Below are 72089 nucleotides of genomic sequence, written 5' to 3' on the forward strand. Positions count from 1 at the left end.
ATTCAGTGTTTCTTTGAGTTCTTTCTTCGTGTTTTGCTTTGCATGACCTTTTTTCTTCATCCCTGGGACCTAGAAATGTTCACTTAACAAAAGCATTAGTCCCATTGATTGCGTTGTCATTCGATCACCAAAATCACTTGAATTGGCATAAATGGTGCCATGTTCGTTACAAGGACACTGAACAGTATTTTGAATTATTACATTATATAGCAATTGGTCCTGTGTTGCTACGGGGCAAATAATATTTTTCTAAAAAAACGAAATGCAAATAAAGTGACATAGTTTTATGAGACAATCTATGCCACTTTATTTGCATTTCGTTTTTTTAATAAAGTGACATAGTTTTATGAGAAAATCTAACCTATAAAACTACCTTAAAGAACAGTATTTAGAAATTCACTGTGTTCGGATTCACCAAAATTTTGTTTGTAAATTCTATACTTGCTTATGTTCAATTAGAACTTTACAGTTTGAAAACAAACATTTACAAACCTACGTATCTCAAGAATGCATTTGACCTCATCAGTCAGTCGCACAAGCATTGAGCCAAACGCTTTCTTGGTCCTCGTTACTACTAATATTTGACCTCATTAGTCACTCGCACAAGCTTTGTGCCAAATCCTAAAAAATGACACTCCCAAACAACTATAAGCAAGTAGTGTAGCTGGTTGCCTCGCTCAAAGAATGAGGGACTTTGTGTGTGGCCCATTGGAGGCAACAACTTCGATCTCATGAGGTCACGGCCAGTGTCAAAGGAAGCACCAGGCAGTAACACTCTCAGGGAAACTCAACTGGTTTTAATCTTGCATATCTCTCCATATTGGTTGCTGCCATTTTAGTGGAAGGAAAAGGAGGGTGGTGGAAAACTACACCTGCAAAGAAAGAGCTCGATTGGGGGTTCTTGCCATGCTTGTGCCGTCCAACGAATGGGTTGAAGCACGTTCGCATCCAGGGATGCATGCAACTGGCCTAATCAACATATGGATCGCACTGCAAAAGAGTGTTAACTGTTGTTATTCTACCAGGCTCAGCCTGAAAGTTCTGTGATTGTGATAATTCATCAAATTCATGTGTGATGTGCCATGGATACAACATGAGAGTAATTATCCTGGACCCCTCAAGACGAAATATGAGGCATATCTACCATGTTAGGACAAATAATACGATGGTCAGCTTATAGTATCACCTTATTTAAGTAGAAAAAAAGTTAACGCAGTTCAAATTTACGCTATAATTTTTAAGGTCTTTCTGTGGATCTCTGTCAGGTCTTTCTGTTGCAGAGATAACAAAGAAAAAATCTTCAAAATAGTAAAGGTTGCAGGTAGAGAATACAGAGAGAGCCTAATTGTAATGTAGAAAGTTGAAGTAGAAAATCAAGTAGGACTATGCCAAAGGGCCCAACCAAAGCCAAACCATTAATTATCCTAGAGTGCGGAACTGCAGTTCATGACCCAAATACAACAAAAACCAGGGATCCCTGACCTAAGCATAAATTGTCACATCGGATTAAGAGAACATCACATATACGGTGAGAAACAGTTCATCACCTTGATCCTGGATGATTGATGCACTCAAACACACAACCACAGACGTCGGGGAGGGCTAGCTTGCTGGCAGTTGTCACTTCTGGCATATGCTTGTAGTTCTAGAAGAAGTGTACTGCACCAATGATGCAAGAACTCAAGAAATGCATCAGAGAGTCAGACCAATAAATAAACCCAAGAATTACAATATTTCTTACAGTTTCTCCACTCTTTTCTATTCTTGGAACTCTTCCTCTTCTCCTGGATCTATGCATGAAATTTCTCTACATATATGCAACAATTTATCATATGATATAGTGGATAAAAGAACTGCACACATTTTTGTCGGTTCCCTAGCAAGCTCCTGCCATTTTCAAAAGACTCAAAGATGAGAACATGAAAGAAAATACATATCCACTCTTAAATCTTAATTTATTCTGGATATTGTTCCACAAGCATAAATAGTTGAAATCAGGACAATGATAATAGATATACACCATCTCTGCCAAAATATGTGCTAGGAAGGGAGGGGCTTGGAAAGTTGGATGTTTCTATGCTTTACTAATTTGGGCCTAGGCTGGTCTTTATGCACAATATTTCCAGTTAATGCACATTGCATACCAGGTTGTTTCCTAAATAATTGAAGCGAGCATACTTAGTTGGTGGGAACGTCAAACAAAAATTTTTGGATGGATTACAACACCAGAGCACAATGTGCTATCGACATCAACATCCTATATTAGCATTCAATTCAAGCATATGGACCAACCGTGATTTCTACTTATTTACAACAACTAATAAAAGACATATAAGACTTGAGCAATTGAACAAAATTCGAGCTGTAATGCAGTGGGTGAACTAAGGTTTTAAATAGCCGGCTATAGCTTCATCTATAGCTTCTAGAAAGGACAGCCGCTATGGTATATTTAGCCCGCTAAAGCCGGCTATAGCCCGCTAAATTTTAGCTATAGCTCGCTAAACACCGTAACGGCAGCTCTGCCGCTAAACGTCTTAGCCGACGATTTAAAATCTTGGGGTGAACAGAACAGAAGTCTACCATCTTGGAGAGCCTCTTCTTGCGCTTGGTGTTCTTCTCAGCGAGCAGGTGCTGCTTCCCAGTGCACCGGCCGCTTGGTGTTCTTCTCAGCGAGCATGTGCTGCTTCCCAGTGCACCGGCGCACGATCTTGCCCCTCCCCATCACCAGGAACCGCTTGTCCAACGCCTTCCCGACACACAGACCGAACAAGACTGAATCAGCAAAGGTACCGAACAATCCAATGACTCACAGGAACCGAGGAGGAGCTAGCAACAAAGAACCTTGTGCATCTTCATCTTGTACCCCTTCTTCGCCGCCGCGACGACCGCGAACGAGGTGAAGGTGGCCGGCTTGCGGAGGAGCGGCGACGCGACGGGACGGTGGTGGCGGCCAGCGGCGTGCCGTGGGGAGCTTCCTGGCTCCGGCGCAGCGGTAGACAGCGAGGGGCGTGGGGCAAGAGAGGGAGAGGGACAACGCCATGGCTTCTCCGTGCGAGTGATCCCGCTTCCGCTTTGGCCTCAGATTTCGAATTGGATGGCGGAGCCCCGCGCTACCGGCTCAGCGAAGTCCCGCAGCATCGTGTCGGAGCCGGGCGGAGGAGCTAGAGGGGCGCCACCGGACGGGGAGCCCCGTGGCGTTGGGTGGGAGCCGGGCGGAGGAGCTGGAGGCGCGGGCGCCAGACGGGGACCCCCGCGCCACCGGCTCGGCGGAGTCCCACGGCGTCGGGTCAGAGCCGGCGTCGAACTACGGGAGGCGACCTGGACGGGGAGGCGCGGCGGCGCGAAGAAGGGCGACGGAGGCAGGGAAGGGAGGAGAGTGGCAGGAGGCGTTGGCCCGCGGAGCCCGGCGAGCGGGGGAGCAGGTGGATGCGCGCGACGGAGGCCGGTGGCTTGGAGGTCGCGGTGTCAAGTCAGAGCGGCAGGAGACGGGGTCGCGTGGAGGCGCGGAGATGGGCAGGGAGGCGCGCGTTGGAGGCGGGGATGTTGTCGCGAACGTGGGAGGCGAAGGCCGGTGTGCAGGGTAGAAGGAAGTGGCCGGCGAGGATGGGGAGTCGGGGGAGCGGTTAGAGAGGCGGACACATTAGCGGAGCGGACCCATGGAAGGTGTTGACGACGCGGGAGGGAGGCAGAACGAAACGGCGGACACACGGACCGCCTGAACATGAGTTATGTTCTTTTTAAGTAGTGTAGAGATTGCAGGGTATTGTTATCATTCCTATTTGGTAACCACCAAAAAATGGGGAAAAAAATATGGTAGCACCCAAACATAAAGAAACGGCCAGTTAAGCTTTAACCGATTATATCTTCTGTAGATGAGTGTGTTGTAGGAACCACCAGCCCCATTGCTATCAGAAACTGCCACCGTATCGATCATCACTTCCTCTTCCTCCACTAGTTGATGGTGGCCCACTCTACCTCGCCCTTTATCGAAAATAGCCTTCTAATGAAATGATAATATACCACTAAGAATGACCCCACACGAGGGAATAAGTGATTGTCTAACTGCGCTGAGAATAGCCTCACCAGATAGTCTGGTGACGAGGCATTTGCACTCGTCGAACAATACAAAGGTCCGGAGCTAACTTGGCTTGAGAAGGAAAAGAAGCAATCACGGTGGATTTCACCAATGGTATAATCTCTACCCCTATTAAAAACATAAGATATAGGTGTATCTGTCTCTTTATCGTTCCGGTAAGCCCGAGGTTTTAAATAGCCGGCTATAATTGTTTCAGAGGGGTAAGGCTAAGCTATACATAGTTTAGCGCTATATTAAAAAATCAGCTAAATGCCACTTTTCCCGGCTAAAAACCGCTATTCGAAGATCAAAATAGCAGCTAAGAGGTCCAAAATGCGGACTACTTGACTTGCTAATTGCTATTGTGCTTGTGGAAGAAATTGGAATACTGGTTTAGTTAATAAGTGAAATATGGGTTAAATGTTCATGAAATGCATCACTTATAATATTTTTTGCTAGGATTCTTAAAAACTGCTATAGGGTACAGCTGCTGCTATATTTGGCTATAGCTCTTCTTAGCGAACTACTATTGGCCATAGCCCGCTATTTTAAACACTGGATAAGCCCGGCGCCCGTCACCGCCGCCATGGACGCGCGCCCTCGCCTGCCTGTGCGGCCGTCGTGCCCATCGCCTGCGCGACCCCTCGCCTGCTCGCACGGCGGTGCCTCCTTGCCGCCCGCCCGCCCTCGCCCGCTTGTCGTGCCGCCCGCTCCGTGTCCTCTGCGCCTCGCGCAATGCCGGGATGCCTGCTTGCCGCGACACCCGCTTCACGCCATCCACGCCTCGTGCTCCGTCGGGACCGCGCCCTCTGCGTAGGAACCTCTGGCTCTCTCCACTCCCATGCCCCCCCCCCTCGCGCAGGCAGTCTCCTCAGAAAAAACTCCCACCCTCCACTGCGCCGGTCACCCTCCCCCTCGAAATGAGATCTGCTGCCGTTGGCTGCCCAGCAGTTGGGTCACTGCCACGTGGGCCCCATGCACAGTGACTGAACTGCTGGCTGCAGTACATCGGAGGAACCCTCTCCCCCTCCCTCACCCGCTCCTCCCTCACACCCGGATGACGTCCCTCCCCATGTTGCCTCGAGTTGCAGCACCAACGAAGGTACCTAGCTCTCCCTCTCGGTCTCCCATTGCAATGCATTGAAAATCCTTCCATGCATTTTTTGCTCCTCTACGTTGCAATTTAATCAAGGTTGTGTTGACATACCACTGCGATTGATGTACTGCATAGTATTGTGTGTGTGTTTTTGGAAGGCATAGTATCGTGATTTGTTGTTGTGGGTAACACTAAGTAGATATCATTTGGGTAATCTGATTTTCGTGACATGTTGAAAAAGATCTGTTAGTTGTTTAGTTTGGTAGTAATCTCGATTTTTTAGTTGTCAGTTTAACAATCTATTTGGCAAAGACCAACGTAAGTTCTAAAGCTCGACTGGTGGATCTATGCAAGCTGATGATGACAATGCTAGAGAGAGGCTAGGTCTAGTATTTTTTTTGGGAAAGGATGCCTAGGTTCAGATTGACAGCCCTCGTAGTATGCTAACACTAGTTACCAGTAAACTACTCCCTCCATCCAAGAAAGAAAGTCGCCCGTGAAAGAAAGTCACCCGTCTTGAATTCCGTGCACGTTCTGGCACTCGTTTTATTAAAAAAATTTTAAAAAATTAATTATATAAAAATACTTCGGATGCCAAATATAATCATAAAAAAATTAATAATATTTATAAAATGTTTTTGAATAAGACGAAGGATTGAAAGTAGGGCACTGAAATCGATGGTGACTTTCTTTGTGGGACGGAGGGAGTACTTGGATCTGTCATGAGACTCGTCACGTGCTGCATTTTGTTGCAAGCATCCTGACAACTTGATGCTAGACACCCTATAGGGTTCACATTCCCGTTTCTCTCTAGCTGGAAATTGATTTTGACCAAAAAAATTGACTTTCCTATTTTTGAATTTTGAACCGAAATCCATAAAAAACTGGATTGAACCAGAAAAATCTCTGGTTTCCGGTGATCCCGGACCGGGACTGTGAACCCTCTAGCATGGAGTGGGTTCGTTCCTTGTTCACCAAATAAATAAAGTGTATATCAAATTTGATTGAATTAGTAGCCGGTGCAATTTATCTAGACAACAAACTTGACATAGATGTCTGCAGATCCGTGAGACAACAGGCAACATCTCGTCTGTGGCCTCTTCTTCTCTGTAGGATAGCAAAAAAGATCAATATGGATAAACGGTTAACATGAGTCGACAGTGAACCCCTGTTACAGTGAGGATTTGATAGTCGATATAGTTCTCTGAACTTTCTGATAGTACAGGGTACGAGTGACAGTCTAGTTCTTTGGACTGCGATTGTATAGAGTCTGAGTGTCTCCACTGAGCTAGAGCTATTCAAAGATCTGACTGCAAAGTTCCTGCAGGTTGATACAATATACCTCCTAGCACAACGCTAATTTAGCCTGCTCCCGTCGGCCAGAAACCGACGGGAGTTAGGTTTTTACCGACAGGAGTTAGCTACTCCCGTCGGTTTTTGCTTAACTCTCGTCGGCTACGCCTGAGCCGACGGGAGTTAAGCCGGGCGGGGCCGGCGGCCGACGGGAGTTAAGGCATGGCCCGTCCCACTTCCAGCCTGGTCATAGTCCTACCAAGCAAGAATATGTATTATCACAAGTTGTATCCAGAAATTATTACAACTGTCATCAATAGTTAGAGAGGTTACAACACCAACCTGTGATCCAGGAGCAGGTAGCTGTGCAGGCGGTGTGCTATACTGGGGAGGCACAGGCACAGATCCCTATTGAGTACATAAATAAGCAAGTTTAGAGTCAATTTTTGACTAAACTCGTGTATACTTATCTAATGAGCAAGTACTAATATGTTGACTTATCTAAATTAGAAGCTCAATCTATTGGTAAAGCTAGATTGTCTACAACAGGGTTATATATGCATAACTGTAGAGAATGGACACAAATTCCCTTACCGGAGGTGGTGGAGGGCCCATAGGGTACAGCATCCATGGTTGCGGTGGAGGCGGTGGTGGGGTCACGTAGGGAATGCCCTGTTGCTGCGCTAATGCCTATCAACCAAAAATGTTAGTACTGTGTATGATGTTGAAAGGTACCAATAAACACAAATAATCTATTATACTTGCCCGAAGCATCCCCTGCTGCTCCATGACTGCGGCGTAGTACTTCAGGTACTCGTCACGCTGGCGGGCCTCCTCACGCAGCCTTGCGATCTCCAGCTCTTGCTCAGTGGACCGCCTAGTGCTACCGCCGGAGGTCCTGGACGAGGAGCCGCCCGACCTCTGAGCCCTCACCTCCCGCGTGTTGGTCATTCCATCGAAGAGCGAGTACCTTCGAGTTTTATAACAACAAGCTTAAGACATGTTCATTCCACTATAAATTGCATGTAATGTAGCATCTCACCGTCCGTGTGCCTTCCCTCCACCACTAGCATGCACGGCTTCTGCATCGATCTCCATGTTCCTCCAATCGCAGTCCGCTCCGTGACGCCGAATCATCTCATCCTTATATGCCGTCTGCACCAAATTTATAAACTTAGTTAGTTCATTCATTGTGATCATTAAGCAAATACTAAGGACAACAACTCACCAGACGCTCGTTTTGTGTCTGGCTGCACAGACTATCCGGGTTGGAAGGGTCGTCTCCCTTATGTCCAGCCAGCCACACCTCGACGGGAGTCGGCTCGCGACCTAATTGAACTGCCTATATCACAGGGTTAGTACCATAAATTATCACAATTTAACATATTAGTTAGTTTCCTTACCAGGCGTTGTGCCTTTCGCGTGAAGTTGTCCCCACCAAAGGTGTGGTTCGGCTCCGAGCCTCGATTTGACCTGTGACTTTCTGATTTTTTTTGAAGTCTTCTGAAGCCCACACACTACTCCAAGCTGCATAGGTCTCCGGGCTGTTAGACATCCACGGGACCATCACCTGCACAAAAAAGCATAAGTATCGATTCAAATGTAACATATACATATGAAACAAAGCGAAACTAACCTGACAGTACTCGTCCACGGCGAGGTATATACTCGAGGACCCCAACTTTTTGTTCATCTTTTGGCCTTTGACTTGTTGATAATATAGGTGAAACCAACATGGCACCATTTATGCCATTTCGAGTGATTTTGGTGATCGAATGACAACGCAATCAATGTGACTAATATGATTGTTAAGATGACCATTCTCAGGCTTTTATGTTCAAGTGATGACAAAGAGAAAGAAGATAGGCGTAGCTAGGCCGAAGGGCCGCCCCTACGGTTAGCGGACGGGGGTTGAGGGGGAGCCGCCCCTCGCGGGTCTCAGGGCAGCGCCCTGAAAGCTCTTCGGTCAGTAGCACCGGAAGAACCGACGCATGAGCATCGGTGCATCCGATGGTTATCGGAAGAACCGACGCCATGGTATTTTGGTGCAGAAGGGAATCGAAGCCAAGTCAGATTATAGGCACCGGATGAACCGATGGTTCAAAAAGGGGCATCAGTGCATTGGGCGTACTGTGTTCCAGAGACGATGCAAGTCGCGCAAGAGCCAAGTCTCCAGCACCGGTTGAACCGATGAAGCATCGGTGCATACCATCGGTGTAATGACGTCAGCAGAACAGTTGAGTGCTGTGAGTGACCGGATTAACCGACGGCTAAGCATCGGTTGAACCGGTGGTCACTGTGTCAGCTGTCAGGAGTTCAACGGCTACTTCGGGCCTTAGAGTGACCGGATGAACCGACGCTACCCCTGCCAGAGGCATCGGTTCATCCGATGATACACAGATTTTCTGCTGACCGTTGGAGCAACGGCTACAAGACTTGGTGGCCTATATATACGCCTCACCCCGGCCATTTGAAGCTTGTTGGAGTTGCTAGACTTCCCACACATACTCAAGAACATCTCCAAGCATACAAGAGCATCAAGATCATATCCTTAGCCCTTAGCACATTTTGAGAGTGTTGTGTAAAGGATTAGCTCTTAGTGAGTGAGATTGCAAGGCTTCGAGCCTTTGTGCTGTGGTTCATTAGCGAACCAAAACAAAAGCTTGGTGCGCCGGCACCTTAGAGCGTGAAGCTCGCCGGCAACGTCATCAACCCTCCGACTTGGTGTGGAGCGGCGACGCCATCTTTGTGCGGGGGACGTGGAGACCCCCATCCTTTGTGGAGAAGCTCCTTAGTGGAACCCGGGGCCAAGGTGACCGTGATTGTGTTCACGAAACAGACTTGGTGGCCGAGTAGCAATACTCTTAGTGAGTGCTACAACAACGTGGATGTAGATGTGCCTTTGTGGATAACCGAACCACGGGATAAACACCCGCGTCAAGAGTTTGCTATCTCCTATCCCGCTCATTAAGCTTTCGCATTTCTTACTAGCTATTTGTGTGCCTTTACTTTCATAGAATAGTTTCTTGATAGGAAAGGCTATATGTTGCTAAACTCTTTTGGGATAGGGGTTTCACACTAGAACAACCTAGTTGCACATCTAGATAGCACGTTTTAGTTTAAGTTTTGTTCAAACTAGTTGGAGCCATAGGTCAAAATTTTTATTAGTGGCTAATTCACCCCCTCCCCCTCTTAGGCTAGAGCACCCGATCCTTTCAATAGGTTTGTCGCCTGAATCCTTGCATCGGACAGGGCGTCCTTCACCAATCGATAGGCATTTTCTTCAAAAACCTTCTCGGCGTGGCGGTGATCAGCCCCGTCGGCCAAGCGAAAACGTGCCTACAAGAAAAATGCACATAAGAAGAAATCGACATGAAATAGACATAAGAAGAAAAAGACATGAACTACATACCCAGAAGTCAGCGCGAACAAGTCCCTGAGCATCACCATAAGTGACGTCCTTCTTCAACTTGTACTCGTCCCAACATGAGACGAGAACCGGCTCAGCGTTGGGATCGTCCGACGTCTTCACTAGACCAGGGTAGTGATACTTCAGAATCGAACCCAACACCTTGTTGACCTATTTTTGGCGTCCCTCGCCGGTGAATGAGTGGTCATACCAATCCCTGCAAATGACGGTCAAACATCAAACATGCATATATTTGAATTCTACAACTCATTATTATCAAAAGATATAGCACTTACCTATCTCCGACGGGGCTGATCACCCTCTTCCCCGCCTCGGTCATCGGAGCAGGTGGAGGTGGCACGCAGTGGCTCCTCCTGAACTTATGTGGACGCCTTGGAGCTGCAGAGGAGTCCCCCTGCGGCTGCTCCTCCGTCGAAGGCACGTAATCTCCGTCACCATCCCCCTGCCCATCCTCCTCTCCATCCTCCTCCCCATCCCCATCCTCACCCCCTGCCCCTGATCCTGCGCATCCTCCTCCTGCTGCCGGTCGTCCACCTGCCGCTCATCCTCATCTGACTCCGTTTCATCCTGCAGACAACACATTGAAGTGTCACATACATGCGTTGAAGTTCATACACACATTCAAAGGTAACAATATACACAACTTACATTGGCTCTCTGAAATGCCATGGGCTGGCTCTGTAGTTCTGGGTGCATACTCCTGTACATCTGCTCCTTCTTACTCACGCTCAAGGAACTCCCCCGGAAAAGGGTCTCCCTGAACCCCCTCACCACCTGCTTAAGCTTCTTATTAGGCATCCTGCATCAATTTAAAGGACCACTTATATTAGAACTAAATAATGAAAATAAACTAATATTCTATAATCCAATGCATTAACATAAACAAAGAAACCTGCATAAACAAAAAAATGTACTTAACTTGTTAGTTATCATCAGAATCAGGATCAATTTGTTTTCTTCTACTCGAAGATCTCGTATCGTTTCTTCTTTTTGGTTCTCGTTTTCTTTTCTGTGGCAATATTATGTCATTGAGGTCTCCACCTAGAGAATCCAATGCAGGAGCAGGATCTATATCAAATGAGGATGGCAACTCATCTTCTTGGAACACCTCGTCAACCTGGTCAACCTCATTGGGAGCAAGAGTGGACAACCGGTCACGGGGGTTGGTTTTGTACACGACCCACCAGGCACTCAACTTAGTGCATGGATATGACGAGTAATACACCTGCTGCACCTGATGAGCAAGGACATATCTATCGCCCCCTTGAAGTAGTTGCTCGTGTTTCACCTGTGCCATTCCAAATTTGGTTCTATAATGCTTTGAGTCAAACCATGTACAGTCGAAAAACACCACCCTAAGATCCTTGTTCCCTACAAATTGGCACTCAAGTATATTGTTTATGATTCCATAATACTCAGTTTCGTGCCCTTCAACATCTACAGCGGTTATTACGACTCCATTGTTTTTTTGTAGCGGCTAGAGGACGGGCAGCTTCAAATCTAGTTGTACGAAAGCGAAACCCATTGACGTCGTAATGTCCATAGCTCTTGACTATCACACGCCCAATAGAAAGCTGATGCAGGTCAGGATGGACATCCGCTACCTTCCCGAACTGACACACACGGAAAGAAAAGTGTTACAAATTACATAACAATACACATTGTACGGTGGCAATGTATACAAGGCTTACATGGTCTCGGATCCAGGAGATAAAGTTAGGTCCCCCGTGCGATCCATTTAGACGCAATTTGTCTAGCTGTTTCGCCGTTGGTTGACGGTTACGAGCAGGCCTCCAGTTTTCTTTATCGAACTCGCTAAAAAAGAACGAAAGTAAATAATCGATCTGTTACCTAAACTTTGAATATACAATTCATTTACACCTAGTAAAGTATTACCTGAACAAATCCTGAACCTCTACTATATTTGTCCACATGTAGAGCAAGGCAGACTTCCGTTCTTCCTCGCTGAATTCATATGCCACGGGTGGACCAACAGTTTTGCCGTTCCATTGGAATATTTCAAGGTCGCTATAAGGAGGTCCCGTTTCATCTTCATGGTACCTCTTGCTGTGGGCAAATACATTGTGCTCTTCTGCCAAGTAACCACTTGTGAGGAAAGCTATCTCCTTAAATTTAAACTCTTCTGCTATATGTTGACGCTGCTTAAATACTAATATTTAATATCATTTTATATTGATTTTCACTGATTTAATGTGTCAACTATATCTTTCACTAACGATTTATCACCGATTATTATGGATTTTGTAATATTGTCTTGGAGAAATTCTATTTCTATTTATTACAGGTTTTAGGCCTATTTTTTGCGAAATTCATCATAATCTACCTCGAGTAATAAAAGACCTTCAAGATGGTGTTCTCTTGAAGACGGTGATCAAGGAGAGGCTTGGATGACTCATGGCCCCCTCTATGTTAGTCAAGGCTTTCCAAGATCAGTAACTTCATGGAAGATATCAAGAGCTACCGGAATATAGAAGAATATTCAAGGAAAACACTTCCAATAAAGTCAAGACTAGAAGATTTCGTCAAATCTCGGAGAATATCGAAGATTCCAGAACCACAAGAGTCCGAGAACCCTCCTACAAGTATTTCTTGGACGGCAAGCAAGATCTACGCGAAAGATGGAAACGAGCGGCCGAGGGAGAGTCCTTGGTCGCCCGACCCTACACCCCTGGCTCGGCCGACCTACCCCCTTCCCGAAGTCGGTTTCTGATTTCTTTTCTCCCACGTCTTCCTTAGACTATATATAGCTACCCTAGGCCCCGAGACGACGCATCCAATTCATTATCAAGGCGTGAAGATGGCGACAAGAGAGGGACAACAACTAGAGGAGAGTAGAGGGTCGAGTTTCTAGTTCAGGATTAGAGTTCTTCTAGTTCCCGGAGTAATTAGAGACCCTACGCGGCCTTCTAATTACTTTGCTCTAGAGGTCTAATTGTATCATTAAGGGAAGGTATGATCATGGCTGTAATCTTGATACAATTACTTAATGAAGCATTGTTCTTGTCTAATTATCAAGTTCTTGTTCTAATTATGCATGTTCTAGCTATAATTAACTTTATGTCTAGATGCTTGTTAATTAGATCATGTCTTTAAGGGTGTTATTAATCTCGTGTTCTTGATCTTTGATCTTTGATCTAGTTTACTAATAGTATAGTTGAAGTTGCTAGTTCTTGTAATCATAGTGATTAGAGGTTCTAGTTTGCTCTAATTATATTATTAGACAATAATAGGTAGATGGATGCGCATCGTCTGTTTACGTGCCTGTTGAAAGCTTTTCGTCGATTACCGGGTTACCAGTGACAGTGGAGCCGGGGAAAGGTTAAGCTGATCTAGGGGATTAGATTATTTGATCATGATTTAGTTATGCTATGATGAATATGCTTGAACTTGCTTGTTTACCTTGAGCTACCAGTTATCTCGCTGCTCTAATCTAGTTGCGGCACCCAGTTATAGTGTATGCTTTGGATCCGATTAGAGCTTGATTAGAGCCTAGTTAATACCCTTTAATTAGTCCTCTAATTATGATCTAATTGTTTATCATATCTATATATATTAGTTGTTCTTTTATTCTCTTTTAGATTAGATTAAGGACTGGTTTAGACATAGATTAGAAACCCTTTTTCACCCTTAAGGTTTTCCATAAACTTAAGTTAATTAGTTCTCGTTAGTTCATTCCTTGGATTGACAAAACCCATGATACTCATCTTGGGGAAAAGCTACACACGATACTGTCGCTTGCAGTATAAGGTTTGCCGTGCTTAAGTGACGTCAACAAGCTTTTCTGGCGCCGTTGCTGGAGAATTAATTTTCGAGTCTTATTTAGCTCAAAGTTTATGCCCCTATATATATGTTTAGTTTTATTCATTTTAATTTTCAGTTTTTCTTTTCTTTATTTAATTTCTTGTGCAATTTTAATTTTTAATTCTTGTTTATTTTATTTTATTTTATTTATTTTCATGTGCCATATTAATTTTTAATTTTTAATTTATTTATTTTGGTTATTTTATTGCGCAATTTTTATTTTTCTATTAAATTTTAGTTATATTTATTTTAGTTTAAATATTTAATTAATAGATAATGTGTAAAATATCTAGAATATAGTAGTTTGTTATGTATATTTCCTCTGTCACTAATATTAGCATGAATGGATGGTCCACTGTCCAATAAACCGTCTAATTATATGGATGATCCAGAGAAGCTGCTAAGGAGAAGCCGTCACTCTGCCAAAATTTTCTCAGAGAGGAAGCAAAACTCTGCCGAATATGGGTGAGCAAGTGGAGAAGAAGCTCATGGACCTGTGTGTGCCAACCTCAGCTGTGTTGAAGATCAGAGACCTCACTCAACCTCAGAAGACTTTTGAGATCAGGAGCTCAGTGATCAACATGGTGCAGAATCAACCATTTAGGCCCTGTTTGGTTCGGCTTCCGCGATGCTTTTGAGCGGAAGAAGCAGAAAAATCCCGCCGAACAGGTTGCGGCCGACGCGCGTTTAGCAGTCGCGCTCGGCAGAAAAAGCGGAAAAATGAACTGCGCGCCGCGAGAAGCGAGAAGCGAGGGAAGGGCCGCGTTTCGTTTAAACGCATCGCGATTCTGTGTGCCGTGGTTCCAAACAGGGCCTTAGTGGGAAAGAAGACCTTAATCAACAGTTGAAGACGTTTCTGCAGATATGCAACACGTTCAGCATTGAAGGAGTCACTGACAACCAGATCCGAGCAAGGTTGTTTCCATTTTCACTGATTGGAAAAGCTCACCAGTGGCTATCTACACTTCCAGAGGATACAGTGAACAACTGGCAGCAGTTACTAACAACATTCATCGCCAAGTACTTTTCACCTGGGAAGACTCAAGCTTTGCGGAACAAGATTTCAACATTTGCGCAGTACCCCACTGAGACATTTGCTGAAGCCTATGAGAGATTCAACGATTATGTGTTAGCCTGTCCTCACCACAACTTTATGAAATGGGATTTAGTGCAGAAATTTTATGTTGGACTCAACGCAGTGTGTAGAGCTCAGATTGACGCATCATCCGGAGGATCAATTCTCAGTCTCACTCCCACTGAGACCGAGAACTTGTTCAAGAAGATTGCTGAGAATGGAGCTTGGGGAGCAGATAGGGCGCCTAGCACAAGTCAGTCTTCATCAAATGCAGTGGCGAAAAGTGTGTTGGAAGTGGACAAGATGGAGATTCTTGGTGGGAAGATAGACTCACTCATGAGGAGGTTGGAGAGGATGGAGAGTGGCAGAGCAGAGGAAGTGAAAGCTATAGAAGCCATGATGACTTGTAAAGAGTGTGGAGACTACGGCCATTCAAGGGAAAGTTGTCCAGACGAAGCCAAGGCTTTGGACTATGCCAAAAAGGAAGGTTGGATTCCCCCGTCCAACTATAGATAGAATAGACAACAATTCACTGCTGGATCAGCTATTCAGAATGCCATTCCTCTGAGGATTCAACTTAAGGACTTCATGGAAGAGAAGGCCAAGATCAACAAGGACACTCACTCCAAGTTCAAGGCTATGGACAAGGTGCTAGAGAACATTGATGGCAAGATCACTACTGTGGGAAGCTCAAATCAACAGCTCATGGGGATGATGAAGATTTTGGAGAACCCGCTCTCTCTTAGTTAGCAGAACATCTCCCAAACAGAAATGATGGAAAGTTGCCAGGTCAACCACAGTCTAAGGAGTCACTCAAAGCAATCTCAACTAGATCTGGGAAGGAGACTAAGGACCCAGTGATGACTCAAAGATCTGTCAGTCAAGTGGAAAAGGAAAGTCAGAGTGAAGATGAACCTTCAGTGATGCTAGATGACAGTAGGATTCTACCAGAGAAGAGCAGGGTTCGATCGAGCAAGACAGATGAGCATTTCAACAAGTTCATTGAGATGATCAAGCATCTGAATATCACTCTGCCACTATTTGATGCAATTCAAGTTCCCACTTATGCTAAGTACTTCAAGGATTTGTTAGCCAAGAAGAAGGAAGTGCCATCTGATTGTGTGAAGATGACAACTGAGTGTAGTGCAGCTATCATGGACACTCCTTTGGAGAAGAAGGCAGATCCGGGATGTCCCAGCATTCCATGCTCTATTAGTGCACTCAACATTGACAAGGCTCTATGCGATCTAGGAGCAAGTGTTAGTGTGATGTCCAAGTCAATGTTCGATAAGCTAAGACTGCCGAAGCCAGAACCAACTTCCATGTGTCTAGAGCTAGCTGATCACTCTGTCAGATATCCAGAAGGAGTAGCTGAAGATGTGCCAGTGCAGATTGTAGATAATCTTGTACTAATTGACTTCGTTATTCTAGAGATGGGAGCAAGCTCAAGGTCACCATTGATACTCGGAAGACCTTTCCTCAGGACAGCTCAAGCTAACATTAATGTTGGAAAGGGAGAAATAAAGTTCAACATCAATGGAGAATCTACCTCGTTCAAATTTCGTCCAAGATTTGAAGTGTGTAGAGCAATTGAAGAGGATGAAGCTTGAAGAAGGAAGATCGTCGGCGGTGTCTACACAAGACATTGGACTGAGCAGATTAAAGTCAGGCTGAAGGACTTATCTCAAGCGGTTATGGGAGGCAACCAAGGTATTTTTAAAGTTTTTAGTTTTTAGTTTTAAAATAAGTTAGAGCTTTAAATAGTTTAAGTTTAGAACTTCACTGTTTTTGGAACCATAGTTATTTAATAAAGTTAGAGACTTTTTTATTAAATAGTTGATAAGCTTATAGATAGCTACTCTCGCTTATGTAGTTATCTAAATTTTGAAAAAGTTACGCAACCTTTGCCGGTTTTTGAATTCGAATCGATTTTAAGCATTTGTTTAAAATAAAAAGAGAGACAGTTTTCTTAGATTTATTCTTATTGTGTGATTTTCAAAATCATCTCTCTCTACTTTATCCAAAAACTAGGCGATTACCTAAAGCCATGCTAAAGACACAAAGTGAGTCAATTCAATTCAATTCATGAATTGAATGACTTATCTTTATTCTGAAATTAAATCGATTGATTAACCGGACATTTGTTTTTTTAACCAAATAAAACATAGAATCAAATAAAGATAATTTTTAATATGAAAATTAAATCATATCTATTTGTGTGATTATACTTATTTGTGTGCTCTAAGGTTATTAACCATACATTAGTTATGCATGTAGGCAAATTAAGGACTAAGAATTAGTGAAGGTAATTAAAATTAGGCAAGATAATTAATTTAGGCAACATTGGATTCCCTTCTTATCTTGAACCACCAGCAAACAAACTAAGTATAGGCAATTATCAAAAGTTCATAGAGTAGGAATCATGGAGGAGCATCCAAGGGGACAAACATGTAAGATTGATTGAAGATTCTGTCCAAAGCTACGTGCATGATGATCAATCTGCAGAGGAGACCACCCATGATGATCAGGAATCCAATGGGCATCTTACTGGAGAAAGGAGAGGAGCAGAGGCATCCAATGGCCACTGGCTCGGCTGACCCCCCCCCCTACCCCAGCTCGGCCGACCCCAGACCAGCCTGCACCAAATCAACCTCCCCTTCGACTTGCATCTTTGCCTATAAATTGGAGATCTTCGTTGCTCTTCAACCACACCCAGAACTCATACCAGAACCAAAAACTCGAGAGGCAAGAGAAGAAGTATTGCTTAGAGAGAGATTCTTGAGGGAAATCATGAAGGGAGTGAAGAAGATGTTCAAGGCCCTCAAGGGTTCTTCTTCAAGACGCAGCCTTCGTCATCAAGATGATGAGTCTTCTAGGCTTTCATCAAGGAGACACTCTATCTCTGAGATGGGAAGTTCCGATTCCGGGAATCTCCGTCGAGATCAAGGTTTGAGAGGGTGTTCCTCTCGGTTTTCTGTGGATGTTGAGGATGTTATGGAGCCGGTGAGAAGACCTCGTACCCGCTCTCAAGCTCAAGTGCCGCAACCGATGAATATTGATGATGATGAAGAAGAGTGGAGGTATGCTTCAGAGGGATTTTCTCTACGTTCATCTATTGAAGAGCAGAGGTACAAAAGTTGCAAAGAAAGAATTAGGCCCAACCTTGATCTAGATTTCGATTGCATGAAGGCCTTAGATTTTGAAGCAAGTATAGAAATTGCTTTTTTTAATCTTGGTTGGGGTCCTTTTATTCATATTAGTGCTACTTATCAGAAAGACTTAGCACTAGAGATCATAACTACTATGGATATAGTTCAGTCATCTGACGGGATTAATAATCTGAGATTTAGGATTAAGGAAAACTAGACTGAATTATCTTTTGGCACAATTGGCTCTCTGTTAGGATTCCATGCAAATGCACCAGAAAATATTGAAGTTGATCAAACCACGCACCTTAGGAAATTTTTGGTTGCTAATTGCTAATGGAACTTCGAGGGAGAGGATGAAAATTGTCAATCCTATCATCCGTATCATCCATAGATTTATGACAATTAGAGTTTTGGAAAGGATGGATGATACTAAGGTGCAACATTCAGAATTGAAATGGCTTTATATTGCTCTTGTTCAACCAACTTGGACTAATCCTAGTAGTGCTATGATTAATCATTGGATTGTCCAAAGGAATAGAACAACTGGACTGTTAGGATTTGGCCACTATCTCACTATAATTGCAGCATCAGTTAGGCCTGATTTGGTTTTTGATCCGGATTATACCGTGGAGCCTGCTAGCATTGATGAAAATTCTTTGAAGAAGGGGAAATATATTTATGGAAATTCATCAAGTGGGTTCTTTGTTTCTAAAACCAAATTCAAAATCCCCAGTCCAAGACTTGCATTATTTGCTTAGAATAGGGTTGATTGGTTAGAGAAATTCATGTTTGAAGAAGGACAGTCGAGCCAGCAACCATCATCGGGATGGGGCGCATGGGAGACACCTCAGACTCAGCCTAGCCAGCAATTCATGAGTGAGCAGTTCAGAGGAGGATCTTCACAAGGGCCAGTGTATCATGCAAGACCAGTTAGCTCTGTTGATCCTACCTCTACTACAGTATTTCAGCCATCAGCCAGTATCCCTCACCATGCAACATTCATTCCAAGAAAAGCAAGATTGCATACTCCGGAATTTGTTGCAGCTCAAGATCCACCTCAACGCTTCATGTATGGCATAGAATCAATGACAACCCAGAATTATCAGCTGACTGATCACATGAGAGGTGATTTAGCACAGTACGAGCAAAACACTCAAAGTATTGAAGAGAGGCTACATCAGTGGCACCTGTGGAACCAAAATAATCAGCAGCGAAGACCTTTGGTTTGCATTTTCTTTTTCTTTTCTTTTCTTTTCTTTATTTCTGTCATTTATCATTTCTTTTTCTTTATCCATTTTATGTATAATTACTTTGTGAGTTTTAATTTGATCTAGAATTATGGTTTGTTAATGCTATTTTAAGTTTTTCTTATTTTATCTATTTTTGTATAATTTTTTGTATAATTAAGTATGCTAGTTTAATCATGATCATGTATCACACCCTTTGATGAGATGAAATAAGAACTTTGTTTTCTTATAGTCTGTTATCATTTATCTAAACTTATGTATACTCATATTAATGCACTTAATTGAACTATGATTAGCATTTATATGATGGATAAGATATTTCATAAAGACCCATATGTTATTAATGTTTAGATCTCAACTTTTGTCATAATAGATCTCCTTTTTTCTAAATATATATGTATTTATTTATTGATTTCTTGTGATTATTTTATATAGGCCCTATCTATTAGAGCTTTAGATTTTTGAACTATAGTTTTGATCAAATTTAATTCTTGATTGAGTTGAATTAGGATTTGAATCTAGGGTTTGAGATTTCAAAGCTGGTCATTCAATTTGTTTATCTTTTCCATTGCTAGCCTTTTTATCCAAACATTGTAAATCTCTACACTGGAGAAATTACAAACTTCGCTGGATATCCACCTTAAAACCAAAATATCATTTCATTTACCTTCTTTTGTCCACAACCTATTATTTTCTGGAGTAATATTCTAAGAATTTGAATAAACTCTACACCCTGTGTTAATCGTTGCTTAAATACTCGAGGACGAGTATTGTTCAAGAGTGGGGGTGGAAGCCATATATCAGCTAATTTTTGTTTTTAAAGTATTTTTGAGGAGGCAATAAATAAAAAAGAGAAAAAGGGCAAAAGCCAAGTGGCGCCCAAATAAAAAGAAGAAGAGACCAAGTGGTCGAAGAAAAAAAAAATATATATGCCCCTCAAAAATCTTCTATGTTTATTTATTTATGTTAAATTCATCATCTATATACTCTAGAAAATATTCCAACCATATGCAATCAGATATCAAGGACTTCATTCGTGCCTTGGGATCATTAGATATATATGCATATGTCCACCTTTCTATATATAGGTTTTCCGATCCTTCATCAATTTTATTTCCATGACCTTTTTGAGAAACCTCAGTAATACCAGCAGATTCTTTTCTTAGTTTGACAATATATTGGGTTTAAATTTTGATTAGGATCCATACCAAGCTCCAGATAAAGCCTACACATATACATATTTATATAGATCAGGTTCTTTCCACATAAAGTTGAGAAACTGGAAAGATGAGAGTAAATTCTGGGCCTTATATAACTTGATCCTTGAATCTTTATTTTTATAAAATTATTGAGGAGATTTTTTTTGATGAATTTTGATTTCGACTTATATATTGTGGGATATGCTTACGTGAATATCTATCTTTTATATGAATTGTTAATCCAAATACTAAAAAGTTTGAGAGTTTAAATTTAGTTTATTTATTTGATGATTAGATTATAAGTTAACTTAGTTTTTAGAAATTTGACTTACTCGAGGACAAGCAAGGTTTAAGAGTGGGGGTGTTGTTGACGCTGCTTAAATACTAGTATTTAATATCATTTTATATTGATTTTCACTGATTTAATGCGTCAACTATATCTTTCACTAATGATTTATCACCGATTATTATGGATTTTGCAATATTGTCTTGAAGAAATTCTATTTCTATTTATTACAGGTTTTAGGCCTATTTTTCGCTAAATTCATCATAATCTACCTCGAGTAATAAAAGACATTCAAGATGGTGTTTTCCTGAAGACGGTGATCAAAGAGAGGCTTCGATGACTCATACCCCCCTCTGTGTTAATCAAGGCTTTCCAAGATCAGTAACTTCATGGAAGATATCAAGAGCTACCGGAATATAGCAGAATATTCAAGGAAAACATTTCCAATAAAGTCAAGACTAGAAGATTTCGTCAAATCTCGAAGAATTTCGGAGATTCCAGAACCCCAAGAGTCCGAGAACCCTCCTACAAGTATTTCTTGGGCGGCAAGCAAGATCTACGCGAAAGATGGAAACGAGCGGCCGAGGGAGAGTCCCGGGTCGGCCGACCCTGGCCCCCCAGCTCAGCCGACCCCACCCCCTGCAAGTCGGTTTACGATTCCTTTTCTACCACGTCTTCTCCGGACTATATATAGCGAGTATTGGCCCCGAAACGACGCATCCAATTCATTATCAAGGCGTGAAGACGGCGACAAGAGAGGGACAACAACTAGAGGAGAGTAGAGGGTCGAGTTTCTAGTTCAGGATTAGAGTTCTTCTAGTTCTCGAGAGTAATTAGAGACCCTATGTGTCCTTCTAATTACTTTGCTCTAGAGGTCTAATTGTATCATTAAGGGAAGGTATGATCATGGCTGTAATCTTGATACAATTACTTAATGAAGCATTGTTCTTGTCTAATTATCAAGTTCCTGTTCTAATTATGCATGTTCTAGCTGTAATTAACTTTATGTCTAGATGCTTGTTAATTAGATCATGTCTTTAAGGGTGTTATTCATCTCATGTTCTTGATCTTTGATGTTTGATCTAGTTTACTAGTAGTATAGTTGAAGTTGCTAGTTCTTGTAATCATGGTGATTAGAGGTTCTAGTTTGCTCTAATTATGTTATTAGACCATAATAGGTAGATAGATGCGCGTTGTCTATTTACGCGCCTGTTGAAAGCTTTTCGTCGATTACCGAGTGACAGTGGAGCCGGGGAAAGGTTTAGCCGATATAGGGAATTAGATTATTTGATCATGATTTAGTTATGCTATGATGAATATGCTTGAACTTGCTTGTTTACCTTGAGCTACTAGTTATCTCACTGCTCTAATCTAGTTGCGGCACCTAATTATCGCATATGCTTTGGATCCGATTAGAGCTTGATTAGAGCCTAGTTAATACCCTTTGATTAGTTCTCTAATTATGATCTAATTGTTTATCATATCTATATATATTAGTTGTTCTTTTGTTCTCTTTTAGATTAGATTAAGGATTGGTTTAGACTTAGATTAGAAACCCCTTTTACACCCTTAAGGTTTTCCGTAAACTTAAGTTAATTAGTTCTTGTTAGTTCGTTCCTTGGATTGACAAAACCCATGATACTCATCCTGGAGAAAAGCTACACACGATACTGTCGCTTGCAGTATAAGGTTTGCCATGCTTAAGTGACGTCAACACCCGTCTCTCCGCCCGCAACGCCGCACTCGTCTTTGTTCTCACCTCGGCTCATCGTTCCAAAAAAAAAACCGTACTTCGCTCCTCCTCCGTCACACATCCTCCCTCCTCCTCCGCTGCCTTGCCTTACTTCGCTATTTATACCCCCGTACCATGTCGATGCGCCGCCCCACCGGCATCGCCGTCGCCGTCGCGCCGTCGTATACTGGCCTCGCATATTTTGTTGCCCTCGTCATTGTCACTCACGCACCGCGCGGCGGTCGGAGAGGGACTGAGCGGAAGGAAGGATGGCTTCGGAGCCTGTGGCGCAGGCGGTAGCCGAGGAGGTGGCGCGCTAGGGCGCCATGCGCCAGACCGGGGTCAGCCTGCGCTACATGATGGAGTTCAGGGCGCGCCCCCACCGAGCGCGCCCTCCTGCTCGCCGCCCAGTTCCTGCACAAGGAGCTCCCCATCCGCATTGCGCGCCGCGCCCTCGACCTTGACTCACTCCCCTTCGGCCTCTCCTCCAAGCCCGCCATCCTCAAGGTTGATTCGTTTCCTCCTTCCTTGCTCGCTTCTTTCCCTGCCTGCAATTTCGATTCCCGCTTCCCGGGCGGGCGGTTGATTTCTATTCTGCGTGCGTGCTCTTCCTGTTCTGTATCCTCCTGGGGTCGATTTGTTGCGCAGGGCTGTTTCCTTCGTCATCTCTTCGCTTGATTGGGTTTCTCCCGATGTTTTTGCTAGATGTGCACATCTTAGGCCCCGTTTGGGACGGCGGCTGCGGCGCGTATCAGCGAAAGAAGCAAAAAAAATCCCGCCGAACAGTCTACGTCCAATGCGCATTTGCCGGCCGCCCACCACGCGATAAGCGAGTGTTTGAACTGGAAGCGGGGAAAACGCGAGAAGCGAGGTCCGCACCGCTTATCGCTTATGCGTGCCACGCTTTTTTGGACCCCAGTCCCAAACAGGCCCTTAAAATTTGCGAATCAAGGGTCGTCTCGCTTTTCGTGAGTATCTCGACACCTGGTTCTCTCCTAGGATATTTGAGGGACCGAAAAGGCGACCAGAGGGGGGGTGAATGGGAGCCAATCAAAGATTCTCGCAATTAAAAGCTTGGCCTATGATCCCAAGTTCACACCCAACCCTCGAGTCCTAAGTGAAGTGTAGAGTAGCTATAGAGGAGCTACACTAACACAAGGCACCCCTAGGAACACGCAAGAGCGACCGTAGAAGCAACCACGAAGAGCAGCACAAAAACAGCACGGTATAACTCACCGGTTGATCCGACGCTTGAGTTTGAATGGCGTCGGTTCAACCGATGAGCAGAGCCGGCAGCAGTCAAAGCGAGCAAGCCTCTACATCGGTTCAACCGACGATCCTGCACCGGATGATCCGACAAAATCGATTTAAACGCCGGTGCAGTTGTCCAGAGAAAGCTCAAAATGAACTTCTAAGCACCGGTTAAACCGACGATCACATACCCATAGCGCCGGTGTAGTTGTCTTGAGAGATAGCAAAACGAAACGCACTGAGCACCGGTTGACCGACGTTAAGAAAATTCTATACGCCGGTGCAATGCTCAAAACAGCACACAACAGGTCAGTGAAAAGTTATCACCGGTTGAACCAATGCACAAGAGAGAGAATGCACCGGTGCAACCAGACAAAGAACAAAAAACCCTAATGTGCAAGAAACCTATTCACCGGTTGATCCGACACATCATATCACAAGCCTCGGTTTAACCGGTGATAAGAAAAATAGAGTCCAGAAACATTTTTCAGCCCGCGTTCTTTGGAAACTTTGATGATTGGAGAGTCAAATCAAGTCCAAAGGAGCTCAAATTTTGCAGGCATGATCACAAAGGACTTGTGAACATGTCCACGGAAGGAATCGACGAATCACTCCATTTGGGAGGAATTGAGGAATTCCCGAGCAAGAATGGGGTTTTCTCTAGAACGCCAAGAACTTCGATTCGAGTGAACTCGTGATTCCAGGGAGATGAGTGCATTGTCAATCTCCCCCTTGATGAGTGCATTGTCAACACACCAAAAACGAACCGAGATAGAAATAAAAACGGTGAAGAACAAAGAAGCAAGAGAGAACTTGAACAAGTGACAAAAGCTCGAAAGAAGCAAGAACAAGTCACTTGACCAAGCAAAGATCGATTCCCTCAGACAAGGGCAATGACTCGACGCAATTGATCAAACACAAGCATGACTCCTCAAAGACAGAGGCAGGGCTCGACACAGTCATGCCAGAAGCGGAGGGAAAACCAGGAGCTAAACAAAGCAGAGACTCCCACAGAAATGCATTTCCCCCTTACCAATGCAACTCTCACCACATGTAGGCACTCTCAAAGCCCTGTGCACAACAAGTTTTTGGTTCTCTCAAAAATCAAACAATTTTCCCCCTTGTTCGATCACTAACCTGCTCCCCCTTGTTGGCACATGCACACATCAAGGCTTAGACCTAAAGCTCCCCCTGAAACTGAGACTCCCCCTGAACATATGCTATGCTATGAATGCAATGCAGGAGGTGTAAGTGAAAGCATTCACGGATACAAGGATATGAGTAACAACTAGTCACAAGCACGTGTGCATCCATAAACAAGACCTACATCTAGCTCAACAGGGTATATCAAATCAGTCTAGAGCTAGGCAAGTTCCAGTTTAGGAGAAATAAAAGCATCACCCTTGATCTAGCACTAGCAAGTAGGGAATGAAAGACAGTGCTAATCAAACTCATACAGGTGAGCCAAAAACATCCAAAGCATGTTGTAAACATTGATTTTGCAATCTCATTATATCAAGCGATTTAGTGCCAGGGGTTGAAAGCTTGTCATGCTTTACTTAGCAACGAGACCAAGCCTATGCCAAAGTCAATCAGAAGCTTAAGGCACTCATTTCAGTCATGCACAGCCTTGCCCGGGTTCTCACAAGTGCAAAGTGAGCCGTCCCGAAAGCTCGATCAGTGCGACAAGCAATGCCACCTGGATCTTTCCATTCCATTTCAAGCACAATTCAAGCAATTTTATCAATTTTAGATCATGTCAAGTGTGAATTGCTTAACGAAAGGCTACACTAGCATGAATGAGATAGCAAAGCATATCAACATGCCCTAACATGCTAGTAGCCAAGACAAGGTGACCATGATTTCAGATTTTCAAATCAAAATAGCTTAACTCAGATGATGTCATATACACAGTGGAGTAAGCTATACATGATCACATTTATAAACTCACACTAGCAAGCACTAGACGATCATAGCAATGTATACAAGAATGCTAGTGCAAGTGAAGCAATGCATAAATGTATAATGCATATGCACAATGCAACTACCAAAACTAGAAAACTAAGAGAAAAACAAATAAACCCTACAAAGCTAACCAAGGGAAAAGTCAACGATCAAAAGGGGTAACAAACCCCAAGCTCCCCTCGCAAGCGAGCAAAGGTGTCCTGCTCAAGAGGTTTGGTGAGGATATCTGTGGTTTGCCTCTCTGAAGGGACATGGTTCAAGTCTATGTGACCTCTCTCATGATTGTCTCGCAGGAAGTGGAACCGGATATCTATGTGTTTGGTTCTGGGGTGTAGGACAGGGTTCTTTGCAATGATAATAGCGGACATGTTGTCTACAAAGATGGGAACCCTATCAAAACTCAGTCCATAATCCTGCAAGGTTTGTTTCATCCAAAGTATCTGGGAGCAACAGCTAGCAGCGGCAACATACTCAGCTTCTGTGGAAGAAAGCGCTATGCTAGCCTGCTTGCGAGAGGACCAAGATACAAAAGATGTACCGAGAAATTGACAAGTGCCAGATGTCGACTTACGATCCAACCGACACCCACCGAAATCGGCATCAGAAAAGCCCACCAAAACCAGAGAAGAATCCGCAGAGTACCAAAGACCAAATTCAGGGGTGAATTTTAGATACATGAAGATGTGTTTCACCACCTGCCTGTGGGAGGTGTGCGGCGAAGCCTGGTACCGCGCACAAAGGCCGACGCCGAACTGAATGTCCGGCTGCGTCGCCTTCAGGTACAGGAGAGAGCCGATCATGCTCCTGTACTCCGTCTGGTCCACCGCCTTGCCGTCCAAGTCCTCATCAAGCGCTGTCGAAGTGCTGATCGGAGTCAGCTGAGGAGACAAGTCACTCATGTCGAACTTCCGCAGCAAGTCCTTGGTGTACTTCGCTTGATGGACAAACGTGCCCTGAGGAGTTTGCTTGATCTGCAGCCCGAGGAAGAACTGCAGCTCACCCTTCAAGCTCATCTCGAACTCCCTGGACATCTGCTCAGAAAACTTGGAGACAAGAGCATGAGAAGAGCCACCAAAGATGATATCATCCATGTAAATCTGAACCAACAGAAAGTCAGAGCCAGAGCGCATGAGGAACAAGGTTTTGTCAACACATCCCATTTTAAAACCTTGAGCAAGCAAGAAGGTTTTAAGCCTATTGTACCAAGCTCTAGGCGCCTGTTTCAAACCATAAAGAGCTTTCTGAAGTTTGTAAACACGGTTTGGAAACTTGGGATTTTCAAATCCAGGGGGTTGCTTCACATAAACCTCTTCTTCAATAAAACCATTCAAGAAGGCAGATTTCACATCCATTTGAAAAACTTTAAAACCCTTGGAAGCAGCAAATGCAAGAAAGATCCGAATAGCTTCCAAACGAGCAACTGGGGCAAAAGTTTCCTCATAATCAATACCTTTTTTTGGCAAAACCCCTGGGCAACAAGACAAGCCTTGTTTCGAACAACCAACCCATCCTCACCCTGCTTGTTTTTGAAAACCCACTTTGTTCCGATGGGATTACAAGCAGGTGGAGGCTCGACTAAAACCCAAACTTGGTTTCTTTCAAAATTTTCGAGTTCCTCATGCATGGCATTGACCCAATTAGATTCAGAAAGAGCGTGTCCAATATCTTTGGGCTCAAAGGAGGCAACAAACGCTGAATGAGCAAGGCCAGCGATACTTGTTACCTTGGACCGTGTGACTCGCTCATTGAGGTCACCTAGCATCTGTTGAGGTGGATGACGACGCTGAATGTGTCGTGGTGCTTCCCTTGTCGAAGTCGCCTCCTCCTCAACCAAAGCTGGTGCCTCCTCAGGTGCAGCTGGTGAAGGCTGAGTCACCTGCTCAACTGGCCCCCGTGAAGTAGACATACTAGGATCGGGGCCGTCATCATCGTCCGAGCTCGTGGCGGAGGTGATTGGGTCCACAGCACGCGTAGTAGCCTCAGCATCACCCTCCGCAGTTTCTTCCTCCTCATCTTCAAAGATGGAGGTGACGAGTAATGGGGACGTGGGTTCCCGATCTTCCGTCAGGTTCTGGATAACTCTCGTTGTAGGCGGAGCGAGACACACCGATCTGGCTTCAGATCCTAAGACCCGAATCCAGCAATCTTAGCACCACAACTCCTCTGGTTATCAACCGTGTCACAACCCGGTTGACCTCGCCAAGAAGGCTAATCCCTGCAAGCGCAACGAAGAACACAAGCAAGAACTCGAAAGAACGCAGCTCAATTGAAGTGACTCTGCAGATGAAAGATTAATCTCAAAGTTGGGGTCTCACAAACCGACACGGCGGCGAAACTGTTCTCGACAGAATAATCTAAGCAAAACCCAAGTAACGTAATGACGGCTGCTGTGTATATATAAGATAGAGGCTAGGGGGGCGGCCAAGGGGGTGGCCGGGCAACCCTAGGGAGTACAAGGCCTTCGGGCCCAAAAACTGGCGTCGCTGCATCCAGTCAGATTCTGGTCGTCATGTTGTTTCGACGATTCCCATCGACTCCGAGCGTATTTTGATATCGGATCAGTTGGGTTGGAAAGCTTATCTCCTTAGCTTTCCAACTATATATAGAACGCCCAAAACGGAGCCCGTATGTGGCCTGGGCGTCCGTTTTCGTGAGGCCTGCTCCTGCAGTCCGAACCGGACTCGCGAATAAATCGGACTTCAATGTGGATTGGGCTTTGAACTCTATCTTCGCTTGGGCCTTGGTCATATGCGTATTGGTCATGTTCTCATCATTCTTCCCTTCTTGGTTTTGAGTCGTCCTCGACTCAAAGTCGCTGATGCTTGCGGAAGTAGTTGTTCCCATTCTTGACATGATCCTGCGTTGCTCCCCTTCTTGAAATTGAACATGTTGTGACAAAACAAACAAAGAAGAACAAGAGGAACTCTGCGTGATAGGATTAATCTTAAAATAGCCCACTTTTTCATCAAATTGTTGCACAGCAAAAGGAGATTTCAGATTTGAACGTATATAAACACGATGCACCATGTACTCTCCTTTACAATTATAATTGCCAATAAAGTGATATGTACATCGAGATAACCATGGCAATCCAACACATTTAAATTTCTCCTCCAAACTACTAAGTGCACACAAAGTATCAAACTCTATATAACCCAAAGTATTTAAAGAAGACAACAATGTCCTTTCATCCTTTTCTGTAGCAATTGGAATCAAATGTTTATTTTTAGCATAAGTCTTTGGTTCCAAAATAAAAGGATCAGTTTCCTTCACAAGTTGTGGCACAGGGATAAACATAGAACTATCACATAACTCTTCTGTATCACAAAATTTAGTAGAATATTTATCATGTGACAAAGTCAATTCAGATTTGGTGTCCACTAAATGTTGCTCTATTATAGCATGAGTGGTGGACAATTTCAGCACATCAAGAGAGCTCTTACCTGAGACAATTACCTGTTCCTTCTCTATCACCTTGTCTTCTGTTTTAGATACATGCTGCAAAATATTAGGTCCAACAGAAGACAAAGTGATATCTTTAATTTGTACAAAATCAGATTTAGAGGAAGGCACTGTAACATCTAAAATAATCCATTCTTTTCTAAAAGGCTCATTCTTTCTTCTCTCTGCTCTTTCAAGATCGGCTTCTAAAATTTCAGTTGCGGTCATAGATTTAAGTGTAATTTTTCTTCCATTGTAGTTGAAAGAATATCTATTAGCAACCTTTTTATGTACCACATCATTTATATTAATCCATGGCGTTCCTAGCAATAATTGACATGCTTGCATGGGTACTATATCAAAATCAGCACTACTCTTGTAAAAACCAATGCTAAATTCAATATGTGCAATTTCAGTTACCTTAATCTTATCGTAAGAATTTACCCATTGCATGTAGTATGGATGTGGATGTGGCTTTGTGGTCAGACCAAGCTTCTCGACCAGCTCTAAGCTTGCAAGGTTGTTGCAAGTCTCACCATCAATGATGACTCGGCAACGTTGTTCCATCACGGCAAAGAAAGTCTGGAACAAATTGTTGAATTTATTTTGCTCCACTTTCTCCATTTGAGAACTCAACACTCATTGAGCAATCTCAGTGTTTCCTGACATTGTTAGTAAGTAGACAAGAGAAAACACAAAAGGTTATCCCTATCAACTACTATATGTGGATGTGGATGGTGGAAACACAATCTCGCACGTCTTACCAAGCTCTTACAAGTGTTCTTACCAATGCAAAGCAGAGGATGGTACAACCGGTGGCTGGTTCGTGATACCTGTGAGGAAGTGGTACCAAGATTGCAAGATCCTCTGGGTTTACTGATCTGAAGTAATATGTGGAGCTTCGGGGGGCTTTATTTAGTAGCAAGGATTAGCACAATTGAAAATCAGATAGCAAAAATTGAATAAATATCCAAAATACTTATCAATGTTGCTGGCCTAAACATGTTCCTAGAACTAGTTCAAGCAAGCAAGCGACATATACCAAGCACAAAGGACACAAAAGGATGCAAGCACCTCTGATTTTTTTCTTTTTTTTTGTGCGGCTCTTTTTTATGCACTTGCCTTTTTCTTTCTTTCTTTTTCTATTCAAAAGTGCCACAAGAGCAAGAGACAACTCCACACTATCACAAAATTGTTGTCTGTAAATTACAGATTTGCTACACAAACTTATATAGGCTGTTTGACAAAATTAGAGACCCCAAACACGAAACTTACAACACGAAAGTTGTAGATCCTCCTTTTCTCTTTCTTTTCAATATATGGAAAGTCTCTTTTGGATAAAGGAAGTAGAAGATATTGACCCCGAAATACAGACTACTCAGAAATTTCTGGGTAACCAACAGATTGGCTTCCAATATAGATTAGGCGTAGATAACTACGTTTTCTGGAATTCTCACAATTGATTAAGTTGTAGATAATTTCACAAGCTTTCCATAAAGTACTAGAACACAAAAATCCGAGTTCATATGCGAGAGATATCAACAAAATACCGAACTGGACAGAAACAAGTCCGAACCGGATGTGATGACGGAATGGAAAAGGACACGGTGACACGATGCAAAACTCAAACCAATCTAAGAACTCGATCTAAACCAGCAACAAGACCATGACTATGGACACAAACTCAATGATGCGGACTCCGATATCAAAATATGCAATGGCTTAAAAGGGCTAATGGGATGGGAAAACAGCACGAACACAAAATTTTCTAGGGCCTTTTGGTGGATTGTGGGACAATGACGAAATTGATGAAACTAAAGATAGATGTGAAACCTGACAGTAAACTTGAGTCTCTGAATACCAAATAATGGGGACGTGGGTTCCCGATCTTCCGTCAGGTTCTGGATAACTCTCGTTGTAGGCGGAGCGAGACACACCGATCCGGCTTCAGATCCTAAGACCCGAATCCAGCAATCTTAGCACCACAACTCCTCTGGTTATCAACCGTGTCACAACCCGGTTGACCTCGCGAAGAAGGCTAATCCCTGCAAGCGCAACGAAGAATACAAGCAAGAACTCGAAAGAACGCAGCTCAATTGAAGTGACTCTGCAGATGAAAGATTAATCTCAAAGTTGGGGTCTCACAAACCGACACGGCGGCGAAACTATTCTCGACAGAATAATCTAAGCAAAACCCAAGTAACCTAATGACAGCTGCTATGTATATAGAAGAGAGAGGCTAGGGGGGCGGCCAAGGGGGTGTGCGGGCAACCCTAGGGAGTACAAGGCCTTCGGGCCCAAAAACTGGCGTCGCTGCATCCAGGCAGATTCTGGTCGTCATGTTGTTTCGACGATTCCCATCGACTCCGAGCGTATTTTGATATGGGATCAGTTGGGTTGGAAAGCTTATCTCCTTAGCTTTCCAACTATATATAGAACGCCCAAAACGGAGCCCGTATGTGGCCTGGGCGTCCGTTTTCGTGAGGCCTGCTCCTGCAGTCCGAACCGGACTCGCGAATAAATCGGACTTCAATGTGGATTGGGCTTTGAACTCTATCTTCACTTGGGCCTTGGTCATATGCGTATTGGTCATGTTCTCATCACCGAGCTCATCTTCTCCTGCAATTTCAAAGAAAGAAGCATTGCATGGTGCAGTTTCGTCGAAAGTGACTTCACAAGTCTCTCTGACGATGTTAGAATCAATAAGCAACACACGGTATGCTCTAGAATGAGATGCATAGCCGAGAAAAATGCCGTCAGACGAGCGAGACTCAAATTTATCAAGAGTTCCTTCTTTCAGCACAAAACACCGGCAACCGAAAACTCTGAGATGGTCAACACGGGGCTGGCGTCCAAATCGCAACTCATAAGAAGTCTTGTGCATGAAAAGCACGCAAGAAAATGCGGTTGGACACATAACAAGCGGTATTGATTGCCTCAGCCTAGTGCTTTCGAGGTGTCCTATGCTCATCGAGTATCGTCCTCGCCATCTCAACCAGCGTCCGATTCTTCCGTTCTAAAACTCCATTCTGCTGTGGAGTGTAGGGGGAAGAATACTGGTGTTCGAGCCCTTGATCACTGCAAAAGGTGTCAAAACGAGTGTTTTTGAATTCTGTACCATTATCACTACGAATCGCTCGCATGGCCTGGGGTAGCTTGTTTTTCAACCTCAAGATCAAGTCTCGAACAAACTCGAAAGCCTCATCCTTGGTTCTCATGAAAAAGACCCAAGAATAGCGAGAAAAGTCGTCCACGATCACAATAACGTACCACTTCCCACCAACAGACATCACCCGAGAAGGACCTACTGTGTCCATGTGTAGCAACTCTCTAGGGTGAGCGGTCATCACCTGATTAACAGGTGGATGAGAAGCGGCAATCATCTTCCCGTGGCGACACGGATGGCAAACAAGATCCTTTTCAAACTTCAATTTGAGCACTTCTCGGATTAGGCCAAGTGAGCTAAGTCTCGACAACAAATTGAAGCTCAAATGTCCAAGTCTCCTATGCCACTTCCACAGATCAGAAGAAGGACCAGCCAACAAGCAACGAGAAGGGCCAACAGAAATTCCAGAGAAGTCAGCCAAGAAAACCCAATCGCGAGGTAAAATCCGGCAAACCAAATCTCCTCTGGAATCCAAAACACGAGAACAACCCTCCTTGAAACGAACTTCAAACCCCTCATCAAGAAGTTGCGAAACAGAGAGCAAATTGAACCCAAGGTTCGAAACCAAAGCAACTTCTCTCAGGGTAAAGTGATCAGAAACTCGAACAGCCCCTAAACCACGTACATTTCCCTTACCATTGTCCCCGAACACAATGTATTCTTTTGAGTGCATCGGGGTGAGGTTGGAGAACCATTTGTCATTCCCGGTCATATGGCGCGAACAACTGGAGTCCATGATCCACTTGTTCTCCAAGTCTCCAACCTGCACATCAGTACTAAGACAAAGGGTGAGCAAATGTCTCAACACTGGGGTTAGCAAAGTGAGAAACAAACCAGTGTCGAGCCATTTGCTCTACAGAAGGGTTAGCAAGATCAAAAGTGTGTCCCCTGTCCCGTCTACCGCGAGGCTGACGACCGCCACCGCGAGGAAAGCGTGGTACATCGTAACCTCCTCCAAAGCCTCGGTCCCGTGGTCCATAGCCGTACTGAGGATGACCAGGAGCACGACTGGAAAAGCGACCACCCGCAGGAGCACGGTAAACACCACCGTCTCCCTGTCCTCCACCTAAACGGCACGCCCTAGCATCTTGCCTACCACCACACGCGAGGAGGACCATGCACCCGAGCAGAGTACATGTCCGAGTTGCGTCTCTCCTGCTCACGCCTCACAGCCCGCTTCCTCCTGAAGTAAAACTCCTCCAGGTGACCCTCTCTGTCACAGTACTCGTAGTGGTACCTCACCTCTATCTTGGGAGGTGGAGGCCTAGCCTGCGAACGGGGAGGAGCAGCCCCCTTCTTCTGGGTAACCTGGGTTGTGGCAGCAGGGAGTGTATTGAGGGGATTCCTCAGCTCATTGGGCTTTGGAACCCAAACCTGCTTCTGTGGAGGTGCATTCGATGGTTCCTTAAGCACACCATCCACGGGGTCAACAAGTGAAGGTTGTGTGCTCGTGCTAGCAGTGTTCAGAGCATTTGGAGCTCCAACAGCCTTGCCGATCTTACCATACAACTTGTCAAAGTCTGACTTCGTGTATGTGTAACCGACCCCAAACCCATCACCACGCTTGAACTGCTTGATCATCATGCCCAACTGCGGCTCACTAGCAGAAACCCAACTAAGAATCGCCCTAAGATAGGTATTCTCATTCTCCAAGTTGGCTTTCCCTACCGCAAGATTATCCAAATCAGAGATCAAACCAGGGCAAACATGACAATCAATAGGTGGGTTAGACTCCCCGACCTTAGTCTTCCCCAAAGACTTAATCAAGGCGTTCTTCTCATCTAGCTCCGACCTAAGCGTGGGACAAAGCTTACAGGCACCAAGCAGAACAGGCCTAGATCTAAGCTCCTCTAGTTCATAAACAACAGTGGCAAACTTAGACTGCAAAGAAGCTAGATCAGACTTAAAGATAGGACACTCATCACATTCAAGCACATCACTAATAATGGGAGCGTCCTTAACTAGTTCAAGATCATGCTTGGCCTTGGCTAGCTCATGAGACACATCAGAAAGCGAGGTCTTGACAACATCCAAGTTCACGACGTTCTCATCATGCTTGGCACGGAAAGCAACAAGATCATTCATGTGAGATATGCAGCCAGCGCACTCATCCTCACTAGATTTCTCCCTAGCACAAGCCAGCTCAGCCCTAAACTTTCTATGCTCTCTAGCTGCTTCCTTAAGCAGCCTCTTCTGGTTGTCGAGAGCGGCGTACAACTCCTTAACCTCAGTATCAAGGAAGTCGATGGTGGAGTTTACCTCTGAATCACTCTCGGATCCAGGAGAAGAGTCGACGTGCGTTGGTGTAGTGTTCACCCGAAGACGCACGAGCACCATTTGCTTCACCCGCCATGGTGCAGAAGCCCTTGCGCCGACCGGCCGCCAAGCAAAGGCCGATGAAGCCGGTGGCATCCTTGTCCCGCTTCTTATTCTTCTTGTTGTCGTCGTCAGAGGTCGGTGAAGAAGAGCGGTCAGTGTCGGAGCTCTTGTCGAGGTCGCTGAGCTGCGCCAGGAAGGCCTTCTCCCGCTTCTTGGCCTTGTACTGGAAGCGCTTCTTGAGCGACTCCTTGTCGAAGCGTCCTCCCCGATCACGACTATGGTGCTTGTGGTGCCGACACTCCTTGTTGGAGCCTCCCTCATCGCGGTCGCGGTGGCGGTAGTAGTCGGGGTTGTTGTTCTGGCCATCGCCGAACTTCTTGGGGCACTCGGCGATGAAGTGGTTCGGATCGCCACAGTGGTAGCACCCGGGGTTCTTCCGCCTCTGCCGGTTGTGGTAGACACACTGGAACTTGCTGATGAGAAGGCACAAGTCGTCGTCGCCCAGCGTCTCTAGCTTCTCATCTGTAACAGAGGGCAGAGAGGCAAGAGAAAAACCAAGAGCAGAGTTAGCGTTAGAGCTCGATCCACCTGGGCCAGTCACAAGAGCGATGCTCTTGGAAGGAGGGGCACCATTGAGCTTGGCTCGTGTCTGGTTATCCACCTCCGTGGCCTTGAGCTTGCTGAAAAGCTCATTCACGGTCAGAGTCTCATAGCCTGCAGACTCGATGATCGTGTTCACCTTGAGATCCCACACAGAGCGGTCAAGTGCGTAGAGCAACTTGAGGGTCTTCTCATGCTCTGTGTACTTAAGGGCATCAGCAGATCTGTTCGCATTGACTTTGTTCACAATCAATTGAAACCGACTGAACATGTCACCAATGCTCTCACCCGGCCCTTGTGAAAAATTCTCATATTCACGCCAGTGAGTCTCGAACAGTCTGGCCTTGACCTGAGGTGTGCCCTCGTGGTAGTTCTCAAGACACGTCCAAATCTTGTGGGCTTCCTGAAAACCCAGGACGCGTGAGAACTCCGCACTAGAAACGCCAGCGAACAAGGCTGATTCTAGTGCTTGGACACCTGAAGAGGTGAGGTCCGAACGGCAAGCACCTCGTAAGCCTGATTCTTGGTGATCTCCCAAACCTCGGCTCCCATGCTTTGCAAGAAGGCTCGCATACGCACCTTCCAATAAGCATAGTCCTCGCTAGCAAACACAGGGATCTTAGCAAGACTCGCCATGGTCGCCAAATGGTTTTTGAACCCGTCAAGGTACTAAACATCTTAACCAAGCTCTGATACCAATTGAGGGACCGAAAAGGCGACCAGAGGGGGGGTGAATGGGAGCCGATCAAAGATTCTCGCAATTAAAAGCTTGGCCTATGATCCGAAGTTCACACCCAACCCTCGAGTCCTAGGTGAAGTGTAGAGTAGCTATAGAGGAGCTACACTAACACAAGGTACCCCTAGGAACATGCAAGAGCGACCGCAGAAGCAACCACGAAGAGCAGCACAAAAATAGCACGGTATAACTCACCGGTTGATCCGACGCTTGAGTTTGAATGGCGTCGGTTCAACCGACGAGCAGAGCCGGCAGCAGTCAAAGCGAGCAGCGGTTGAACCGATGTAGAGGCTTGGACAGCGTCGGTTCAACCGACGATCCTGCACCGGATGATCCGACAAAATCGATTTAAATGCCGGTGCAGTTGTCCAGAGAAAGCTCAAAATGAACTTCTAAGCACCGGTTAAACCGACGATCACATACCCATAGCGCCGGTGCAGTTGTCCAGAGAGATAGCAAAACGAAACGCACTGAGCACCGGTTGAACTGACGTTAAGAAAATTCTATACGCCGATGCAATGCTCAAAACAGCACACTACAGGTTAGTGAAAAGTTATCACCGGTTGAACCGATGCACAAGAGAGAGAATGCACCGGTGCAACAAGACGAAGAACAGAAAACCCTAATGTGCAAGAAACCTACTCACCGGTTGATCCGATGCATCATATTACAAGCGTCGATTTGGGAGTCCAGAAATGTTTTTCAGCCCGCGTTCTTTGGAAACTTCGATGATTGGAGAGTCAAATCAAGTCCAAAGGAGCTCAAATTTTGCAGGCATGATCACAAAGGACTTGTGAACATGTCCACAGAAGGAATCGATGAATCATTCCATGGTTTGGGAGGAATCGAGGAATTCCCGAGCAAGAATGGGGTTTTCTCTAGAATGCCAAGAACTTCGATTCGAGTGAACTCGTGATTCCAAGGAGATTAGCACTAGGTTTGATGTATTAGAATCACTATAAAGAGTCACTCGATCATCAGAAAACCACTCGTCACCTCGTGCTCAAGATTCGTCGAAGGAAAATCGAAATCATCCAAAACAAAGCACAAATCGTACAAGATTGAATTGAATACAAAACCCCGGAGGGCACAAGGAGGATTGGGCCTCCTTTCCCAATCAATCTCAGTACAAAAACTCAAGAATCCATACCTCTAATCCCTAGTCCTAGAGAGGAGAGGGAGGGAACCGAGTGGGAGAGAGGAGTGGCGCCAGGGAGAGGATGGTGGCGCGTGTTCTGTCTGTGGCTGGCGCAAAGAGAGAAGAGAGGGGTGAGGTGGTATTTAAGGTGCCCACGCAGGGGTCCAAAATACCCTTAACTCAAACTAGACACTAAAACGCCCGTAGGGGCAAAACCGGAAATAGATACAAGGACTCATCCGACGGTCGAGTTTCTTTCTTCGAGTCGAAGTCTTCTCCGCAATGCCGCCGTGTCGATGAAGATCTGGTTTGCGGTTTTGGGGGGTCCGCGAAACCCGGGTAGGTGGCCGGTTTTGAGAAACCCGCCAAAACTCCACGCGCGGGAAGATTCCCGCCTCCACGCCGTGGCCCTAGACGCCGTTCCCGCCTCGGCCTTCTGACGGCCCTAGACGCCGTCCGACGCCCGTCACCTTCTCGCCCGCAGTGAGGCCCTAGACGCCGTCGACGCCCGTTGCCTCCGTCAGTCCCGAGACCGATGCCCGTGCCTCCACGACTTGGCGTCTTCAACCGCCGTCCGTCTCCTTGGTTTTGTGGCGCAAACCAAGAAACCCGCCTTCCGTCGTCGCTTGTGTCCTCGATCCAGGAGTGGACGCCACAGCTGCCGCCCGGCACAAGCTCCGGTCCCGGCTGCCCTTCACTGCCGTCCACCGCACAGTCCATCGGCCACAGCACCTCCACGGCAGCTCTCCGTCGACACCTGACGCCCGTGTACCTGCAATCCAAAGACCAAGCGCACGATCACACCGCACGGTTAACAATTTACTCATCACAAACAGGATAGAGTACTCCACAATCCTCAATGTTTACCATTTTATAATACTTCTCATAGGATTTGGTGCTCTGCTCTTCGATTTTTTTAATATAATATATAATAATGTGCCCCATTCCATTTTATTCTTGTCTCCATTTCTTGCCGTCTCGTGACGAACAGGTAAGGTGGCCGCTATCATTGCGGAGATGGTCCCATTTCCTAGATAGCCCATTGTTTATCCTGATTTATCTGCCTTTTGCAGCCTATTGATATCTGTGAATTAAAATGACCGTATGTCCGTATTAGTCCCGGTTATAGCATCGTAGTTACGGAGTATCATGCAGTTTTCGATCTCTACTAAAATACATCATCAACTCATTCTTTTCAATTGCAGCCATCTTTGTTTCAAAATTGCCTGTTGCTTGAGTTCTTATTACTGCAGCATAATTATACCCCATACTAAAATAAGGAGCTCTGGAACATTCTTACCTCCCAACTTCCTTAAAAATTCATTTGAATCTTTTTTCTAATCCTATTGGCTTCTTGTTCATATATCGGTTCAAGAATCAAAAGCACCTCAACTTTCATTCTGCAAATATTTCAAGGAGGAATTCAGATTTTGAGTGTTTGACCAAGCTGGCAAATTCTTTGCATGTGAAAGTATCCATTTACAGGACTAATATGTAGCCTATTTTCCTCTGCAAAGGTGAGAGATTGGTACGTGGACTCGTTCCGTGACATCCGGTCCATCCCGGAGGTGAGGAGCCGGGAAGACGAACTTGCCTTCACCCAGATGATCAAAATGATCAGGGTGCGCCACACCAATGTCGTCCCTGCAATTGCGTTGGGTGTGCAACAGCTGAAGAAGGACTTGGGCGGTCCGAAGGCGTTCCCCCCTGGAATCGATGAGATCCATCAGTTCCTTGATCGCTTCTACATGTCAAGGATTGGGATCCGGATGCTGATAGGTTAGTGAGCTTAGCACTTGCACCTTTCTTTGCCCAGTTCTCAGAAAAGTGTACTGGCTATTCTTGGTAAGCTTAGCACTTGCACCTTTCTTTGCCTAGTTCTCAGAGCATGGCTTAAGATTTCGCCGGCAGCCGGCGGTAACGCGAGCACGTAGGTTGCGGACCCCACTTCTATTTAATGCGTTGCAGCAGCTGAGCCAATAGTAGCTCGCAGAGAGCATCGTCGCCGGCCCGAGCGGGTGTATCACGAGTCGCCGGCTTTCTTCTCTCACCTGCTCCCACGTCGGATTCTGCCCGCTCCGCGCCGGCCATAATACATGCTCTCCGAAAAGTGTATGGCTATTCTTGGTAAGCTTAGCACTTTAGGTATTGACACATTGTTGATGGGAAAGCAATATGTCTACAGCCCTAATATAGCCATATGTTATGAAAGTTTACTGTACTGCTACTGCTTTCTGTGGGGAAACGGGTAGGCTACGCTAGCATCACTACCGCATATACCCAAGATACTTGCGAGTAGAAGATCATAGATCGTTACCACTAGACGCGCAGCGCAGCGGAAGAAGTCGCGCGTCGATGTAGAGGAAGTAGTCGATCACGTCCCACGAACCGAGCTCCTCGTACTTGATCCCAGCAGCCGATCAGCGCAACAGTCGCAGCAGCGCCTCCACGGAGTCCACACGTACGGGGATGAAACGCCGGGTGTCGGTGTGCTAGCACCGCACGCACGGCAAGGGCGGCGGCCGAGAGAGAGGGAGGGGCGGCGGCTAGGGAGGTGGCGCAGCTCACCGGGGTCTCGCCCCCCTAGCCCCTCCCTCGTATATATATAGGGCGTACTAATGGGCTTCTATCTCATAGGCCCATTAGTAACCCTAATCTCTCTTGGATCAATATCCTCTTGGGCCTTTAAACCGTATTGTGATGATGGGCTCTTGGGCATATCACCAACAATCTCCCACTTGCACTAGAGACAATCATACATGCAAGCTTTCCAACATTCCAAACCCCTTAAGTGTGTGACCCGTTAGGTTCATGTGTAGGTGGTCGTGATCGGAAATCATTTCCGAATCACAAGTCAATAGCGGCACCTAGCAGGGCATAGTGGCTCACAAATACACATAAAGATCATATCGGCCGAACCTTAGATATACTCATACACCGATCCCTTTGCCACACGATACCAGTCAAGCTCAAAGCGAGATGCGTGCCACCTTTGTGATAGCTCGACCATTCTCTCGATCTAATAGTGGATTCTATTCATAACTAACCTTTGGTCATCATGATTAACTCTTTAATCACTTTGGCATGGCCATGCACTTTCAAATCCAACTATCTCGAGGGGCCCAGAGATATCTCTCCCGTTATCTAGGAGGGGCAAATTCCATCTTGATCCGCTCACATCTCATTCCATGTTTCATGACACACATGTAAGCTACTTTTGTAACTACCCAGTCACGGAGTAGCGTTTAGCAACCCCAAGATGCACCACTACACACAGTGAGAAACAATGGCGATCTCAGGTCTAAGGATCCAGTAGGTATAACACTCAAGAACAACTGATGGCACATACAAAATAACAATCCCAACATTGTCTTGGAGTGGGTCAATCCAACACCATGTTCACCAACATGTGTCCACATCATTAATCCGATATCTCTATATCCATGATCCGTGAAACATGATCATCAATTAATGCATGTGCTAGTCTCAATGTCGTTGTTGTCCCACACAACGACATAAACTAGGGATAATTTAGAATCATATCATTGTCAACAAAGAGTTTCACGAACAAGTCACATACTTGATAATCAATGTAAAAAATAATCATCCATGGAACAAATAACAATTATTTATCATTACATAAACATACTCATGACACAAAAATCTCCCACGAACACTAGAATTACTGATGTAAGTATCTAATACCCATAGATCTCATGTGCGCCTCATGCTTTGGTTGTGGGAGAGGTTTCGTCAACGGATCAGCAACGTTTGAATCCGTGTGCACCTTGCAAACCTTCACATCACCTCTCTCAACAAAGTTACGGATGAGGTGATACTTCCGCAGTATATGTCTGGACTTCTTAGTTGTTCTAGGCTCCTTTGCTAGTGCAACGGCACCACTATTATCACAATAGAGGTCCACTGGACTGGACGCACTAGGAACAACACCCAAGTCAGAAACAAACTTTCTGATCCAAACAGCTTCTTTTGCTGCTTCGGAAGCTGCAATATACTCGGCCTCTGTCGTCGAATCAGCCACCGTATCTTGCTTGGAACTCTTCCAGCTCACTGCCCCACCATTGAGGCAGAAAACAAAACCGGATTGCGATTTGGAGTCATCTTTGTCTGTTTGAAAACTAGCATCGGTGTAATCCTTTACAAGGAGCTCATCTTCACCTCCAAATATTAGGAACATATCCTTAGTTCTTCTTAAGTACTTAAGGATACTGTTTACAATTGTCCAGTGAGCTTCACCGAAATCTAACTGATACCTGCTCGTAACACTTAGAGCAAAGGAAACATCTGGGCGCATGCAAAGCATAGCATACATGATCGACCCTATGGCTGAAGCATAAGGAATCGTACTCATCCTCTTTTGCTCATCAGGTGTTGTAGCACACTGACTCTTGCTTAGAGTAATGCCATGTGACATTGGCAAGAAACCTTTCTTGGAATCTTGCATGTTGAACCGATTCAATATCTTGTCAATGTACGTGTCTTGGCTTAATCCAATTAGCCTTTTTGATCTATCTCTATAGATCCTAATACCCAGAATATAAGCCGCCACTCCTAAATCCTTCATCGAAAAACTCTTTTTCAATGAGGTTTTAACGGCTTCAAGCATTGGAATATCATTTCCGATCAGTAATATGTCATCCACATATAGGACCAGAAACACAAGTGCGCTCCCACTAGCCCTTTTGTAAACACAAGGCTCATCTTCATTCTTGATGAAGCCAAACCCTTTGACTACTTTATCAAAACGAATATTCCAACTCCGAGATGCTTGCTTCAATCCATAGATGGACCTCTGAAGTTTACATATTTTCCCAGCATTTTTAGGATCGACAAAACCTTCAGGCTGTGTCATATACACATCCTCACTTAGATGTCCATTAAGGAAAGCGGTTTTGACATCCATTTGCCATATCTCATAGTCATAATATGCGGCAATTGCTAGGAGAATCCGAACAGACTTTAGCATTGCGACGGGTGAAAAGGTTTCCTCATAGTCAACACCTTGAATTTGTCGGAAACCTTTCGCCACCAATCGTGCCTTATAGATGTGAACATTTCCATCCATGTCTAATTTTTTCTTAAAAATCCACTTACAGTCGACAGGTCTCACACTGTCAATTTGATCGACCAAATTCCAAACTTGATTATCATGCATGGATTTTAACTCGGATTCCATGGCTTCAAGCCATTTGTCGGAGTCGGGTCCCATCATTGCTTCTTTGTAGGTCAAGGGCTCATCATTTTCCATCAATAATACGTGGCGCTCCTCCGTAATCAGGAGGTTGAGCTTGTCAGTAGCGTGACGTGCCCTTATAGACCTTCGTGGGGCTGGTGCCTCAACTACGGGTTGTGCAACATCTTGCACATCCCGTGGATCTTCAGTGGGTGCTGAAACAGTTTCGGGTGTTTCCTGAATTTCTTCAAGTTGCACCTTGCTCCCACTAAATCCTTTTGAGAAAAACTCCTTTTCTAAGAAAACACCATTGCGAGCGACAAACACTTTGCCTTCCGCCTTATTGTAAAAATAATATCCTTTGGTTTCCCTAGGATACCCCACAAAGAAGCATTTGTCTGACTTTGGAGTGAGCTTATCTGACATCAAACGTTTGACATAAGCCTCACATCACCAAACTTTGAGAAAAGATAATCCGGGTCGCTTCCCAGTCCATATCTCATATGGTGTCTTCTCAACAGACTTACTTAGAACCCTATTCAGTGTGAACGCAGCAGTTTCAAGAGCATAACCCCAAAATGACAATGGAAGATCAGCTTGGCTCATCATGGACCTAACCTTGTCCAACAAGGTTCGGTTCCTCCGTTCGGATACCCCATTCCATTGAGGTGCTCCGGGCGGAGTTAGCTGCGGAATAATTCCATATTGCTTCAAATGATCACCAAATTTAAGGCTCAAATATTCTCCTCCACGATCAGATCGCAGAAATTTAATTGTCTTGCCTAATTGATTTTGTACTTCATTCTGAAATTCTTTGAACTTTTCAAACAATTCAGACTTGTGCCTCATTAAGTAGATATAGCCATATCTATTGAAGTCATCAGTGAAAGTAATGAAGTACTGAAAACCACCTCTGGCTATTGAGCTCATTGGTCCACATACATCGGTATGTACAAGTCCCAACAAGTCACTCGCCCTCTCACTCTGACCAGTGAAAGGCGCTTTGGTCATCTTTCCAAGCAAACAAGACTCACATGTGTCAAATGATTCAAAATCAAATGAGCTTAACAATCCATCTTTATGGAGTTGTTCAATGCGCTTCTCATTTATATGACCTAAGCGACAATGCCAAATAAAAGTGGGATTCAAATCATTTGGTCTAAGCCTCTTAGTATTAATGTTACAGACAGATTTATCCTCAAGATCAAGAACATATAATCCATTCACCAATGGACAATGAGCATAAAAAATACCATTGCAAAAAATAGAACAACGTTTGTTCTCTATTACAATCTTAAAATCACCAACTTCTTCCAAACATGAAGAAGAAATAATGTTCTTGCTCAAAGTAGGAATGAAATAACAATTATTTAATTCCAAAACTAATCCGGAGGGTAGAGACAAGTGGTAGGTGCCGACTGCCAACACCGCAACCTTTGCGCCGTTGCCAACACGAACGTCCAACTCGCCTCTTGCAAATCTTCTAGTCTCACTTAGACCCTGCAACGATTTGCAAGTGTGAATCATCTATCTAGTATCAAATACCCATGATTCACTAGAAGATAATGCAATATTTATTTCTATAACATTTATACCTGAAGTGGAAGTCTCACTTCCCTTCTTCTTCTTCTTTTCTTCCAAGTACTTCTTGCAGTTCCTAGACCAATGTCCCTTTTCATGACAGTGGAAGCATTCATCTTCAGAAGTAGGGCCAGATTTGGCCTTAGGTGCTGGCTTTAGCTTAGAGCCTGAGGACTCACCACCGGAACTCTTTTCCTTGCCTTTACCTTTGGGATTAGGAGGCGTCCAACGCTTCCTCTTTTTGTTCCCCTTCTGAATCATCATCACATGATTGGGATTCTTCTTAATGCTCTCCTCTGCTGTCTTTAGCATCCCATGCAACTCACTCAATGTTTTATCCAAGCCATTCATCTGAAAGTTCATAATAAAAGGCTCATAGCTCGCCGGGAGCGACTGGAGAATAACATCAGTAGCCAAGTCTTGGTGAAGTTCAGAACCAAGTCTGTCCAAAGTCTCAATGTAACTAATCATTTTGATCACATGAGGATTGACCGGGCTACCTTCTGCCAGCTTGCACGCAAACAAGGACTTTGAGATATTGAACCTCTCAGTCCTGGCTTGGTTCTGAAACATCCCAGGCAGCCCCTCGATCATGGTATGAGCATCCGCATGCTCATACTGCTTCTGCAGATCAGGGGACATGGTGGCGAGTATCAGATAGCTGACATCAAGTGAGTCATTGCAGTGCTTCTCATAAGCTCTGCGATCAGCAGCAGTTGCATTGTCAGGGAGATCATCAGGATATGGCTGCTCAAGAACATACTCCTTTTTCTCTTGCTTGAGAACAACTCTCAGGTTGCGGTACCAATCAATAAAGTTTGTTCCATTCAACTTTTCTTTCTCAAGAACAGAACGCAAATTGAAAGCGGAATTGTTACTGGCAGACATGATCTACAACATTAAAGTAAAGCAAGATTTCAGCACTAAGTTTATGTAAAGACTTTCATTAACTGATTTAACAAAAGACAACCTACTATATCAATGTCATCTTCCCTCTAATGACATACAGTGGTTCAAGATCCATAATCACTAAAATTCTAGTAAGCTTTAGCATCACAGCTAGAAAAGTAGTGATATAGATAAGTAACAAATTACTAATCACATCTCTATATGACTCTTGTTTGTTGGGTGGCATCCAATGCCCCGGCCCCAACCCTATGCCTTAAAGCCCAAAACTGCTTTGATAGCTTTGCTGAGTAAACCAATACTATGCTTGTGAATGTCCGACATCCACCCTATACAAAAGTGATAGCTGAGGGTACTCTACTTTGGTAAACCTACCACACAACGATCAAAATTTATAGGTGCAGCTATTGGTAAAAGGCATCAAAAACTCAACCTTTTCTGAGGGAAGCTATTCTATCATGATTAAAGCATCCACCATATATAAAAGCATAAAAGAATAGTATGACAGGAAAATAAACATCACAGGCATATAATCATATTATATTGTGAATAGTATGGCCTCTTGCATCACAATGGACTCCATCGCCATGGCTCCAAGGTGACCTCCATTGCCATCCATCCTGTCTTGTGGTGATCATCATCGCCATCATGATTGAAGCCTCCATGAAAAGATACTAAGCTACTACATCTAATAGCTAGTGAAATAATTACATGAGGATTCAAACATCACAAGTCGACACGCAGGTCGTTATACAATAATGGTGCAACCTCAACCCGGTTGTGTTAACTTGCGACACGCAGGCCGCACAAATCATCACATACATCAACACATACATCATCACATGACATTGAGGCCATACCATTCACATCACACCCTGCAAAAATAAGTTAGGCATACGACGTGTTCTACCAAAGTAGCGCTTGGGAAGCCGCTACAGCGAGAAAGCAACGGCGGTCCCGATGGTGAATTACACAGACCGCATCTATGGAATCCCTATGAAAATCTCATCAGAGTGATCGCATCACCTCAAATTCGAGCCATTCATAATGCCTCAATTTTCACTAGGTCAATCACATTGACCGTGCAAACTTTGCACTTGAGAAGACTGCATCTACACATGACCTCGATCTGTTGGTTCAATCTGCTGACTATGCACACAGTTAGTCCCGATGGTGATTCCAGCCGGTAGGGACATGTCGTATGCATAACATAGAAAGAACACAAACTAATCTTTTGTCACATGCCTCGCAATCAACTCGCTCCAGTTTTAACCCCTTATGACCAATTGATCTAATCAAACCGTGCAAAAGTAATAGATCCAATCTACTACAGCAACATATCACCTATATGCAAAAGATCCAGACCAAAAACTACGCAAGATGGCTCTGGTACCACTGTTGGGGAAACGGGTAGGCTACGCTAGCATCACTACCGCATATACCCAAGATACTTGCGAGTAGAAGATCATAGATCGTTACCACTAGACGCGCAGCGCAGTGGAAGAAGTCGCGCGTCGATGTAGAGGAAGTAGTCGATCACGTCCCACGAACCGAGCTCCTCGTACTTGATCCCAGCAGCCGATCAGCGCAACAGTCGCAGCAGCGCCTCCACGGAGTTCACACGTACGGGGATGAAACGCCGGGCGTCGGTGTGCTAGCACCGCATGCACGGCAAGGGCGGCGGCCGAGAGAGAGAGGGAGGGGCAGCGGCTAGGGAGGTGGCGCAGCTCACCGGGGTCTCGCCCCCCTAGCCCCTCCCTCGTATATATATAGGGCATACTAATGGGCTTCTATCTCATAGGCCCATTAGTAACCCTAATCTCTCTTGGATCAATATCCTCTTGGGCCTTTAAACCGTATTGTGATGATGGGCTCTTGGGCATATCACCAACACTTTCTTTCTCTCCCAACGAACAACAACTGAACCTGTCATTCTGTCTAACAGCTTGCTAAAAGCATTTCAGCCCTAATTTATTTGAAAAATATAAATGGGGTACAAAGGTAGTCACAATAATTTTTTTTTCACATAATGTTTGTTAATAGTCAGTAAAAACTGTATTTCTTGGCTGGATACCAGAACTGACTGTTGTAATGTTCCTCAGGATCTAGTGGTTAATGAATACCCAATCATCTCATTCCTTCATTTTAAAGAGCAACGGTTGCCATATGGTTACATTTATTACATCAATTCAAAAAAGGAAAAAAAGGCTTTTGTGTTTCTTCTTTTGTACTGATATGGAGTAACCATGTGTTGATTTGCTTGATTCAGGGCAGCATGTTGCTTTGCATGATCCTGATCCAGAGCCTGGTGTAATAGGACTTATAAACACAAAAATGTCGCCCATGACGGTAGCTCGAATTGCTAGTGAAGATGCACGTGCCATTTGCATGCGGGAGTATGGATCAGCTCCTGATGTCGACATATATGGTGATCCGGATTTTACATTTCCGTAAGTCCCTATTCTGAATGCATGCTATCTGCTTTGCTTGATTAAAGGTCATCGTGCTTTAGTTCAGGATGCACGTGTATATCCTGTCACATCTGACTTTTTTCCTTTCTCGTCGTTTTTGCTGGAGTATTGCATGGCTTGTTTTTATATGACCTTTAAATTAATATCCATGTCTTATTACTGTGCATTGGGAACCATTCTAGGTGCTGTTTGATTGAAAAAAATGTAATTGTAATTTAAATGGAATCAAATCACACCAGTGTCCTTGAATTGAAATGGGCGAAACCTGGATTTGTTTGCTTCAGAGCTGTAATGGTATATGATTCCGATACACTGTTTGTTCCAAATCACACAATGCACTGTGGTCTCCCAATTTGAGCCATAGTTGCTCTATTGCGATGGTTTTCAATCTCCAGTGCTGAAATCTCTTCTCCAGAACACAAACTCTAAATCTGAGCACAAAATTGGAATTCCGAGCTGTCTTCTGAACACCAGAAATTGACATGGGACAATCAAGCGTGGTGTGCTGCTGTTCAGAGTCCAAAACCTCGCCACCGCGAGGACACATCCAGCCACAGCTGAGGATAGCGCCAGGTGCTGCGGCCCCGCAGACCGAAACTGCTGCCAGTGCCACCACTGCGAAGGAAACAGCTGAAGTCTCTGCCACACATTGACGTGGCCACGCTCCAGCTAGCCCCTGTGTTCGTCAAGTCCAACACCGTCTCCACCGCCATGAAGGAAACTGAGTTGCCCAAATTTGAGACCAATGATGTTGAATCAAACCTGTCAATCAGGGAGCCCCATGGAGAAGGATTGTGTCACACAGGTTGCAGTAGTCACCGGTGAGTTGGTGCAGATGAGACAAAAATCGCGTTGCAGGTCGTCAGAGGCGATGGCGATGTGACTGCTTTGAACTCCTGGCTTTATACCGAGGCCCTGTTTAGGGCGTGTTTGGTTAAGGGTCAAATCAAGTTTACACAAAAAGACGAACGTCCGCATGGAGTACTAAATGAAGTCTATTTACAAAACCTTTTCAGGGATGAGTGTAACTTTCCGAGACGAATCTAATGACGGTAATTAATCGATGATTTGCTACAGTGATGCTACAGTACCATCCTCGAATCACGCGGTCAAAGGCCTCATTAGATTCGTCTCGCGATTTACACGGGGGTTATGGAGGTGGTTTTGTAATTAGACTTCATTTGACACTCTAAATTAACGGTCAAAGCGTGCTACAGTAATTCCGCGGAAAAAACCAAACACGGCCTTAGTTCCCTTCAAAATTCCAAAACTTTACAAGATTTCCCATCACATCGAATGTTTCAACGCATACATGAAGTATTAAATATAGCTAAATAAAATAACTAATTACACAATTAGATTGTAATTTGCGAGACGAATCTTTTGAGCCTAGTTAACCCATGGCGGGACAATTATTATCAAATACAAACGAAAATGCTACAGTGTTTTACACCCAAATCTTTACGCAACTAAACAAGGCCCGAATCCTTCATACTTTATTAAAGCTCTACGCTTCCAATTTTATTTCCTCTCGACGCATTTCCTGGAAGCTCACCCTAGCACCTAGCTAGTAGTAGAATCCACATGGACACATGGTCGATGACCTTAACGCTAACGCAAGGAAATTTCTCCCGTCCAAGATGGTGCCTGGCTGCCTCCTAATCCTCAAGGTGCATCAATGCAACTAGTACAGCTCTGTTTGACTGTTTCCTACTTCCTGGAAGCTGCCATTGCTATTTTCCACTGTTTCTTCAGCTTCCAAGCATCCTGCTGCTCCTTTCTACCGCAGCAACCGTCACTCCGCTCCATTTGAAGGACAACTGCACATCTGCACACAGCACACGCGTGGATAAAATATAGTACAAGTTGCAAATTTCATGATTATGGAACCAACCTAAAAGATACACGTTGTGCAGTGTGCCGCAAATCATAGTTTATATAATCACAGACAACATGTCTTTATATGAATGTGTACTACGAAGATGATATCACTCCCTAGGCAAAGCTGCAACTCTAGCAAGCTGATGAGTGATAAGAGCCAGCGCAGTCGTGACCACGACGCACCGACGACGAGTGAGTGAGACCTGCTGAGTGCTGACCAGCCGTGCGTGAGCCATTCCGACGACCCACCGACCAACACTAGCGAGTAGCGTACCGAGGAACCAAGAATGGCTCCCCGCAGGCATCTCCTCCTCCGGCTCGCGGCGGCCGTAGTGCTGATCCCGGCGGCGACCACGGCGGACCCCGACGCGGTGCAGGACTACTGCGTGCCTGACACCGGCGGGCGCGGGCGGGCCGTGGAGCTCCCGCTGCTGCCGTCCTACCCCTGCCGGAGCCCCGCCAACCTGACGGCGTCGGACTTCGCGTTCGCGGGCGTTCGCGCCGCGGGCAACTTCTCCTCCGACACGGGCTTCGCGGGCGTCTCCGTCACGCCGGCGCAGTTCCCGGCGCTGCACACCCTCGGCGTCTCCTTCGCCCGCGCCGACCTCTCCGCCGCCGGCGGGGTGAACCCGCCGCACTACCACCCGCGCGCCACCGAGACGGCGCTCGTCCTCGCGGGCCGCGTCTACGCCGGATTCGTCGACTCGGGCGGCCGACTCTTCGCCAAGGTGCTTGCTCGAGAAACGGGAGGTCATGGTCTTCCCGCGCGCCATGGTGCACTTCCAGTTGAACGTCGGCGACGAGCCCGCCACGGTCTACGGGACCTTCAACAGCGAGAACCCCGGCATCGTGCGCATCCCGGCCACCGTCTTCGGCTCCGGGATCAAGGACGGCGTCCTCGAGAGGGCGTTTGGCCTCTCACCGGCGGAGCTCCGCCGGCTGGAGAAGAGGTTCAGCCCGCCCAAGAAGACCAAGACGGTGGCGGGGATGGACGATTAGCCATCAGCTAACACTAATCATTATGATACACGGTTGATCAGCTTCGAGGTGCATCGTTAATTAGTGTGGAGTTCTATGGATAGACGTTCTGAGTTGGGACAATATTTCTTTCGATTTGTTAATGTCGTCTGGAATTATTTGGCGGTGGTGGTTGTCATGGATCGATCGATATCATGGATAGACTTTAATTTGGAACGAATGATTAGAGCCTTTGCTAGCAAGAGGTGTATAAATGTTGGTACATAGCGGTTAAATGTCACATCTATACTGTTAAAGAAGGTCAACTTTAGTTTGTTGGGGATAATCATCTCTGTTTACACGCATGGCAAGTGATCAATCATATAAAGACACCTTTAGCTTATGACTCAAAGGATGCCATCAACACCCTAATAAACTGCGTGCTCTCCCTCGCTCCCCACGCGGCCAGCGATTTTCTAGCAACGAGCGACAGACGATCGTTGAGTCTTGAGTGGCGCCGCGCCGCCGGCGATGCTCATATGGTTGGCTCTGGTCAGATCCATGCAATGGATCAAGCTATAAACTTCCTGATTTTTTAAGAATATTTAACCAAAAAAAACTAAGATGTGATCTATTCTGAATTATCAAAATTTAAATATGTAGATTAGCTATAAATAATTTTAGTTTATTTTATAATTATAAAGTGCATTAAAAACTTACATCATGGGTGTATACATTTTAAGGTTGCTAACTTCTTTTTTTCTTTCTAAGACCTTGCAAGCCAGCTCATTCCGAAAAGTCCCTTTAAAAACTAAGAATGGCCTCCAAAGCCTGGAAGCCAAAGTTATCTTTGAAATTCTTCCTTTGAAAATTTCTTCTTCTAACTTCAGCTCAAAAACATAAAGTATTTTTTTTATATTTGGAATATTTATCCTTGAAGTTTCCTACACAAATTGAATTCAAAATTTGAAACCCACTTCAAGTATCCAAGCGCCAAAAGGACTTTTCAATCCTTAAATCCATCATCTGAAAAAACGTCCCGCCAATTGAACTCAAAATTTGAACGCTTCAATTCTCCACAAAGGTCAAGCCACATTTGTCCTCGAACCATGGCACATCCAAGTTAACTATTATATATGAAACAAAAATAAAAAAACGTAAATGTGCTGCTATGTGTATGTTGGACCACTCCTTGGATGGTCTGATTAGTGTGGTTTTGGAGGGTAGTGTGTCACACAGTTATAAACTCAATCCCCTCTCTATGTGTCATATTCTTCAAAGGAACTGCTTCGGTCCACTTAGTAAAATAATCTGTAGCAACCAACACGAAACGATGTCCCTTTGAAGATGGAGGATTAATTTGTCCAATAAAGTCCAACCCCCAACCTCGGAACGGCCATGGTTTAATGATAGAATGCAATGATACAGCAGGTACCAATTGCAAATCTCCAAACCGTTGACACTCTTCGCACCCTTTATAATACTTAAAGCAATCCGAAGTCATGGAAGGCCAATAAAAACCGGCTCTCCTAAGCAACCACTTCATTTTAGGAGTCGATTGATGAGTACCACAGATGCCTTCATGAACTTCTCCCATAGCAACTTTGGCCTGATCCGTGTTCAAACACTTGAGAAGAAAATCTTCGGCGGTTCGACGATAAAGTTCATCATCAATTAAAATATATTTGAACGTTGCACGCCGAATATTTCTCTCTGCACCACGACCAGTATCCTTAAGATAGGAGATTATAGGAACTCTCCAATCCTGATCTTCGATCCTCTTCACGGCCGAATCGGTGTTTTCCGCCGACTAGGCGGTCAGACCGGTCTCTGGACCGATCAGACCGGTCTGGGCGGTCAGACCGGTCGCGTCAACTGGTCGGACCGGTTCGTCCAGAACCTATATCTCGGCTTTGATCTGCATCGGCTTCCTAATGTTGAATTTTCCTCTTCCAACACTATAACCAGATGCTTATTGAGCCAGAGCGTTAGCCTACCCATTTTCTTCTCTTGGCAAATGTCTTATAACGAATTCATTAAAAGAAGAAATAATGTCGATGCACTTATCAAGATATTGTAACACCCTAATTTAATTTTCCTATTTAATAATAAATTTAATTGGCTTTAATTAAATTTCTAAGGTTTATTGTGTTTAGACTTGCATTTAATCTAATTTTGATCCTCAAGTAATTAAAATTTATCATAGGGTTAAAATGTGTGTGCATTCATGCTGGTGCATATTTCTTAATTGTTTGAGTGCATAGGAGTTTGAATTCAAATTTGATTTGAAATCAAATAGTTTTCGTTTGAGTGTGTTTGGAAGAGAAAAGAGGAAGGAAAAAGAGAAAAAAAAACCCAGAACCCAAAGCAACCCAGGCCGTCCTGCTCTTTTCTCTTTCTTTGCCCAACCCGCACTCCTTCCCTACTGGTCCAAACCTCAGCGCCAGCCCAGCCCACCGCCTCCTTTCTACCCCGCGAGCCCAGCAACTCGCCCAGCCCAGTAGGCCTTCCTCTTCCGCGTCCGGCCCAGCTGGCTCCTCCTCTCTCCCAGCCTTCTCTCCCACACGTGGCCACTTCCGCCCCGCACGACCCACTCGCGCTACACCCTCGCCCTGCCCACTGACCGCGGCCCACGCGCCAGGACGCCTCCCCGCCCCACGCGCATTGCCCTCTCGCTGCCAACCCGGGCCCGCTTGGCAGACTCGTCTCCCCCGCGCCGCGCACGGCAACGAACCTCGTGATCCCCGGCCCGGTGATCTCGCCGGCCTTCCTTATCGGATGCGCATGCCGAGATCCCGGCGCCCCTCCTTAAACCACCCCGCAGCCCCCTGGAGACCTATCCTCGCCCCCACAGCTGCCACCACACCCTAGCTGCTGCCTCCGCGTTGCTCCGCCGAGCAGACCACCCTGCGCCGCCGTAGACCGGCCAAGCCACCACCTCCCAGGCCCTGACAAGCACCGTAGAAACTCCGCCTCAACATCCTAGACCTCGCCAACCCTCTAGAGGTCGAGCGCAGCCTCCCCATCGCCGGGATTTCACCCAAGACTCGCTGCCGGTAAGAGGCTCCGCCACCCCGATTCCTCACCGCCGTTGAGCGCCGGATCCCGCTGACCCCTCCGCCTGCTTCGCAGCGACACCGCGCATCGATCCGTGCCACCCAGAGGCCCGGAGGAGCCCTGCACCACCCGGACCGCGAGCTCCGCCCCATCGCCGCCGCTCGACCTCGCCGACGTACATCCTGCGCAGCAGCTCCGGCCACCACGAGCCCTCGGTGAGCACTTCCTGACATTCATCTTCCTTTTGCGCATGCGGTAGTAGCTGGTAGGCCACTCTGGTGTCCAGAACACCGCTCGCCGGCGATGTCCCGCCATGCACACCCGCCGCCGCTGATGCGCGCACCGCCCCGAGTCTCCCCGTGCCCCGCTCAGGCCATAGGTGGACTACGCATGGCGCGTAGTCCATCCTAGAACTGAAGCCGCGTCGATTTGAGCCCCGGAGCGGCTGATTTGGGCCAAGTCCGGCGAGCCCCGCCGCGGGAAGCCATCTCCGGCGACTAGCGCCGCCGACCTGCGCTCCGTTGAACCTGAGCCACCCGATCTGGAAACAACGACACTGATTAGATCCAGAACCCATCCGATCTGAGCCATCGGATCGAGAATCAGCGGATCAGATCTAAACATAACGGTTCGGCCTGGCCTTTTTGCTAAAGAACCCCTGCGCTTTATGGAAATTAACCCGCCGTCTTGAGCTGTGTAAATGTATTTACAGTTCAGTCCTGGTTTTTATGTTTTGAACCCTGAGCTTTTTAGATTTCGAACCCGCCGTCCAGCCCCTGTCCTTTTGCGCGTTAGACCCCAGAGTTAATGTTTAATTACGTTTTAGTCCTAGGTTTTGCCCAGAAACCTCCCTGGAACTCCAGTTTTCTTACAAATAGGTCCCTGGAATTTGTTTTTAGCCTAGATTTTGCGTTTTAGCTCTGTTTTAGGCATTCTTCATGTCCACGCGATCGTTGTAGCACGTAGAATAGTTCTAGCTTAGTTTCGTCTGCTGTTTTCATGTATTGTTGTGCTGTTTCTTAGTTTTTGCTATTGTTTGCATGTATGTTTATGTTGTGTATTGTTTTTGGCCATGTGTTCGTGAGTAGACGTTGATCCATCTGAGGAGCACCAGTACCAGTACCAGGAGCCATCTTTAGATTAGTTTGAGCAGCAGCAGGAGCAGTTCGAGGAAGGTAAGTATAACATGAACAACACCTATCACTTTAAATACATTTTCATACTGCATTTTAATACTGTATGCCTATAAGGACTTTCCTAGCCACTTTATATCCTTTATATATATATCCTTTGGGTTGCATTTTGGTTAGTTGTGCTAGGTGCCATGCTATAACACACTTGGTCCTTTTTAATTAATTTGATTAATGGTATATGCAACTTAATTCTGGGAGTGGCCCGTTTGAGGGGCTCACGTATTGTTATAAAATGGTTTTGTTGGAAACATGGTTTAGGGGGCCAGCACGGTGCTTACTGCTGGGTTGGCCACTCTCCATAAGGACCGGTTCATAGAGCGACAACCTGGGACAACAGCGCTACCAGAAGACTGGAATGGGACGGTCTTGGCGTAATAATTAGGTCTTTTTGGTTTGGAGTAACTTACCTGCGGGGCAAGGGTGGTAAGCTTCTATGTCCCTCGTACTGAGTGGCCTCGTCTGTGGTATTCTTGACGCCCACTAGACCTGCTCCATAGTCACCGATCCAACCCTCACGGTTATTCCTTACCAACGAGATTCTTTGTAAAGGCCTCGTAGTGAGTTTGCTAGTCATCTCACCTAAGGAAGTGTGATGAACAACTAGCGTAGCTCACGACTTGTGGGTAAAGATGTGCAACCTCTGCAGAGTGTAAAACTGGTATACTAGCCTTGCTCACGGTCATGAGCGGCCAGATCCTCCTTTTGATTAGTGGGGTTATCTTCCTTCGACGAGGCAGGTTTCCCCGGGTGGCTTGGTTCGGTTTGGTTCTCAGTAGTATCATGATTAATTATTATGTAACTGGGTTTATGGTAATTCATCAACTTGTAGTAAATAGCTTTAATAAAATTTTTGCCAAGACTTAAAAGCTAATGCAGTCAGTCAGCCAACCTAGAGCCTCATAGTTTGTGTTATACTTGTTGAGTACAAGTTGTGTACTCACTCTTGCCTACTCTACTCTTTTTCCTCTTGGGGATACGCTACTACTGCTTAGTTCTTGCCGACGCGAGGGAGTTCACCCAGAGCTACCAGGAGTACGAGGACTTCTAGGCGTTCGTCTCCCAGTCGACGTCCCTGTGGCGCCCTGCTTCCAAGAGCTTCTCGTATATGTTTTTACGCTTCCGCATACTCTGTAACAGACTTTTGTCATTTATGTAATAAATAACATTCATATTCACTTTATTATATCTTTTTACGTGATATGTGCTGTGATATACTGTTCATTCTGTTGTATATACGTGTGACTTGATCCTGGCACGTATATGATTGCTCGGTTTATGTCCTTTTATAAACCGGGTGTTACATATATGCATTTAATGAACTATTATAACATTGGCATACCTTAGATACTTACTGCACAACGAGAAGCGAATCACCAAAAACCTCAACATGCTTCACGCCCATGGATTGTAAAATCTTCAAACCAAATAATAGTGCTTCATACTCAACTTGGTTATTTGTACAATATTCTTCCAATCGGTTTGAGAATTCAAAAACAGCACCACTCGGAGATATAAGGACAACATCAATTCCTCTCCCATCATCACAAACCAATCCATCAAAATAAAGCTTCCATGGTGTGCAAAAAATATGGCCAATTTCTAAATCATGCTCATCATTAATCCGATGCTCAACAATGAAGTCTGCTACAATTTGGCCTTTCATAGATTTCAAAGGTTCACAAGCCAAATCATACTCTATCAAAGCATATGCCCACTTGCCAATTCTACCACTCAAAATCGGCTTTTGCAACATATGTTTTATCACAACGGATTGACATACTACTATACAAGTACTAGATAGTATATAATGTTGCAATTTAGTACAAGCATGATATAAAGATAAGCACAACTTTTCAATAAAAGTATACCTTGTTTCCGCATCAATAAGTCATCGGCCTATGTAGGTAACAACATACTCCTTTCCTTCGGTCTTTTGAGTCAAAACAGCTCCAATAACTTTATCTTCGGCCGCTATATAAAGTTTAAAAGGAACACCTCTCCTAGGTGCTTTAAGAACCGGCGGCGAAGACAAGTAGTATTTAATTTTCTCAAATGCCTCTTGCCATTTTGCCCCCCCCCCCCAAGTAAATTCGGCTTCATTCTTTAACCGAAGAATAGGAGTAAAAGCATCAATCTTCCCGGACAAGTTAGAAATAAATCTTCTCAAATAATTTACCTTGCCCAAAAACTTTTGCAAGTCCTTCTTGCAAGTAGGAGCCTCAACTTTCCTCATGGCCTCAATTCTTTTAGGATCAATTTCTATGCCCTTCTCATGAATAATGAAACCAAGGAACTTTCTAGCCGATACTCCAAAAGCACATTTGAGTGGATTCATCTTCAAACTATATCGGTGCATCCTTTCAAGAGCAAGTCTTAAATAGGCTAATTGAGAATCTAAACCGACCGATTTAATAACAATATCATCAATGTACACTTCCAAGATGACACCAAGCAAATCATGGAAGATCAAATTCATAGCCCTTTGATAAGTTGCACCAGCATTCTTCAAACCAAAAGTCATAACTACCCACTCAAACAAACCAACAAATCCGGGACATACAAAAGCCGTTTTAGACGTATCCTCTTTGGCCATAAATATTTAATTGTAACCCACATTACCGTCAAGAAAACTAATAACACGATGTCCCGATGCTTCATTAATTAGCATATCGGCTATAGGCATAGGATATTCATCCTTGGGAGTAGCTTTATTGAGATCTCTAAAATCAATGCAAACACGAATCTTGCCCGAATCTTTCTTTTCAACGGGCACAATATTAGAGATCCAATCCGCATAATGACAAGACCGAATAAAACAAGCATCTAATAATAGATTAATCTCCTCTTTAATTCGGTCATAAATACAAGGATTGAAGCGTCTAGCCTGTTGCTTATAAGGTTTAAAACCGGCCTTGATCGGTAAACGATGTTCAACAAGATCACGACTCAATCCCGGCATTTCAGAATACTCCCAAGCAAAACAATCCATATATTCTTTTAATAACTTTATTAAATCGGCTTTAAACTCAACTGATAAATTTTTGTTTACAAAAGTCGGCCATCACCTAGATCTACCTTTTCTAAAGGATCAGCCGACGTAAAACCTTGGCCCAGCTTGTCCATATCTTCTGACTCTTTAATAGTCTCGCACATATCATTCGTACGCGCCTGATAGTGCTCAATGTGCTGCTGGAGCCACTTTGCGTTGGACCGGTCTAACCCGTCTAGCCTACCGATCTGACCGGACGTGGGACCTGGTCTGATCGGTTGTACCGGAGTCACCTGCTAGACTCATCTTTACAACATTAAATGATTTAGACGATTTTCCATCGGCTTCAGAGTAGCAGGAACGAAACCCTCCTTGGTACAACTGATAAGCTCATAATCGGACAGATCCAAGCCCGATAAGCACTTTATGTTGTCATTGGCACCAACAGAGTTAGAATCGGCAATAGAAATGAAGGAAGAAGTATCACCAGGTACTATCTCAACCTCATCGCCGATCCACTGAATGAGAATTTGATGCAAGATAGACGGGACACATTGATTGGCATGAATCCAATCATGCCCAAGTATTAAGCTGAAGTTACCTTCCAATTTGTCAACTCCATGGACGCAACCCCCTTGGCACCAATGGGATCACCTCCACCCACGCCACTAACCGTCATGTTGGTCTTGATCAGCACCTCGTCCTTCTGCCAAGCTTCTTGTACAATGAGTAGGGCATAAGATTCACAATGGCCCCACCATCCACTAAAATGCGAGAAATCGGCTTTCCATTAAGATGTCCCCTCATGTAGAGGGCCTTCAAGTGGTTATCCGATTCCTTGCTATGGCAGAACCAGTTAAAATTACACTAGTTCGAGTGCACTAAACATCTAAAATGTGGCGGAACCACCCAAAACTACTGGGCCCGGGTGCACTGATCTTTGTTGCTAAGCAACTCTGACCCAAATTGGCACTCACCGGTAGTTCCTCGAGTGAAGCCTCAATAAAAGCCACGCTATTCCAGGACCAGCAGACAACACTCACACGAAGGTGAGCCCAGAGATTACAACACAGAACATTTCTTACATCTCAGAGTGATTACAGCGGAAAAGAAATTTATTACAAACCAGGTTCAGAGTAGTAAAGTACTACAGAGTTCCATCTACTCAATTATTCAAGTCTCATTATTCAGCGGAAGCATTAAAAGATAACTAGCGTAATAACGTGACGCATCGATAAAGCCCGTACGAAAGCGTCACTCAGCAGGAGAGTGATCAGCACCAGCTGAAGGACCATCCCACTCAACAGACCAACCCGGAGGCAAGGTACACGGCCAAGTAAGACTCGCGAACAGATCTTCAAAGTTAGTACATGAGAAACAGTGCCACAAGCAAGGCTGAGTATACTAATACTCAGCAAGACTGACCCGTCACTAGATATAACATAGTCCGATAACTAGACATGCAAGGCTTTTTGGTCGGTGGGGTTCGTTTTGCCAAAAATGCCACTAAGAGTTGATCCTTATTTTCAGATTTTATTTAGCCATCTTCTAGTTAGATTAACCATTCTAAGTTTGCATCTAACTCTACACAAACATGGTAGAGCAATCATTTAATCAACCAGTAGTATTATCATCATCATGTTCCACTTGTTACTCTATGTGACCGAAAACATTAAGCAATCTCATGCCATGAGAGGCGGACGATTCTGAATCGAATTTCAACCTGGCCAGGGGAACCTAGACCACACGCATGGGGATCGACTTCGCTCCCGCCCACGCTACTTTTCCCCTTTCTTTCCAGTCCGTGGATCCGGAACACCCTCCCCGACTACAGAGCCCGACGTCTCTGCACCCGTACGTCGCGACAAAAATATAAACCCTACATCTACCAGGAGGGTGCGAGATCGTTCCACTCACCGGTCCAATCAGGTACTTAAGCTTACCGATTACCATATTTCTCGGTATGTGTCTAGTACTTTCAAACGCTTAACGAAATGAGCCACACACCGCGACCTTAGCCATTTTTGACTATACCAGTGGGGTATCACAACTACACAAGCCCGCCCGTTGTCCTTACATTTCAGCAGGAATTAAAGTCAGTCAAATTCCTATTAGCTCGCGAGAGGCAGGAAACCCCTCAACTTTTACCGTACCTAATTAGCATGGCAACTAGTCGACAAAAAGATCCGGGATCAAACATAGGTACCTAGCGATCATGCATCTAAGGTTTTCGATCAACGCCTAGAAAACTTAAATGCAGAAAGAAACTATTACAACACATTATAAATAGATAAATGAATAATAACTCGAAAAATAAGGCATAATGCACCGGGGCTTGCCTTCTTGGGCACTGTCAGGCAGAAAAGCCTCTGGAGCTTGGCCCATGTCTTGAGACAAGCTAGCACAGTTCAAATTGACCTCCTGATCCACACGAGAGTCCGCGGGCACCAACTCGTAGTCGCCGTCCGCGAGATTGACCATTTCTATATGCAATGCAAGATTATGAGTTATTCGTGGATAACGATTTCTTTCCTTCACGATACAGTTGTAGTTCAACAAAAGTTACTTTAGTGATGATTTCAACATTTCATTTCATGGGCAGTCATTTATAGAGTAGTAACCATAATTATGTTTCTTCATGAAGGAGTGTGGGTTTGTTTTTCCTTTCCAAATTTAAAACATAGCATGCTTTCATTATTTCATAACAACAATTCTACTCATGAGCTAGTGATGGAAAAACTAAAGTAACACAGATCCAAACTTAAGTATGTATGATATAAATTTCAGATTCTAACCATGGAGCAATTACCACAACTATTCATGTAAGTAGATTACTCTAGTTACTTCACCTTTTTGTACAGAACGTTTAACATTGGTTTTGGTGCTACAATTTTTATAGCAGCATCTACCAAATATCTACTTAGTAGTGTAATTTATCCAGATTTTATTCACTTGCACAGCAGAGGTGACAAAAAGAACAAAAATAGCAAGCTATTAACTAAGATTAATTCTACAGAGAGTTATACTAGGAAGATGGTTCTCAAATTTTTACCAGAGGCAAATCATGAGATAAAAATACTACAGAAAAATTTTCAAGCTTTATATCATTACGATAAATTAGTTATGTAGTTAACTTAACATGAGTTAGCATAAATTTCTCAAAGTTCATTTGACCAGTACTGCATGTGAACTTTTTATTACAGATAGAACATACTCTAAACAAGAACATACCCAAAATTCTAGATAATATAAGGCCTAAATTACTCAGAACAAAAATGGTAAATCTAGCCATGAGATGCTAAGCATGATTTTTAACTAAAGTAAAACTCAGTAACTACAGCTCAAAATTTCTAGACAGGAACACCAAACCAAAATGAGACTTCAGAAATAAATATATATTTTTCAGAGCATAAAAACTATATATGATGAATTAAGTTGATTAAACAAGCATAAATCATGGTATATAGCAAATGAACTCTAATAAATCTGAAATTTATAGATTAACAAGGTTTCAGTTACGCACATATGCAGTAGAAATTTCAGAGTAAGTTGGTGTATATATTTTCCAGCATTAATTCAGGAAAGTCAACAATAGATTAGAGAATCTTGATTGTTCCAACATGATAACTGTTTTGGTTGGGTGTCATAGTTTTACTGTGAGCTTAATATTCCATTAGTGAAAAAATATTCAAAAATCATGGTCATTTGTTTAGTATAACTTCCTGAACATGCATAGGTCGATTTTCTAATTCTTTTTCCTAGATTAAATTTGGTAGAGTTTCTGCAGATCTGACTGTTACAAAACTTGTAGATCTTATTACAAGGATTCCAGATCAGTTGAGTTTACATTTTTACGATTTTTCTGTGATTTGTTTTGCATTTTTGAAGTTCACTGCCACACACTGGAATTCTTGCAAACACAACCTTGAACGAAAAAAAAAAAATTACAACCGGGCCCTTCACCGGCCTTCACCGCCGCTGCAGCTCGCCCGGTGGTGTTCTGCTAGGCAGGGCTTACCGGGGCTGCAACGGGGAGGCGCGTGGGAGAGTAGAGATCGAGGAACACCTACCCTGGTCGGCGTTCGAGTGCTCGGTGCACGGAATTAAGCTCGTCGGCGTCAATGGCGGAGAGGATGTTCGGGTCGCCGGCGTTGTAGGTGAAGGAGGGCTCGCGGTAGGGGAACGGGGCACGCACGAGCACCGCGAGAGCGTGAGGATGCGCCTAGGGTAGCTGTCATGCTCGGTCTCCCTCTGGGCTGGCCGGTCCATGGGGAGCCCGAGCTCGCCGGCGGCGGTGCAGAAGGGGAACGGCGTCGGGAAAGGGATTGGGTTCGATTCCGCGCGCGTGGAGCTCAACTGGAAGGTGGAGAAGCTTGTGGGGTGGTTGGATGGAGCAATGCAGGGCTGGGGTGGCTGGTCCACGCGAGCTAGATCTCACCGGCCATGGCGGAACGGCGGGAGGAGGAAGGAGGAGAAGCCGCGCAACGACGGGGCTCCAGGGCTACTTATAGGCCAGAGAGCAACTGGGTGAGGGGAGTGGTGCCTGGGGGAGGCGGGTTTGGGTCCAGGGCGCACGACGGCGAGCGGGCGGAGCGAGCAGGCGGCGCTGCGCATGGCGGGGTGTCGTGTCGGCTCGAGAGGGCGCCCAGGACGCGTGTGAGCGTGGGGAGGTGCCAAGGGGCAAGCCAAGTGGCGCTGGAGGGCTCCCCGGGTCCATTTGGCCGCGGACGCGCCGTGGACGAGGTCCACCGGCGGCGTACGGCGGGCGGCGGGCGAACAGAGGAACCGGGAGGAGAGAGATGGAGGTGAGGGCATATGTCAATTGAGCACATGTCAATTGAAGTACATCTCATGAGCCAACTAAAATTTGGTGCACATTTTTTAATTGAAATTTGAGTAGCTTTTCACTCCTTTTTCTTTCTCCTTTAATTTCTTTTGTATACTTTGACTTTTATTTGACCCCTTCTTTTTGAATTAATTTCCCCCATTTTTCTTTTGAGTTTAAGTAAGGTACAGTGATTGTATTTAAGTGTACTGACACCTGAGGTGTCACAGCCTACCCCCTTAAAAAGAATCTCGCGCCCGAGATTGGATGATTGAAAATTAGGTAGGGAAGTGATATACCTGAGGTGGAGCTAAGAAAACCCGGATAATGTCGATTAAGATAATCTTCCGTCTCCCAGGTGGCTTCTTCTTCAGTGTGATGAGACCACTGAATTTTATACATTTTTACCACCTTTCGGCGAGTACCTCTCTCTTTTTGATCCAAAATTCTGAGTGGATATTCGGTATATGAGAGGTCGGGCTCCACTAAAATTTCTTGTTGATCGATGATTTCAGTAGGAACTCGAACACATTTCTTGAGTTGGGATATGTGGAAAACATTATGGATGGCGGCGAGTCGTGAAGGAAGTCGCAAACGATAAGCTACGGGTCCACATTCTTCAATGATTTCATATGGCCTGACATAGCGAGGTGCTAGCTTACCCTTGACTCCGAAACGTTGAATGCCTCGAGTTGGTGATACTCGTAAATAAACATGGTCACCAACCGTGAACTTCAAAGGATCCCTTCTTTTATCAAAATAACTCTTTTGCCGAGACTGGGCTGCTCGGAGATTTGCTTGTACTATTTTTACTTTTTCCTCAGCCTCAACCACTAATTCGGGTCCAAATATTTGACGTTCTCCAGTCTGGGACCAACTTAAAGGAGTTCGACACCGTCGACCATATAAGGTCTCGAATGGTGCCATCTTCAGACTGGCCTGATAGCTGTTGTTATAAGAAAACTCAGCCAAGGATAAACATTTGTCCCAGTTCTTGTCATAATGGATGACACATGCTCGAAGCATATCCTCAAGAATTTGATTCACCCTTTCGGTCTGTCCGTCAGTCTGTGGATGGTAAGCTGAGCTTCGAATTAATTTGGTTCCGAGAGCTTCTTGGAGCTGCTCCCAAAACCTTGCCACAAACTGAGGGCCACGATCCGAGATAATCGTCTTGGGTATACCGTGTAGACAGATAATCCGATCGATATAGATTTCAGCATATTTCTTGGCTCGATATTCAGTATGCACGGGAATAAAATGAGTGGTCTTTGTGAGCCTATCGACAATGACCCAAATGGAATCATGATGTTGAGAGGTATTTGGTAAGCCCACGATGAAATCCATGCTGATATCTTCCCATTTCCAAGACGGAATTGGCAGAGGTTGGAGAGTTCCAGCAACTTTCAAGTGACTAGCTTTCACTCTCTGACAGGTGTCACACTCTGCGACATATTTGGCAATCTCTCTCTTCATGCGAGTCCACCAGAAATTTTGTTTGAGATCTTGGTACATCTAGGTGCTACCCGGATGAATGGAGAATTTAGAGAGATGTGCTTCATCCAGGATTTGTTTCCGCAGCTCATGATTTTTGGGAATGACTAGGCGATCCTCGAACCACAAAATTCCTTTATGGTCCATTCGGAAACACTTGTATTTATTTTCACCTTCTACTATTTTCTGCTTGAAGATACCGACACTTTTGTCACGTAATTGTGCCATGATGGTTTTGTCATAAAGTGTCGGTTCCACCGAAATATGATTCAAAGAACCCTGAGGAATGATTTCCAATTTCAGCTTTTGCATTTCAGCACACAATGTGTCAGTATACGACTCCACTGAAAGGCAATTGCAGTGAACCTTGCGACTGAGCGCATCGGCTACGACATTAGCTTTGCCCGGATGATAATGAACTTTCAGGTCATAATCTTTGATTAATTCCAGCCATCTTCATTGCCTCATATTCAGCTCGCTTTGGGTGAAAATGTATTTGAGACTCTTATGGTCGGTATAGATATTGCAATGAGTGCCCATAAGATAATGTCTCCAAATCTTGAGAGCATGAATAACGGCGGCTAGTTCAAGATCATGAGTGGGATAATTTAGCTCGTGTGGCCGAAGAGCTCGGGAAGCATATGCTATAACCCGATTGTCTTGCATTAGAACACAACCAAGACCAGTACCTGAAGCATCACAATAAATGTCGTAGGGTTTATTGTTGTCAGGTTGAGCCAAGACTGGTGCTGTGGTTAGATGTGCTCTCAATGTATGGAATGCTTCATCGCACTTCGCATCCCATTTAAACTTGACATCCTTCCTTAGTAGTTCTGTCATGGGTTTTGCAATTCTGGAGAAATCCAGAATGAATCTGCGGTAATATCCCACCAAGCCGAGAAAACTGCGGATCTGATGAACGGAAGTAGGAGGTTTCCAGTCCATAACTTCTTGTACTTTGCTTGGATCAACTGAGATGCCTTCATTGGATATAGTGTGACCCAGAAATTTGACTGTGTCCAGCCAGAATTCACACTTGGAGAATTTTGCGTATAGTTTATGATCTCTGAGACGTTGAAGAACAATACGCAGGTGTTGTTCATGTTCCGCCTCGTTCTTGGAATAGATCAGAATGTCATCAATAAAAACCAAGACAAACTTGTCAAGTTCCGGCATGAATACCGAGTTCATGAGATACATGAAATAAGTTGGCGCATTGGTGAGACCGAAAGACATAACCAAATATTCATAGAGACCATATCGGGTTGAGAAAGCAATCTTGGGAATATCACAAGGCCGGATTTTAATTTGATGATACCCCGAACGAAGATCAATCTTGGAGAAGATCCTTGCACCAGCCAACTGATCAAACAGTACATCAATGCGGGGAAGTGGATATTTATTTTTGATGGTCACTACATTGAGAGGCCGGTAATCTACACACAACCTCAGACTGTCATCCTTTTTCTTTACGAACAATGCTGGACAGCCCCAAGGTGAAGCACTTGGGCGAATAAAACCCTTGTCCAGAAGTTCTTGCAGCTGGATTTTTAGTTCAGCTAATTCTTTAGGCGGCATTCGGTATGGCCTTTTTGAAATAGGTGCTGTACCAGGCTGAAGTTCAATGACAAATTCGATATCCCGGTTTGGCGGCATACCAGGTAAATCGTCCGGGAACACATCTGCATATTCACGGACTACCGGAATATCTTCGAGATGAATATCTTTCATGGCATAGGCACAAGAGTTGTGGCATTGATGATGAGGTAAATATAGAACCGAATGACCATGAGTTGGAGAATTTATTTCAACGGCTCGGGCAGAGATATCTAACAATACCCCATGTCTTTTCATCCAATCCATTCCCAGAATAATGTCCATACCTTCTAGTGGTAACAAGATTAAAGTGGTAGGAACGGTTTTACTACCCAAACTAAGTGGCGCATTATGAATGATTTGGTTTGATGCGACTTTACCACCCGGAGTAGATATCATGAATGACCCTTTCGTGTGACAAAAATCTAACCCAACCCTTGCTCCGAATTTAGAACTAATGAAGCTATGAGATGCACCAGAATCGAATAAGATAACTGTGGGGTGATGGTTTATAGAGAATGTACCCGACATAATTGGTGCTCCCTCAAGAAGGTCAGCAAGGCTGGTGAAGTTAAGTCGGCCCTGCCTGACTTGAATGGTTTGCCTCTTGCCCTTGTTCTGATCATTTTTGCGAAAAGCCTGCCCTTGAGATTGTCCCGCCTGGGGGCACATCTTGGCAAAGTGGTCCGGACTCCAGCATCTGAAACAGCAGTTATTGTTGTCAGGGCGAGCGGATTGCTGAGTATTCGGCCTAGGGCCGGTCTGCTGCTGCTGAGGTGCAAATCGAGCTTGCTGAGGAAGCCCGAATCGAGTCTGCTGCTGCGGTTGAGGAGGCCGAATAATCCAACGCCCTGGCTGAGGGGCCTACTGAGAGGGTGCGGGTGGGTGATTATGCACAAGGCGATACCTCGGTGCAGAGGCACTCGAGGGTCCAGCAGGTGCCTTGCGCTTCTTTTCAGTGCGGTGTGCAGAAATAAGATCCTCCTGAGAGATAGCCATACTCACCAATCCATTGAAAGAGTCCGCACGGACAAGATTTAGCCTTTCTTGTAACTTGGTGCTAAGGCCTCGACGGAAGCGTTCATGCTTCTTAGCGTCGGTATCCGCGTGATGTCCAGCATATTGACACAATTGATTGAATACTTGGGCATACTGCACCATAGTATGAGTGCGCTGAGTTAAAGCCAAGAACTTGTTGAGCTTACGGTCAAGAAGTCCAGCTGGAATATGATGATCCCGAAAAGCCATTTTGAACTCATTCCAATTCACCACATGATCAGCCGGTAGCATCCCGTGGTAATGATCCCACCACATACGAGCTGATCCGCGAAGCTGCTACGCGGCGTAGCGAGTCTTGTTCGCTTCTGAACAAGGAGTAGTCAATAGAGAAAACTTGGACTCGATTGTGCGAATCCAAGCGTCCGCGTCTAGAGGCTCATCCGCTTTATTGAACAGCGTAGGCTGAGTACTGAGGAAATCTTGGTAGCTCGCTTCTTGTGCTTGATGAGCATGATGCCCACCCCGCGGTTGTTGCTGAGCTTGAACCAACTGCCGCAAAATTTCCGTCTGGGTGGCAAGAACCTCAGCGATACCCACTGGTGGAGGAGGTGGATCGCCATTCCCCCCGGCTCCAAAACCACTAGGGGTGCCTCGAGTTGATCCAACCATATGAAATGTGAGTACTTTTGCATTAGGCTCAACATTATCATCATTCCAAATGGAACATACACTCAAAATGACATGGAAGAAAAAGGAATCGCTTAAATCATGTTGTGCAGAAAAACCAGTGATACGAAAGCGCTGATAACTGGAGTTATGTACATGATATAAACTTGAAACCTTTACAAGAGATAGATAATTTCATGATCTACAACTTTGGTAGTCATCACAAAGTCAGATTCCAAGAGTAGGTTAGTCGAAAAATTCATTTACTCCTCCTCTGGTTTTTCTGTTTTTCAGAAAACAGAGCTTCTGTAATTTGCGATTATCTCCTGCGATACTCATCCGTTTGAGCTGAAATTTTGTGAGAATTTCTACGATGAAATTTGGAACAACTTTGGTATTCAACTCAGGAGCTAAATAAGAAAGGAAAAGAGGATAAAAAAATTCGAACTAGCTGCTGCATTCAGCTTTTCACAGATCACCGATATACCACATTAGTAGCATTAGAGGTTCATTACATTCACCATCCTCCCATTTCTACATGGTTACTTCTATCATCAGTACTAAGGGGTTCCTCAACTCTAAGTTAGCCTAGTAGCCATGATCCAAAAGTAGGCTACACTAAGAGGAGTCTACAAAAGCTAAGAAAACAACGCCTCGGTCTACATGTTGACCGATGCCTCACTCGCTGCGGGAGTGTGAACCTCAACCGGTGCGGGCTGCGGCGCCTGGTCCTCGGAGTCCATCTCCGAAAAGCCCTCGATCTCCTAGGGCTCATCCTCACCGTCCACCTGCATCTCGTCGGGTGGTGTGTGAAGGGCATCCTGCCCGTGCTATATCTCTTGGAGCTGTCCCTGGGCCTTGTCCAACTCAAGCTGCAGGTCATGAAACTGGTCCTCCAGGAAGTTGATCGTAGCGTCCCAATCCATCACCATGTCCTGAAGCTCGTGAACCTGGCCGTGGAGCTGAGCGATAAGAGTAGCCCTGCTCTCAAGCTCGGTACTAGCCTCCTGAAGCTACCCATCTCTCAGCTGGACCGCCAGGTGCAAGGCCTGAGCATGGTCCACCAACTGAGCGACGGCATAACTATGGTAAGTGTGGAGTCTGTAGAGGCCGTCCAAGCACATCGCTGTCGTCCGAAGTGCCCCGACCAGGTCAAGGGTAGCGACCACGTCCACGTGTGCCATCCAGTCAAGCCAAAGCGGGTCTGTCGGGTCAGGTGCAGGAAACAACCCGAACGCGGTCAGAACCACCTCCAGAGGGTGCGAAGAGCAAAAAGTGGTCATCGCCCTCATGGCGGTAAGCTCCCAAGTGTCCAGTAGGTAGTGACCGACCATCTGAGTCACGATCGGCTCCCACCCATTGAGCGGGTGCTGTGGGATCACCATCGTCACACTGCAGCGACGAACTCCATCCTCCACAAACTCGTGGCCATCGTAAATCGATGGCTGGAGGTAACCGGCTGCACTCAAAAGCTCCCAAAGACGGCGAGGAAATCCATCCCAGTGCAAGCAAGCGGAGTGGACGTGCCCCTGCGCGTCAACAACCAGCAACTCCTCCATCTGTCCCAACAAAAGACCGATGGGTCAGCCAATGGTAACCAGGAATAGCTGACTCTGGACAGTGAAAGAAATTCCCAAAATGATAGATAATTTGCTCCGAAAATTCTCAAAAATTTACACAATATCCCTATGATATTAAGGAATGATTAATCTAGTCATCACTAAGATCAATTCGGACTCCAAGGGGGTGATATGCTCAGGTTGCCAGAGTGACGTCAACCAGGAAAACTGGGTGTCCAGAGAGGGTGTATTTTGACCATAACTCCCGAACCAGTTGTCAAAAATTATTCAAATTTTTATGGTAAGATTATCACTTAGTTTTCTACAACTTTTATGTTGAACGATTTTTAGTTTGAACAATTTATGGAGGTCGAAAAATTTCAGTTGTACAGACTGTTCAGAGTTAACAGTTTTACACAGGGTTGATCTAAAATCACTAATACCAAGCTAGAAGGCTTCAAAAATTCTCAAAATTTTACCAAAGTTTGATAACTTAGGGAACATAATTTCGTATTACCACCCCAAGTCGATTTGAATAATTTAACAGAGGATTAAAATTCGTGTAAACCAATTTCCCTGAATTTGCAGACTATCTAGATGCTCCTTAAGATAGGTTTTTAGCCGATTTGATTGGGATTTCTTCCAAAGATTTCTTTGTTAACCATTTTGAGGATGAATGCAGAACCTATCCGTCCTCACCAAGGAAAAGAATTGCCATGTAATCTTGGTCTTACGCAATTGACTTTGGTGGCATACATATTACGTCTCTCACTATGTAGCTACTCGATATAGCTAGATAGCCAAGAATTCGATTTCGAGTTAGCGTACCTACAGAAAATTGACAATATATATATTGAACCTTCCGTGCCAGCACTCACGAAAGCGTTCTCATACATTACCGATCACTATAGAACTGGCAGCCATACAATTACCGCCGTATGGACAACGTTAAGCATACATCATCGAAACAAAGTTGACTGAGTACCGTTTTTTACGGGGAATTGAATTCCAGTTTCGAACCATTACTCCCCATATAATCAACCGAAGTTGGTATATGGGCAGCAGCTCAAGTAGGCCACTGCTTGAGCTCCAGCGTTCGGCTCGCATCACCGATGGGAAGGTCAGACTGAGTAAGCATACCTCCGTGGCGACGATGTAGTTGCAGAATTTAAATTACAGAATTTAAATATTGAAAAGTAATGTGCTGGAAATTAGCCATACAATATAAGCCACCTGATTGTACCTATAAGATCCCCTAGGGCTTTACGTTCTAGACTCGTCCTTGGAGATCCTAAACTCTTTCAAAAACTTTAGTAGTTTTGAAGTCGAGTTTTAATTTTGTTGTTTTCAAAACAGAGGCTGCCATCTCTGGTAGGCTGTCTGCGAGCTCTGATGCCAGCTGTGGCGGAACCACCCAAAACTACTGGGCCCGGGTGCACTAATCTTTGTTGCTAAGCAACTCTGACCCAAATTGGTACTCACCGGTAGTTCCTCGAGTGAAGCCTCGATAAAAGCCACGCTATTCCAGGATTAGCAGACAACACTCACGGGAAGGTGAGCCCAGAGATTATAACACAGAACATTTCTTACATCTCAGAGTGATTGCAGCGGAAAAGGAATTTATTACAAACCAGGTTCAGAGTAGTAAAGTGCTACAGAGTTCCATCTACTCAATTATTCAGGTCTCATTATTCAGCGGAAGCATTAAAAGATAACTAGTGTAATAACGTGAGGCATCGATAAATCCCGTACGAAAGCGTCACTCAGTAGGAGGGTGATCAGCACCAGCTGAAGGACCATCCCACTCAACAGACCAACCCGGAGGCAAGGTACACAGCCAAGTAAGACTCGCGAACAGATCTTCAAAGTTAGTACCTGAAAAACAGTGCCACAAGCAAGGCTGAGTATACTAATACTCAGCAAGACTGACCCGTCACCGGATATAACATAGTCCGATAACTAGACATGCAATGCTTTTTGGTCGGTGGGGTTTATTTTGCCAAAAATGCCACTAAGAGTTGATCCTTATTTTTAGATTTTATTTAGCCATCTTCTAGTTAGATTAACCATTCTAAGTTTGCATCTAACTCTACACAAATATGGTAGAGCAATCATTTAATCAACCAGCAGTATTATCATCATCATGTTCCACTTGTTACTCTGTGTGACCGAAAACATTAAGCAATCTCATGCCGTGAGAGGCGGACGATTCTGAATCGAATTTCAACCTGGCCAGGGGAACCTAGACCACACGCATGGGGATCGACTTCGCCCCCGCCCATGCTACTTTTCCCCTTTCTTTCCAGTCTGTGGATCCGGAACACCCTCCCCGACTACAGAGCCCGACGTCTCTGCACCCGTACGTCGCGACAAAAATATAAACCCTACTTCTACCAGGAGGGTGCGAGATTGTTCCACTCGCCAGTCCAATCAGGTACTTAAGCTTACCGATTACCATATTTCTCGGTATGTGGCTAGTACTTTCAAACGCTTAACGAAATGAGCCACACACTGCGACCTTAGCCATTTTTACTATACCAGCGGGGTATCACAACTACACAACCCCGCCCGTTGGACTTACATTTCAGCAGGAATTAAAGTCAGTCAAATTCCTATTAGCTCGCGAGAGGAAGGAAACCCCTCGACTTTTACCGTACCTAATTAGCATGGCAACTAGTCGACAAAAAGATCCGGGATCAAACATAGGTACTTAGGGATCAAGCATCTAAGGTTTTCGATCAACGCCTAGAAAACTTAAATGCAGAAAGAAACTATCACAACACATTATAAATAGATAAATGAATAATAACTCAGAAAATAAGGCATAATGCACCTGGGCTTGCCTTCTTGGGCACTGTTAGGCAGAAAAGCCTCTGGAGCTTGGCCCAGGTCTTGAGACAAGTTAGCACAGTTCAAATTGACCTCCTGATCCACACGAGAGTCCGCGGGCACCAACTGGTAGTCACCGTCCGCGAGATTGACCGTTTCTATATGCAATGCAAGATTATGAGTTATTCATGGATAACGATTTCTTTCCTTCACGATACAGTTGTAGTTCAACAAAAGTTAATTTAGTGATGATTTCAACATTTCATTTCATGGGCAGTCATTTATAGAGTAGTAACCATAATTATGTTTCTTCATGAAGGAGTGTGGGTTTGTTTTTCCTTTCCAAATTTAAAACATAGCATGCTTTCATTATTTCATAACAACAATTCTACTCATGAGCTAGTGATGGAAAAACTAAAGTAACACAGATCCAAACTTAAGTATGCATGGTATAAATTTCAGATTCTAACCATAGAGCAATTACCACAACTATTCATGTAAGTAGATTACTCTAGTTACTTCACCTTTTTGTACAGAACGTTTTACCTGGGTTCTGGTGCTACAATTTTTATGGGAGCATCTACCAAACATCTACTTAGTACTGTAATTTATCCAGATTTTATTCACTTATACAGCAGAGGTGACAAAAAGAACAAAAACAGCAAGCCATTAAATAAGATTAATTTTACAGAGAGTTATGCTAGGAATATGGTTCTGAAATTTTTACCAGAGCCTAATCATGAGATAAACATACTCCAAAAAAATTTTCAAGCTTTATATCAGTACGATAAATTAGTTATTCAGTTAACTTAACATGAGTTAGCATAAATTTCTCAAAGTCCATTTCACCAGTACTGCATGTGAACTTTTTA

At 44.9% G+C, this 72089-nt stretch overlaps 1 protein-coding gene, 1 non-coding gene and 3 pseudogenes across 2 annotated transcripts; 3 read left to right on the top strand and 2 right to left on the bottom strand.

Moving 5' to 3' along the window:
- Positions 1 to 1620: 1620 nt before the first annotated feature.
- LOC120700976 lies at positions 1621 to 3040 on the bottom strand (annotated as a pseudogene).
- Positions 3041 to 14760: 11720 nt separating this feature from the next.
- LOC120701716 lies at positions 14761 to 14868 on the bottom strand. The gene has a single exon (XR_005686272.1). It is a non-coding gene; the product is annotated as a small nucleolar RNA R71 (small nucleolar RNA).
- Positions 14869 to 15651: 783 nt separating this feature from the next.
- On the top strand, positions 15652 to 16401 carry LOC120700977. The gene has a single exon (XM_039985157.1). It carries the CDS (start codon positions 15652 to 15654, stop codon positions 16399 to 16401), a length of 750 nt encoding a protein of 249 aa, XP_039841091.1.
- Positions 16402 to 22293: 5892 nt separating this feature from the next.
- On the top strand, positions 22294 to 47427 carry LOC120699398 (annotated as a pseudogene).
- Positions 47428 to 49083: 1656 nt separating this feature from the next.
- Positions 49084 to 50411, top strand: LOC120699399 (annotated as a pseudogene).
- The last annotated feature ends 21678 nt before the right edge of the window (positions 50412 to 72089 follow it).

Source organism: Panicum virgatum, chromosome 3K, assembly GCF_016808335.1.
Source record: "Panicum virgatum strain AP13 chromosome 3K, P.virgatum_v5, whole genome shotgun sequence".
Classification (NCBI taxonomy): Eukaryota; Viridiplantae; Streptophyta; class Magnoliopsida; order Poales; family Poaceae; genus Panicum; species Panicum virgatum.

Excerpts from the sequence above, each read along its gene's own strand:
- LOC120700977 (XM_039985157.1), top strand. The coding sequence starts at position 15,652 with ATGACTCAAAGATCTGTCAGTCAAGTGGAAAAGGAAAGTCAGAGTGAA.